Genomic DNA, 70,271 nt, shown 5'->3' with positions numbered 1-70,271 from the left:
CCCAAAATAAATTTTTTTGACAAATTTTAAGTTGGTCTTAGGCATGTGGGTGAAATGAAAATGTGCAGATGTCAACAAATCATGTATGTAGCAGACTAGTGCACTTATTGGTGACTTTCTTTTGTCGCATTAAATTTCAAGGTCCCTCATGATTCAGCATCGTGTACTAGATTTGTCTGATGGACTTATGTTTATCTCACAGGGAAGGCTGTATCTCCTGCAAGCTCTGCTGATATTCAGTGCCAAACCTCCAAGCAACCTACTTCCCAGAAGAGCAATGATGCGAACAGAGTACCAACACCTGGATGGCGTCCTCCACGTGCCCACTCGGGGCCCAACAATAATCTTGTGATAAGCTTCTCAGACGATGACAGTCAGAGTGATTCTGAAGAAAAAGAGCGTGGGAAACTAAAAGCTTTACAAACTAAAAGTAATATGGCTTGAGGGAATGCTAATGGAAAACCACCCATTTCTTCACTTGCAAAACCAAACAAGTTGGGACAGCCTGCCAGAAATGTGAACAAAGTAATGCCCAAAAAGTTGTCTATGAATGGCACATTTATGACATCAATGGCGAATATCCGTGGAGTTAATTCTAGAGATTCTGTGCCTTCATCAGTTGAGCAAGGATCTCGAGCTGGAAATTTCAATTCCGGCAACAAAAATATAGTGAACAGAGAGCGATTATAACATACTCGATTATAATATTTTTTCGCATTCCCTAACATAGAGTTTCATTATCCTGACAGCAACGAGAACGATGACGTAATTGAATCTTGTCTCTTGTCCTGTATGTTCAGTGGGGACTATACGAGAGGGTTTTGGAGGGTAGACTGAATGCTATTATCTCTAATTCCATTTTATGTTGTGGGCATCACAGTGTGTCCGTTTTTACAGGGCATCTCAAAGTGTGCTTGCTATGATTTTTGGACCCGCATTTGCTCATGTATGGAAAAGTATTGGTTTTTGTAATTTATTGCAATATTTGAAGGGGAGTGAAATTTGCACTCTCTTTTTTATAAACCACACACCATTTTTCTCTTTTGTGCATTAAATTTTCCAAATTACCCTTACTGTCTTCTTATATTTTCATCTTCACTAAATGAGTTTCACAAAACAATCAGAGCTTCTCTATGTCTTCCTAGAAGTCGAGAAAACCAAACAAGGCCACAGAGAGATCTCTGACCCCGATCATCACTTGTTCAATCCTAAATCAAAACTCTGTCCAGCCAACCAATCAGATCCATCTAGCTCGACAATGCTCTGGTTCGCGCTACCAAGTCTGGTCCTAACTTGCTAGACCGCCTCCAGTCCAACAAGGGCTTCCCAGCCGGCGACAACCTTGAACTCGACCCCTTCCTTAGCCGAAACCCCAACTCCTCCTCGACAAACCCGAGTCCCAATGCCTAGTCAACTGAGTCAATTTGATCAGTCTCAAATCGACCCGAATCTTCCAATCCGACCCGAGACAACGGAAAAGGAGCTGGGCCTAATGAATGCCGCCATCTCCAAGTTGTTCTTTATCGATGGCTTCGAAGAAAGCTCCGAACTTTCCAACAAAAGAGTCCTCATAAAACAAACCGACCCCTGAGTTTGTGTCACCTACACCACCCACTCCAATAGTAAAGATAAGAGATGGAGGAGCACCAGAAATGACGTGCATGACCTTACCACGATCCCTTCCTTGAATTTGGACAACAACAAGGAATTGAATGAGGTGGAAGAGTTGGCAGACAAAGGGGAGAGAAACCTGAAAGGGTGTTCAAAAAACGAAGTGACTGTGATCGACACGAGTTGCGAGGTTTGGAAGATGGATAAGGCATGTTTAGGAGGTAGAGTGTGTAGAAAGTGAGGGAGAAGAAGAGCAAGTTGAGGAGCTTTGGGAGGAATAAGAGGAAAGTGGCCAGTGGTGAGGAAGGTGATGATAGCATTGAGGATTCAAGGAGAAGATCGAGAAAAGTGGTCAGTGCTAGTGCTAAAGCTCCGGATCCGCCATATTGAAATCATTCTCATTCAGATCCACTTCATCTTCTTCACCTTCATAATCTTCATATATGCCCTCTAATGGAGCCTTCACATTCCACTCAACAAAACCAGAAACAGGGTACCAAAGAAAAGAAACGATAAAAATAGAGATGAAGGACTAACAAGGGGTATTTTTGGAATAAACAGCAAAGAGTGTGTGGTTTACAAAAAGGGGAGTGCAAATTTCACTCCCCATTATATATACGCAACCATAATTTTTTAATACACACCCCTTCAATTTTTTGTCCAACTTTATCTTTAAGCTTCCTTATATACCCTCTTCATTTTATTAAAAGAATTAATTATAACAATTGTTTCAAATCATTCACCAGTTCACCACCTACCTCCCATCGACAACGCTCGCAGCCTTCCACTGCCACACTCCTTCACATGGTTAACCTCGCGTCCTTCTCTCGTCTTGTCTCGTCAAACACCATGCATGGAAGCCACAGCTAATCATACTTATCTAATTATATGGAGATGTAATGATACAAATCAATATAGAAGTGCCAATACCAATTATACCATATAGGCTTTATAAACTTATTAACCATAGTTGCCCATCAACATCTATACTACGTCTCAGGGACTGCGATGTTGTTGTCGTCCTCCAATCTCGACGGAGTCTTTCATTTTTTTTTTTTTTTTCAATTGAAGGTTAATGTGGTCATTAAATAAATTAAAAAAAGAAGGGAGGTGTATTTTTTTTTTTGAGGGAAATGGAAGACTAATTCATTGATGAAACGTCATTACAATCAGAGAAAATTAGAACCTCCACACTTGGAGGGATGTTGGTAAAGAAATCAATACCAAATTGACCAGCTTTGGCCTCCTGCGCCAAAGTATGCGCTACTAGATTAACCTACCTATTACCAAAAACTACTTTAGCATCTAAAGCAGCATGCAACAAGTTTCGCAAGTCATCAATTAAGAACCCCAACTCCAATTGATCAAGGGAAGAGCCAGAAATAGCTTGAACCAAATCCATACAATCTGTTTCCACTATCACTGGTGTTAAATGCTGATCAATAGCCAACTGCACTCCTAGAAGCAAAGCCAACAACTCCGCATGGCGGGCAGAACTAGACACCATTACTGTGTGTCAAAAGCCCCCCAACACAACTCCTTCATGGTCCCTGAAAACACCTCCCAATCCTGTGATACCCGAATCCAAACAAAAGGCCGCATCAACGTTCAATTTAATAAAACCAATAGGAGGCTTTTTCCATTGGGTTAAAGACCCTGATCTATGAACAGAAGGTGAGGGAGTGCGAGCAGCCTTATAATCCTCCCACCAACCCAATGTTATTGGCACAATATCAGTAGCCAACTTGCACTCCTCATCCCAAATCCGGGAATTTCTGTTACGCCAAGTAGCCCAGATGGTCATCAATGAAGGAGCAAAAACTGCAGGGGCCTGTGAGTAAATGGATACCAACCAATCCGCAACACAAGAGGCACCTGGGAGATTAGGAATATGAGCTACCTGGAGCATACTAACTGCATGGGGACAATCAAGTAGGACATGAATTGGGGACTCAACTTCTTCATCACAAAACGGACATTGGGTATCAATATCAATACCTCTTTCACTAAGCCTGCTTCGTGTAGGAAGAATATTAAAGGCCACCTTCCAAGCACAAACCTTCACATTACCTGGCACGGGGGCATTCCATAATTGTTTCCAAAGAACTGCACTAGGGTTAGGATTAGAAGGCTCCTCTTCAAGAATCCTGCACCTAGCAATATGATAAGCAGACTTCACTGTTAATCTGCCTTTTCTGTGAGCATCCCAAATCCATCTGTCTGCATGGTTCTGAGGGCTAAGTGGGAGTGCCTGTATCTTCTGAACAATATGTGTAGGGAATAAATGAGATAAAAGAGTAGTGTCCCACACACCTGGAGCAAGAAACAGATCCGCAACCACAGTAGCTCGATCGGACCTATACAAACTCAAGTCCTCCCCCATTAGCCAGGGATCTGCCCAGATATTAGTGGTTGTCCCATTGCCAATATGTCTTCGGATACCTTCCCGTAGAATATCTCTACCTTGCACGATACTCCTCCAAGCATAAGAGGGTTGCGCCCCCAAAGTTGCTTCCCAAAAATTACAATGGGGAAAATACAAAGCTTTTAAAAGCTGGCCAATTAAAGAATCCGGGTTTTGGATTAACCTCCACCCTTGCTTTGCTAACATGGCAAGATTAAAAGCAAATAAATGTCGAAAGCCCATACCTCCCATGCTCTTAGGTTTACATAAAGCATCCCAAGCACGCCAATGCATAGACCGCTTCTCCTCCGTACTACCCCACCAAAACTGAGTACATAATTGGTGAAGTTCCTGAATAAGAGACTGAGGTAGCAGATAACAATTCATCGTATATAGAGGCATAGCCTGAGCTACTACCTTGATTAAGATCTCTCTACCAGCGCTGCTTAATAATTTAGACAGCCATCCTGTCAGTTTCTTTGACAAGTTGTCTTTAATATAGGCAAATGTATCTGTCTTGGACCGGCCTACTAGAGTTGGGATACCTAGGTATTTCTGATAAGCTCATAAATGTACATGATTTTGTGTTGATTTCTTCATGTTTTCTCAGCTAGTTTTCTATCTATTTGAGTCATTTACTCTATTTTTATGTTTTGTAGGTGTTATGGAGCAAAGTAGAAGAAAGGAAGCTAAATCAGTAAATCTGCCTGTGCAGATCAGTCAACTTCGACATGAAACTGAGAGCAGCTCAGAACTAACTAGATACTGAACTTTATATTCTTGGAAAGCCTTGGATGTCTAGTTTCCAGAACTTTTAACGGTTCATTCATATCATTTTTCTACAAGAAGTTATGGCCGATTTAGTACAGCAAGGTCGAGCAGTCCGGGAATCTGACACTTTGACGGAAATCCATGATTTGAGGCCCGAATTCCTTTTAGAAGCCCACCGACGACTATTAACTGAATATCTCTGTTTATTAGAGATATATGACATATTTTTATGGGTGAAAATTATTAGAAATCTTAGAGGAGAAGCTAGTTGAATCCTAAAAGGAAAAGAAGTGAAAATTTGCTGACCTAAGCAATAAAGAAGGGAGACGTTCAGTTGAGTAGAGGTTCGGCCGCACAAGAGAAAGGAGAGAACGACATCTTCTGCCATCATCTAGCCGTGATCTCATCTCCTTCTTTCATCTCTATTTTTCTTTTCAATTCTCTTGATGTATGCATTCAGCGAATTCATGACTATGTCTAGCTAAATACTTTTGTAGCTAGGGGCAATTTCAAAGCCCCAAACATGTTCAATTCATATTGATGACAATTCAGTTTTTGGTTTTCTATATTATCAATTGAGTGTTTATGTTTCACTGTGTCTACAAGATGAATCTTTACTTGTTTGTTTAGGTGCGCAACTAAATGAAGAGGTTAGGGTTCTAATGCTAGGAGTAACACTAGATTCGTATATGTCGTGTGTTGATTCCAATTGAGTAGCAAAATGTCTTCTTGAATTACATGTGACTCAAACCCTAGGTTTAGCAAGACTACCAACGTACTTGTGACCCTAGATTTATCCAAACCCTTTTAGTGCTTAATGATTTTGATATGTTAAACTTAGCGAGCTTGTGTCTAGGTTGCATAATCGGAAATAGATTAAGTGGTGAGCTTGTATTCACTTAACGAGGAACTAAGAAAGGGTAATGGGTTAATTCGAGCTTGTGAGTTAACTTCGGGTAAATTCAATTGAGATTTAGGATTCCATAACTGAGCTTTGATATGATTGAGTGTGTTTGGTGGTGGAGAATGAGTCCTTAGCTTTGTTTATATCAATAGTTTAAAGTTATAAAATCTGTTTCTGCTTTGTTATCTTTCTGTGTTCAGTTTTACGTGAATTATTTAATATACCAAATCAACTCCGATTGTTTTGAAATTTTGTATATGTGTTATTCAATGTGTTTTTAGTGTTATGTAAAATTTTCAGAAAATTCCATCGAGTATAGGTTAGTTAATTAATTTATTTTTGTTAACTGTTCAGTAGCATAGTTTAGAGTAGCTTGTGACATTTGATTAGCAGTTTAGGAACAATCTTCAGCGGGTAATGACCCTTGCTTGATCACTATATTACCAACGATGATATTTGAGTGCAAGGTTTAAGTTGTGCATCTTTTAGATGTACCAATTTTTGGCGCCGTTGCCGGGGATTGTTTTCCTTAATTGCTAATCTGTTTTGTTTTTGTGTTTTTCAATTTTGTAATATACTAACTTAGTTTTTGTTTTGTTTTGTTTTCGGACTGCAATACCAAGGTTATTTCAAGCATGCTACTATAATGTGGGAGGATCCCAACTCAAGCATTTACAACAATGGTTGGACTAATGCTAACTCTTCATGGAATCCGGAAGCGTTCAACTCATGGCAGCCTTATCAAGTCCCTATGTATAATCCTTAACATCATGATATTGATTCATTCATGTGGCCGTCATACCAAGAGCAAGCACTAGTCCTCTTGGTTGATCTAATGAAGCCCTCCCTTGAGGCAATTGTACAAAAAGTTGCGAAAAGTGCGGAAGAATCATCAAGGAATATGGACAAAGCTGTGGAGAATATTGAGCGACATATCCAACAAATTATTAATTCTTTGAACCAAGAAACAGAGGAGCGGGAAACACAATCTTGGGTTCAAGAGTCATATCATGAGGTATTGACCAGTGAGGAAGAAGATTGGGCAGAAGCTAATGAGCCTTTGGAGGCCAAGGTACTTATGGAGTGCCCTCCTACACCTACTACAACTTTAGGGAAGTCCCTTGAAGTCACAGCCTTACCTCAGCCTCATAATGTATTCCATGAGTCAATTTTGGATGAGGATGAGGATACAGATTTGGATGAGCCCTATGAAAAGAAACTTGAGGCTGGGACATGTGAGGATTATGTGTTACACTATACAACCGAGCTTGAAGCATATGAAGATAGTGATATTGAAGAGTCCTTGACAGACGAGGAATTTTACATTAAAGAAAGCAAGGTTCAACTTCATGCGAATGAGTACCAAGTGCCGAAAGCAATCATCATAGCTCATAAAGATCAAGAATGCAAGGATGACATGGAGGATTGCTTAGAAGAGGAGTCCAGCAAATCTCCTATAGACGGGCTTCTAATTCTATCACATGCCCGACCACCTGACCATTACTTGCCACATTCGAGCTTTACATTTGTTCCCTCCATACAAGAAACTCTTGAGTTTGTTGATCATGTGGAGATGGTGATAGGTGAATATCCCAATTCTGATAAGAAGATTCTTTTGGCCATGCTTGTGGGACATAAGAAGAGAACGAGACAATGGAAGAAGAGAAAGAAAACGAGAAAGTTGAAATCCTATCTTTCCATTGTTACCAAGGAGCACAAGTTGCTTACAAGGGATCACCTAGCATCTTTGAAAAAGGTCAAGCATCTCATGGAACCAAGACCAAAACCTCCTGATTACTCTTAAAGAATTGGCCCGGCTGTCAGGCTGAGGACGTTAAACCAAGCGCTTCTTGGGAGGCAACCCAATGAATGAAGGAGGAAAATTGCGGTATTTTTCTAAGGGATGTTTTCTTTATTCTTTTCTTCTCTTTCTTTTCTTCTTGTTTTGTTTGGTTTTATGTTTTTGTGTGTGTGTGTGCAGGTGTCATAGTTGAGAAAGATTTACAGGAGTCACTTTTTATCAAACCAGTTTTTCTGACGCCCAGATTTCAGTCTACTTTGAACAGCTGTCGTTCACAGCTCCTTTGGAACCAATAGACGTAATATATATGGATCAAAATCCCCAGATGTCTATTTTCTAATGGCTTTGGCATATCCAAATTTCAAGTTTCACACCATCTGTAGTTTCCAGTTGAGTACAGGAGGGTTGGAACAGAAAGGCAGAAAACTGGGCATCAGAGCCACTTAAAGTGCAAAACAGGGGATACTTCCGGGGGTCCAAATGAGACAAAATTATATGGGTTTGAAGCCCCGGATTTCTACTTCATTTCTACCAAAGGGTTTCAGAATGTGACCCCTGTAGCTTCTTGTATTCAGGTTTGAATGGACGAAGGTTATTCTGTCAGCATTTTGCCAGTTTTCTGTAATTTTTTTTGCTAACTTTGCAGGTCTCTATTTTCTACATCCCTTGGAGTTGGAATGCGTGCCACATATGTATGGAAATCCCTAAATATAAACTTTCATCTCCAAGTGGAACCTTTGGATTCCGGTTCTTACTGGATGAGCTATGAACCTCGGAAACAGGGATGCTGCAAGGTTTTAGCTGAAATCAGTTTGTGAAAAGTGATGTTTCCTAATGACTTTGAGCATTATTGGAGTATCTTTGGTGCATTTGGCATAGAGCTTGCCCTAGACTTATAGCCTTGAGGTTGATATCCAAAGATCATTAGCATTGGGAGGTCTACAAGAGGGAGCATTCTCTACTCTTCTTAACTACATTTGTTTGTGATGTGTTTTCTCTTTCCTTCTATACTCAACTATATCATTGCATGATTATATCTAGATCAAACATTGAGGACAATGTTTAGTTTAAGTGTGGGGGGAAGGAATTTGAACTTTTTGTTATTTTTCAATCAAAAAAAAATGAAAAAAGAAGAAGAAAAAAAGAGTCTAGTTCTTAGGTTTATTTTCTGTTGAGTCTTTAGGGTTCTTCCAAACTCTATGATGAGCATGAACTGTTTACGGATTTATATTTTGGTCACAAAAGGAATGCAAGCATGTGTTAGATTCTTGATTTCAAATAATTGTTAATAGATTTTGATGATTATTGTGCTTGATTTATATACATTGATGGTTGGATTAATGTAACACTTGAGAATTGATGGATGCATGCTATGCCATGTTAAACTTGATTTAAACCCTTGTGAGCTTTTGATCCTGTATATGTGCTATTTCTTTTCTGAGTGCTTAGTGTAGAATCATCTTATTTTTTTGACGAGGATTTTGCATGATCTCATCTCTTATTCATCTTGGTTGAGACTCGGATTCGACTTGCATATTTTATAAGGACAAATGCTAGAACTTGCCCCAAAGCCTCTTGAAGCGTATGGTTGAATTGCATGATGGATGGGAAGGGATAAAGGCACTAGGATTACCACCATAGCAAAATTAACCTGTGTCCCTTTTATGCACACAAGATGTGCAATCCCCTAGTTAACCCCCTAGAGCCTACATTAAGCCTTTTTGTTTCATTACCCACGAATTCCTTAACCCTAAGCTTAGTATAGATTTATCCTTACCCTATTCTAAGGAATTAGTGGAGCAAATATTTTTAGAGATATATGTATGTTCAAGGTACTTTTGTAAGCAAGTGTGGGGGTAAGACTTGTCCATAAAAAAAAATAAAAAAAACAATATATGTATGCCGAAACAGAAAAAAATATGAAGAAAAAAAAAAGTATACGGCAAAAGAGAGGGAAAAAAAAGTGTATGGATTTTAGTCCCCCTTTTGTGAATAAGGAGCTTATTTTTAATTGAAGGCCTGTTCAAGAAAATTTGGCATTTGTCCTATTTTACAAGTGTTAGAAGAAAGGTTTAGAATGAAGCAAAGGCCCAAGAAGATGACATCTGGCCTTGAAAAATTACTTGCTTCATGTTTGAAGATTGATTACCTTGAGGAGTTCCAAGATTCTTTTATCTCTTATGTTTTTCTGGTGCTCCACTAGGTTCTTTAGGATCTTTGAATTTTCCTTCCTTTTATTTCTTTTAACCTTAATCCTTGGCCCCATTACAACCCTGAATAAAGACCTTGTTGATCTTTGAAGTTGTGCATTTGATTTGTGGAGACTTGTGTAGAGGGGTGAGCATATGGTGTCACTGGCATTTCATCCGAGTCTTGGCGTTCCAATCATGGGATCATATGTAAAAAAAATTCAGAAAAAACCTTTCTTTCTTATTATTATATGTGAGCTATTTGTTTGTCTTATTACATCATTCCTCTCACATATAACTTGAGCGAAATATATGCTTATACATCAAGTCAGAAAATCATGAGTGAAAAGAAATTGAGAGCATCTTTGTGAGAAATTGAGTTGACGCGTGTTTGACCCATGAATAAGTTGGTTCTCCTTTGTTGCACTAGTTTGATTGTTCATGTATTATAAATTTAGCACTATGGTTATCAAAATAAATTAGCTCTGAAGTGAAATTGTGAATTCTGATATGTGACTGCTTGAATTTTGTTGATCATACTAGTGGGCATTATAAGTTCTCTGAGATGTTTGGAAGACATTAGGTCCGTGTCTTTTGTTATAGCAGTTAGTTTCTTTTGTTTTGCTCGAGGACTAGCAAAAGATAAATTTCTCATGCTTGTCTACCATCTGAACTCCCAGAATATTCGCCATATTTTCGCGCAAGTGGGGAAGCACACTCCTATTGAACACCACATTACTTTTCTGCAAGTTAACTTGTTGCCCCGACGCTTTCTCATAAAAATTAAGTAACTGACGAATAAGATAACAGTCCTGAGGACTAGCATAGGAATATAACATGCTATCATCAGCAAAGAGCAAGTGACTAATAACAGGAGCCCCATCACAAATGCATAACCCCTGCCATTGACCACTAGAAACAGCATGACAAATAAGAGCCGATAGACCTTCAGCACATAGCAGGAACAAGTAGGGTGAGATAGGGTCACCTTGCCTCAGACCTCGCTGCGGAGCAATGAAACCCCTGGCATTGCCATTAATGAGAAAGGAATAATGTACCGTGGACAGAAAAAACATAATCAGTTCCACCCATTGACTAGCAAAACCCATCTTGAGCATAATTTTCTGCAAAAAACTCCATTCCAGCCTATTATAGGCTTTGCTAATGTCCAACTTAAGAGCCAAAAAGCCCTCATGACCTCGCTTCAATTTATGCATGTAGTGAGCCACCTCTGAAGCCACAAGTGTATTATCAAAGATTAGGCGATCTGGTACAAAAGCACTCTGTTGAGAGGAAATAAGAGCTGGTAGAAAGCTCTTCAACCTGTTAGCAACAACTTTGGAAGCAATCTCCTGAGCTTCCAAATCTGAAGGCTGAGAACTAAAAATGGATTGGAAATAATCCAAAACAACTTTATCGATCCCATTCTGTGAATCCTGCCAGACACCATTGTCATCAAAGAGACCCTTGACTTAATTTTTTTGTTGTCGATTAGAGGCTCTCTTATGGAAAAATTTGGAGTTCCTATCTCCATCTTTGAGCCATATTGCACGTGAACGTTGACGCCAGTAAGTTTCATCTATCGACATCAATTCGTTCAATCTTCTGGAAAGTTGTTGCTTAGCTTCCTGGTCATCTTGATCAAAGGGCTTCTGTAATAGGGTGTTAAGCTGTGAGCGAACTACCTCCACCTCCTCCCTCCGGCTTCGGAAAACAGTGCGATCCCAAGTCAACAACTGGTTTCCAACTCCTCTTATTTTCCGACATAACTGAAGCATAGGGTTCCCATTATAAGACTCACTCCATACTTCCTCCATCTTCTGTGTAAAACCTTCATGAGCACACCACATTTCCTCAAAGCGGAACCGCCTTTTCCTTCTCTCCAGCTGCGGCGGCTCACGACGCACCTCCAGAAGAATGGGAACATGATCAGAATGACTAGGGTGCAAGTTCACCACCCTAGAGAAACTAAACTCTGTCCTTCATGCTAGTGAACAAGTGCCTCTGTCCAAATGCTCTTTGATGCTGGGACTGCTCCACATGTAGATACCACCAGCAGCTCCCATGTCCTCCAAGTTACAGTCCGACAAAGCTTGCCGGAACGCCTGCATCTGGCCTTGACTTCGAAGCCGACCGCCTGACTTTTCCCCCAGGTCCAACGTTAAAATCTCCAACAACAATCCATTTCTCCGCCGGATCACGGGCCAAGGATCCCATTAAATCCTAAGAGACATGGCGTTGACCAGTTTCCGGGTGCCCGTAGAAGCCGGTGAAACGCCATTCCATGTTGTCTGGCCCTTTCACCATCGCATCAATGAAATACCTGTTCACATCTCTTACCTGGACAGAGATCGAATCATCCCACATCAATGCCAGACCTCCTGCTCTATCCACCCGATCAAAATGAGCGATGTGAGGGAGTCCCACCGATCGAAGGAGTGTCTTATGCTGCTGTTTGGTGCAATGGGTTTCACTAAGAAACACCAAGCACGACTTATGCTTCTGAATCAATAACTTGAGGGCATGCCGAGTTTCTCTGTTCACAATACCTTGGTAATTCCAAATCAAACAATTCATGGTGTGGAGGCAAGGTGTCGAGCACCTACTGAAGCCGGAGATCGGCACTGCAGAAAACCCTAGAAACAGAGGCGGCAACCCTAGTTTCAAAAAGTTCTCGATATTTTAACTCAAATTTCCGCAGAAAATCAAATTAGATTCTTGTTTAACATGTTTAATATTTTAAAGAAGGGATGTGTATTAAGTGAATGAGTGTGTGTATATAAAATGCAGTATAATTGTTCAACTTATATATATATATATATATATATATATATATATATATATATATATATATATATATATATATATATAGGTTCAAGGTTTTGTCTTTTGCGAGAAAAACTTCCTCTTGTTTAAGGAAAAACGTAAATTAACAGAGAGAGAGAGAGAGAGTAATGTTGCAGAGAGAATGGAGATTCAAGTGTGTTTTCATCTCATACAAAAGAGGTATTTATAGGGATACATTTGAGGTGTGAGTGCTTAAATAATAATGCAACTTGATGGCATCTTCATTTGCAGCTTCACATTGTGGCATCTTCATTTGCAGCTTCACATTGTGGCTGTGATGATGATGATTGTCATACTTGTTCCCCTTTGGCATAAAGCTTGTCACACAAGTCACTATACCTACATTATACACTCAAGCACCTACTCAAATACCTATCTTATACATGATATAGACATTTATACTACAACACTCCCCCTTGGATATTTCATGTCAATAGTATTGTCTAGACCGTGCGCTTCGAAGTTGCCTAGTTAAAAACCTTGCCAAGTAATAAAACCCTGTGGGAAAAAACAACCTTGGTCGAAGGAAAAAAAGAGCACAACGCGCATTGAGTGTGGAGTATGTTTCTGGATACTCCCCCTGATTTAGACTCTTTCTTGTGTCTCCCAAACGTGGTGCTTCTCTTGTTGCCTCATTAAAAACCTTGTCGAGTAACAAAAACCCAGTGGGACAAAAATTACCTCGGTCGAAAGGGAAAAAGAGCACAACACACTCTTCACGTTTCGAGACCATATGTGTAGACATCTCCCCATCTGATTGATCTTTTGAGGAGAGTCAGTTGTTGCTGATTTATGCTTGGTGTTGTCGCTTTTGATGTAGCCTTGCTTCATTCGTTCAATAATAAGCAGCATTGTCCTAAATGCTTGTAGGCTCATCTGTGGTAGACTTTAAATTAACCACAACTGTTCGTTCATGCGTAACTATGGATTCAATCCATATACATTCATGATCTTCTTCGTGAAGAGCAATAATCTCTGCATTGTTCGAAGATATAGCGACTAAGGTCTATTCTGTAGACCTCCAAGATATCGCGATCTTACCCATGGTGAACACTTTACCAGTTTGGGAAGACCTTTGTATGGGTCAAGAAATACCCAACATCAGCAAAACCTTCCAAAACACTGATGTCATTTTGGGGTAGAGATAGAAAACGCAGGCCAGCGTTTGGCGGCGTTTCTAGTGTGTGATGGGTCCGAATCCATCATCTTTCTATAGGGATAGAATAAGCCCATATCGATCGTACATCTCAAGTTATCGAAAGATATCTTTTACACCAATCTAATGACGTCGCGTTGGCGCAGAGCTATACCTTTAGCTAACAAGTTCATGGCAAAGTGAGATGTCCAGTCTTGTGCATTGAGCTAAGTACAATAATGCGCTTTATTGTACTTGAGTAAGGCACTTCAGCCTCTCTAACACATCTTCGTCCGATCATCCATTTAGACGAAGAGGATCCTTTTCAGGATCAAGACTACGAATGATCATGAGGTGCTTGAAGGCTTGACCTCGTCAAAATGCCTAAGCATCTATCAACACGGTGCTCAAATTCAAAAACCGAGGCTTAATCGTGTTCCCCAAGAATCCTTCATCTCAAACTCGGATTTCAAGTGTTCAGCGGTTTCCCTTAACTCTTTAAGGGCTTCTAATAAAGATCATGTCCAATATGAAAATCGCAATAGAATCCGAAACTTGTTATGGAAACGCGCGGGCATATCCCTTCTCAATCAAGTAGTCACTTTAGTGAGCGTTTCAACTCTATTGCAAACGCGCTCCGTGGCCTAGAGCCACTTGATTTGGGTAAATAAAGTTTCACTATGAACTTTCATGTATATTTCGTATCTAGATCCCCATAGAGATACGTAGTGACCATATTTATAAGCTGCATGTTCAGTTATTTGGAAACTACCAAACTGACAGGGTAGTGGATGTAATGTCATCCATTACGAGAGAATATGTTTCATCGTAGTTAATTCCAGTGCGTTTTGTGAGAAGCCTTGCGCCATAAGGCGAGATTGCCATCTCGTTTTCTCAACACGCTTTCTAACGAAGACCCATTAATCAATAGGTTTTATGTAAGGAGGTGTTGGCATCACTGGCTCAAAAACCTTCCTCTTCGTTTAATCTGGATTGCATCTTTCCATTTAGGCTCAATTTCTCTACGTTGGTATTCATACTTCAATGGAGTGTGGTTCGATATCATTGGTTTCAACAAACTCATGCGCAACTACATCATCAATTATGATGGAGTTTCTTTTCCACGTCTCATGTATACTAGTGTAATTTCATAGAGCTCTATATTCTCAGGAATAGGTTCTGACGTTGAGGTGTCCCCCAACGATAACCATAATCTGGAAGATATTCATGAGACGGATGTTGAGTGTCGATGATCCAAGGATGCCAAAGTCTCCTTCGAATCCACGGGCTTCCCACGCATTCTAGCTGGGGCCATGGCCTATAACGCCAAAGTGCCACTTTCTATGGCGTTGGCGCCTTGCCTACCTCTGTGTAGGGTGGCGCTACGTCCTCTTGTAGGGACGTCCTTCCTTGCAGGCATTTTTGCAGCAAATGTGTGTGATCTCGTCACTTCAATAGGTAGGGATCGAGATGAGACATAGTGGGGACAAGCTACGACTTTTCCTGTCGTTCCTGCTGAACATTCATGTTCTTATCTCCCCCTAACGACGGGAAGACTGTCTCATCAAAGTGACATCCGTAAATCAAACGGTAAGGAGATCGCCTAGCAAGGGCATTAAGTGGCGGACGATTGTTGGAGTCTCAAATCCAACCAAGTTGCTCACTTGTTTTTAAGGACCTACCAGAGGCGCTGTGGCAGCGCAATTGGCACATAAATGGCTCACTCGAATGTGCGTAAGTACAAAATATTTGTACCCAGTCACTAGCTGTAACGCAGGGATACATTGAGTGGCGGTAGGTCGTAGAGGAATTAGCATAGTTGTATGCGATATTGCATCACCCCAAGTGGATATAAGGAGATTGGTGCGCATTGCCAATGTCTGAACTACCATCGTAGTTATTTCTGCGAAACCATTTAGGTGTGTATATGGGAATGTGATGTCCAACATCAGTCCCTTTGCAATAACCATCGAAAATCTTCGATGTATACTCACTAGCATAGTCAAAACCCAATTGACTGAATGGATGATCCGGGGAGTGAGCCCGTTGTTATATGATTTGTGCTAGGAGTATAGCATACGTAGCTTTTACATGTGGATAATGGCACAACACGTGATCAGTGTGTTTGCGTGTCAACCAACATCATGAGATATTTAAACGTCCGCAAGTTAGTTGAATAGGTCCATAAATGTAAGAATGGTATTTTCTTTAGTGTCCTTTGCATAGGATGGTCTCGATCCTATCTTTGTTAAAGAGCAAGCTTTGCAAAACGAAGTAACTCTTTGGACCAATCTTTGGTTCGTACTTCTTTTCGTTTTGAGGAATGGATGTCCATGAAGTCTTTAATATACGGAACATCATATCACGACCTGGATATCCCAAACGGTCTTGCCAAAGCCTATATGTGTCAGAATCCCATAAGTCATCTCTTATGACATGGTTTGATTCAATGACTCGAATAGTGGTTGCATGCAACCCATTAGAGCGACACATAAGTTTCTCTAATACTCGTTTATGTCCGTAGTCATTAGAGGCGATGCAAAGGAACTCTTGTCCATTCTTACAATGTGTTTCCACATAAAAATCATTGGCTCTTATATCTTTCAAGTAATAAAGTTCGAAATTTAACACATGTCCATGACATTGAATAATAATGCGACACTTTATTAATAGCCAATGATTACATCAAAGTTTCCAAAGTCTATTCCAAAATAAAATCAAATTTATACAAATTGTAATTGCTCAATCCGTTTGGTAATTCCATTGAAATATGACCAGGGAAGTAGAGAGATGTTGGTGGAGCGAGGCTCGCTTAAATACCCAGATCTCAATTACTTTCCTAGACATCATACTTCATTGGGTACGCCACATGAGATAGAGTCAATACAATTGTTATTTATTGACTAAGGCACATTTGCCGTTTATTGGAAAATAGAAAAGACTATTCTAATCAAAGTCTGCGGCATCCTCGTACTCTTTATTTGCAGCTTTGAAGTCCTCAGTGGTGAGAGTGATATCTTCACCATCTTCATCTTCAGCAAGATTGATATCTTCATCTTCAGCAGGATTGGTTTCTTGCTCTCTCAATTGCCTATACTCCTTGTAGCTTTCAGCTAGTTAGGTACTTGCATGGCATTGCTTGAGCCAATGCTTAATTGATCCACATCGATAACACATGTCATTGTGGTTACCTCCCTTCATTTGAGGTGCAGGTTGTCCACGTTGTGGATATTCCCTCGGAGGGTTGCTGCTACTACCACGTCTCATGGTGCGACCTCCACGGCCCATATTGTTACCATATCCTCGGCCCATGTTGCTACTGTATCCACCTCTCCCACGTGTGTAGTTTCCACCACGTGTGTCCGCTCTAAAGTTGCGGTTTCCTTCTTTATTGGGGCGGTTATATGGACCCATTCGTCCTTCTTGTCCCCTGTTATTAGGGTACCGCTCCTTGTGCCCTCTCTTGGGTGCATTATAATTCGCCTCACGAACGTTTTTGGTTCCAACGGGCCTTGAATTATAATTCTTTACGAGGATGTTGTCGTGCTTCTCAGCTACCGACAAAATATTGATGAGCTCATTGAACCTCGTAAGTCGTCCAGCATTGAATTCAATGCGATATTGCTTTGATAGTATAATTGCTACGACGGGAAAGGTGGAGAGAGTCTTCTCAATTAGCTCTTCTTCTGTGAGAGGTTTTTCACAGAACTTCAACATGGCTTTTAGCCAAAGAGCTTTTGAATTGTATTCAGCAACAGACTTGAAGTCGGAGAAGCGTATATTGTTCCACTGAACCTTCAAGTCAGGGAGGAGGGAATCTTGGATATTATCAAAGCGCTCTTCTAGCGCTACCCATAGGTCCCTTGCATCTTTAATGGACATATACTCTAATCTGAGTGCTTTGTCCATATGACGTCGCATCAAGATAATTGCTTGTGCATGCTTTATGGGTGTTCGTTGGAACACAAGGCCCGCGTTTGGTGCCTGGATTATGGGCAATATCCCTTTCGATGTGAGATGGTTCTCAACGTCGGTTTTCCAACTATGGTAATCCAAACCTGTTGAGTCAAGGATTTGAAAATCGAGTCTAGGTTCATTCGACATCCTGAAAAATAGGAAGAGAAGATATATTAGTTTCGGAGTTTAAACTTCCACGAAAACTAAAATAATAAGATTTCCGAGCTATGCTACCAAGAAATCAATTTTCAAGAATATTTGGATTAGACCAAAACAATGATGTTTGCGGACGCTCTTAGTCCGAATATTATAAACACTCTTAGTTCATTGATTACCAACGCTCTTAGTTCGTTTAGGTTGAATCCCCACGATTCCGCTTTTAGTTGATAAATTGATACTTGCGGACTCTCTTAGTCCGAATATTATGAACACTCTTAGTTCATAGATTACGAACGTTCTTAGTTCGTTTAGCGTGAATCCCACGATTCCGCTTTTATTTCATAAATTGATGTTTGCGGACGCTCTTAGTCCGAATATTATGAACGCTCTTAGTTCATTGATTACGAACGCTCTTAGTTCGTTTAGCGTGAATTTCTATAATTCCGCTATTTAATTGTAAGTCCCCGAAAAAAGAAAAAGGAGGAGAAAAATAAATAAAAACTCAAAAGCAGGAACTTTTAGTAAAGAATACCTTGAAATAGTGTTGTCGGAAATGACCGAAAAGTTGCCAAAAAGTCGCCGGAAAAGTGTCCGAAAAGTTGTCGGAAAGTCGCCGGAAAAGTGTCCGAAAAGTTGTCGGAAAAGTGTCTGGAAAGTCGCCGGAAAAGTGTTTGGCAGGTGGCTCGGCAGCTGCTGCGCAGGGACTCGGCAGAAGGTGCTGCTTGCTTTTGGCGGAATAGTGAAGGTCCCAAAACAACTCCGATAAGGCTGAAATTTGAAGGTCAGATAGAAGAGACAGAGACGAACAACTTTAGCGAAGGAAAGATTTTGATCTGAGGTCCCGATCAAGATGTTTCGGGGCATGCAAGCAGGCTGATCTGCACAGGAACCAGCATGCTGAACAACTCCGACTTCAAATGATGTACAGGTATCAAAACCACTCCAATAAGGCTGAAATTTGGAGATCAGATAGAAGAGACATAGATGAACAACTTTTATGCAGAAAGTATTTTGATCAGAGGTTCTGAACAAGATGTTTCGGGGTGTGCAAACAGGCTGATCTGCACAGGAACTAGCGCAGGGGCAGCGCACGGTATGGCTAGCAAGGGCTAGGAGCTCGTGCTGATAACGTGTTTAAGGAAAAACGTAAATTAACAGAGAGAGAGAGAGAGAGTAATGTTGCAGAGAGAATGGAGATTCAAGTGTGTTTTCATCTCATACAAAAGAGGTATTTATAGGGATACATTTGAGGTGTGAGTGCTTAAATAATAATGCAACTTGATGGCATCTTCATTTGCAGCTTCACATTGTGGCATCTTCATTTGCAGCTTCACATTGTGGCTGTGATGATGATGATTGTCATACTTGTTCCCCTTTGGCATAAAGCTTGTCACACAAGTCACTATACCTACATTATACACTCAAGCACCTACTCAAATACCTATCTTATACATGATATAGACATTTATACTACAACACCTCTCTTTTTTTTATTTGGTTTTCTTCTGGAAAAAAGATTGTGTATTGATGCACTCGAGAGATGCGCATCAGTTCAGAACAAAGTCAAAATTGCAAGTATTTTCTATTCAGTTATCATCATCAATTGAACAGAAGATTACTTCATTCTCATTCTCAAAACTGCTCGAGGTTGGGATGAGTACGTAATTTCATGCAAAAGCCTGATAAGTAGAATACTGAATACTGAGTAATTACATAAAATGTCGATCAAAATGACAGTAAATCAATAGGTGATTACAACTACTCACTAGTCATAATGCAACTAGTTACCAAACTCAGACTGCCTACCTAAACTGAGCAAATCTTCTCTCCGACTAGGCATCCGTCTCTTTCCTCACCTCTGCTGTGGAACAACACAACAGATTCGTAAATCGAGTTGCCATCATCGTGACCATTCAAGCTCCGAATCTTCTCCAAAGCACCATTCTTGTCATAAACCTCTTGCAAAGAGTACACAAACCCTTTCCATCCTTCCCCAAGACCCTCTCTACTCAGAGCTGGTTCAGGAAACTTGTGAAGTAGACTGAGAGGGTGAATTTCAGAGTTGGGGAACTTGACGAATAGCAGTTTGACTTCCGATCAAGTATTGGATGCATGCTCATTTGCCCCATCCTCTGCAAAAGAGAATCTCCTATTAGAAGTTAAATCAGCAGAAGGACACACAAGCTAGCAGGATCTAGTATAGACCAAAGGAACAATCTCAAGTCTAAATTCTCCGATGGCAGGTCATTGTTACAACCTTGCATACCTTCCCAATAACTCTAATAAAGTCCAGACGCTTGGAAGAGATGCTCTTGACTCAGCTCCATCATCGGCCCATGTGATTAACCAAAAGATTTTCTGTGACATAGCTAATCAGTCCAACTTGAAAACCAAAAACTTCAAGTTATGATATAATATACAAAAAGGTATGCACGTAGCTTACCAAACTCTGATAGTCTGATGCCATTCTGAATGCATCAAGCTTCAATATGAGCAGTACAAGTAGCCTGGTGCGATTCTCATCTACAATATATACATAATTAGATAAGATGCTCAGTTGCCTGACTAAGCTACTCCAACCTCGGTATCTGATTAATGAAAAAGGTAAAAAGAAATTAGTAACATAGCTAATCACTCCAGCATGAAAACGAAGAACTTCAAGTTATGCTATTATTATAATTATATGCAGCTTACCAAATTAGCATCCCATAAACTCCAATGTCATTCTTAATGCTTCAAGTTTCAATGTAGTAGCATCTACACTATATGCCAAATTATGTAAATAGAAGAATTGTATAACCTGAATTTGAAGAGGATAATCAATTACAATTTATAAACTATCCGAGTATTTATTGAAAATTTTGTATCTGAAATGTCAGTGCAAGAGAAAGACAAACCTGAGGAGGTGAGGATCATCTTGTCCTTGAGAAGTCCAGAATCCTTTCAGCTCTATACATGACCGAGAATCATCATTTCCTGTATATAAGCAACTTAAATTGGCTAATAAGCCCAGAGACTTCATACACAAATCAGACATTGCAGACAAACATATATAGTAATCACACTGCTCTGCAATTACCTGTATGTTTAAGAAATCAAGCCGCAGAAGTAATTAAAGCTGATAGGGAGTTCAGTTCAGTATGTGAGGAAGCCATGAGCTGCCTAGCTAATAGCTACAAAGACAATGCTTGATGCTCAACTGATGTGAAGGTGCAAGAACAATGTAATGAAGATGTTTGTTATTCGTACCTTCATTCCTGGAACAGTCACTGGTACGGTGGCAGTTAATGTATCCGTCTTTGACAACAAGCTAGTCAACAGTTCACTCATTTCAGCTCGTGCTGTCTTTGTTTGGCGGACAAACTACAGGGAAGATTCTGTTGATGAAGGAAGATGTAGTGCTTATCCTCTCTGCATATAAGTACAGAATCTTTAAGGCAGGTTCGAAGATGTCGGTGATTCGATTTCAGTCTATCACTCTGTCACATTAATAGGGAAGTGAGACGTGTTTGGAAGTTGGTCGAGCTGGGATTACTATCAGATATTGGCAGATCATTATTCCCATCCTCCACCTAGGTACAACCAAACAACCAATAAAAGTTAAAAGCAATCTCTGATGCTCGATTTAGTGCGCTACTCATAATCTAACAGAACAATGTTCAGAGTCAATAATACAGACAAAACAAATGCTCTCTAGTAAATTGTATACAAATAAAAAGCGAGTAGACATTTCTCAGAAAATACAGCTGCATGCAGTTGCAACTTAAGTCACAAGTAACAGCAGTTCCATGCCGCAAGGCACCAGTTATGAACTTATGATATAAATCATATAATAGCTTACCAAAGTACAATTCGATCAGGCTCTCAACTCCAAGGCGATTCTAAATGCTTCCAGCATCGGTAAATATTAGCTTTACATGTATCTTGGTACGATTTTCTTCTACATTAGATACAAAATCAGAGGACTTAGTAACCTGAATCAAAAGAAAATAATAAATTCTAAACAACTTGCGTCAGAGGAAGCGGAATATTATTAACAGTATATGAAGATATAAGTTATAATCAGCAGTAAAGACACAGGCACAACCTAGGTAGACCAAAGAAACAATCCCAAGTTGAACAATCTTCTATGATGGCTCATAGTCACACCTCACACCTCAAAACCATGCACAGCTTCCTAATAAAGTTGAGACACTCGAAGAGATGCCTCAGCTGCTTGGCTAGGCTCCATCCATAATACATCGAATTAACCAAAAGGTTAAAAGCAATCTGTGATACCGAACCCAATAGATAATAAGTTGAACTCATAAATCTATGTGGAACAACATTGTTGCAGCAATGGGCTAAATGCTAATCTCAGTCTTCAAAACATGGCAAAAGTGAATTTTCATGGAATGGACCTCATGGTCATATCCACTCTTTTCTTCCACACCTCGAATATCTTAAGCCAATAGCACAACTATTTCATGCCATGGGATCAGTCTAGTTTGTAACATAGGCTTACTTAAGATGGTTATGAAAAATTACCTAGTTTAGGTAAGATAGCCTGCCTCATCCATCAGTCAAATAGGTGATACAAAATAAGTTTGTAATTGCATGTTGTAATATTGTTGCTTGACATTCTACCGCAAGGAATGGTGGTTTGACTGCACCTGCAATATATTAATTGGATTACGGTAAGAAACTTGCTTAAAATAATGTGAATATGAAGACACACTTGTCTTAAATAGTAAGAGATGATTTTGAAAGAAACAGATATGAATCAAATAAAGCTGGTTGCAAGAATTTCAAGCCAATGCCAGAGACACTCAAAACTCAAGAACTTCAAGCAAGTATATACAGGCATGTAGCTGTTTTGATAGTATACTTGTAACAGGCCTATGATACTGTAAATAATTAGTACTAGAAAGTCCATAAAAGTTTTTTGATATCAGTAGAAGTTTTGATAGTCATGTTACTTTACAGATTTCTATAGGAATTTTCTCTGCTCATCACTGTTTTTCAGTTGGAATGACAGCACATATAACAATCTTGCACCCTATAATTCTCTATCTATATATTTTCCTTAAAATCAACTTATCTAAATGTAAAATAATAAAAAAATCTGTTACTCATACCTTGATTATCCTCTCTGCACAAGTAGAGATCAGCATACAGGCAAATTCGTATCAGCAAAAAGGAATAGGGAACGGAGACCTGGGCTGGGCTCCCAATCAAATATTGGATGCATGAGTACTTGCCCAATCCTCTGCAAAAAGGAATTAATCTCCTAGTGACGAGGGGAAACAAAAGTAAATGAAGCAGGCTTTGTGTCTACAAGCAAATTACCCTTCTTTCATCTATCATGGCCACCCCACAGCTTGTCAAATGTAGGTCTGATTGGTGCCTCAGATGCATTGCTCCAACAGTCCAACCTAGGTGCACCCAAATAACCAAAAAGTTAAAGCAATCTATGATCCTTAACTCAGTCTCACAGTCACAGTCTTACAGAGCCATATATGTGCCACAAACACACATGAACTGAGAACTTTAGGTTATGACATAGACAGCTTATCATATTAGCATCCCATCAGCTTTGCAACTCCAAGGCCATTCTAAATGAAGCCTCAGTGTGAGCTGTACATGTACGTTGGTGCGATTTTCTTCTGCAATACTAACATTAGTTAGACTTGACTATATCTTGAATCAAAAGAAAATGATAATTCTAGGTAACATAAGGTTTTGTTATGCTACCTAAAGATTTCTTTTGAATTATTCTGGAACTTTCCACACAACATGAAGAGTACCTGAGGGTCATCTCATCTTCAGGAATCTAACCAACAGAACTTTGAAGCCGAACCTCCCAATTCCATACACAGAAGGGTGCTTGCAATCTTTCTAAAATGTACTTGATAGGGACCCAAGTTCCAGCTTTAGAGGAAGAAGAGTATCATAACCAAACAGGAAGGTCTTCAAACTGGCAGCCTTCAGTAACCTCATGCCTTCTTTCAATGCTTTAAGAACATGTCTCTAACTGGTGCTGTTTGTAACCTCTTAAGCTCCTGACAGTCATGATCACCTATATCACACTCAAACATTAATCTCTCAAGAAAACCATCTGATGCATCATTCTCATGTCTATATAATGCATCAATATTCTCACTTCTTTTTCCTTGCTAATTACTGATAAACACCAAATATACTAAAACATGCAAATTTAGAATTCTATGGCAGGAGTTATGTACCTATATAAACAATGACGATATAACTTAGACGAGCAGAAGGATACACAAGCTAGCATAACCTACTTAGACCAAAGGAACAATCCCAAGTTTAACTTCTCCAATGACAGCTCATTGTCATAACCTTGCATAGCTTCCCAGTAAGTCTAATAAAGTCCAGACAATGGAAGAGATCGATATTCTTGACTAGACCGTCCTCAGTCCATGTAATTAATCAAAAGGTTTTACGAGACTTGCTAATAGTCCAACATGAAAACCAAGAACTTCAAGTTATAATATAATCTACAAGTTGGTACTTATGCAGTTTCCCAAATTCAGATGCCATGATGAATGCTTATGCATGCAGCTTCAATACGAGCAGTACAAGCAGCCTGGTGCGGTTCACATCTACAATAGATACATAATTAGAGGACTTATCTATAACTTGGTTTACAGAAGAAAATCAATAAACTACCAACTGTCAAAAGATTTAAGGGGAATTCCCTATCTGGAACGTCAGCACAAAAGAAAAACAAACCTTAGTGGTGAAGATCATCTAGTATTGGAATTGGAAGTCCAAGAATCCCTTTAGCTATTCACGTGGGCATGAATGATCATCTGCTGTATAAAAGCTACTTAGTTTTGCTAATAAATACAGAGACTGGGCATAAAAATCAGAGCATTGAAGTTACCTGTATCCTGAAAAAATCAAGGTGAATACGGCTAAAATTGATAGAAAGTTGAGCATCGATCTGAGGAAGCACATGTATGACCACCTCAAGTGTTTGACCTCTTTCGTACCCTCCTAGGTTTGGTCTATGCTATAACTCTGCTAGCTCATGCTCAACTAATCACTGATGTATCTGAAGGGTAGGGGGGAAGACAATGCCTGATGCTCAATTGATGTTCCCTTGTCCCCTAGCTCCAATATTGACTTCCATTGGACATGCATCCCTAGAATACATAATGGTAAAAGAAATGATTCAATTATATAACTAGGAGTCCCATGCATGTGATAAAAATAATAACAGATAAGTGCACATATTAAGCTCACCAGGTTGAAATATGACGAATGATAGAGAACTGTGCTTGTTTCAAGAGAAGCTGAAGCCTGGAATGTGTCGAATGATGGAGAAATTACACATCCAAATAAGAAATATCCCATTAATTAAATGAAGCAACTGTATCAAATGTACCTTTGAGATGCGTCATCCAGATTAGTCTTCTATCACGATGGTTGGGATCTTGGCCCACTTCTCACCTATTCCTTGTCTGTAAAGGTCTTGGAGAATTGGAGATCTAAAGATGTGCAATTTCTGTAGTGGTGTCTCCCACAGGAAGTCCGGCAGTGCTTTTAGCTTGTAGCAGTACCCAATTGTCAATTGAGAGAGGCATGGCATGATTGTAATATTATTATTTTCCACTCCTACCCACTCTTCCCATGGCCCCATGTTGTAGAAGCCAAGTTGTTTAAGCTTGGGGAATGATATGAAAATGGAAGACGATGAGGAGGTTTGCCCATCATCTATTCCCAAAAACTCAACTCCTACCTTTGAGACTCCATGGAGTTGCACAATATGCAATGATTCAAGGGACGCCAGTTTCCCTAAAGGAGGCAAAACCCCACATTCCGTGCAAGTCTCAAGGATGAGCATTCTCAAGCTGTGTAAATACGACAACCAATGGGAGAAGGCGCCACCTTTATAAAACCAGATGTATAAAGATTCCAAATCTGGATGCGGCTCTAAGCCATTCATAATTTCTCCATGCTTTCCTTCATCAACCGAGTAAAACTCTAGTCTCAATTCCAGGTGGTGAGCCTTATTCACCATGATTGCTGCTGCATTCTCCGCCATATTTGGATTTCCCAGAATACGAATAGCAAGACTCCCTTGAAGCTGGTTCAAGTCTTTCAGATGTTCCAACTTGTTTCCTTCATCACCACCGATAATTGGGACAACAAACTGATCTAGCCTTTGCAGATCTGTTAATTTCTCAATCTCTTCAATTAACTTTAGCTCCCAACAGCCTTCAACATAAAGATGCCTCAAGTTAATCAGCCTTCGGACATCTACTTTTTTCAGATTCACGCAACGAACAAGTCGCAAGGTTTGCAGGTTGTATAAGCTGCCCAGGGCACTGGGTAATTCCTCCAACCCCAAATTCTCGGATAAATCGAGATACCTCAAATGTATCAATCCACCTATCGTCTCGGGAATTTCTTTGAGACAACCCTTCCCCCGCCAACCACGCAAGTCTAATGTTCTAAGGCATTTCAATTGTACTATCAACTCAAATATCTTGAAAAAATGACCGCATTGCTAAGTCATCAAAATAATTTTGACCAACCACTATCTTTTCTTTACTTTCTTTGACATTCAAATAATCTTGCGACATCCACAACTCAATCAAACAATTCCTATTGTACACATAATCTTTTGGAAATGTAACACAATACAAAAGACAACGTTTGGTTGCTGGACTCAAATCATGATAACTTAATAGTAGTGGTCGAAAAACATCTTGTTGAATCTCTTTCAATTCCCATGTCTTACTCTTTAAAACAGCTTGCCATTCATGAATCTTTTTCTTATTACGCATGAGGCTTCCTAATGTCTTTGCAGCAAGAGGCAACCCATTGCACCTTTTCACAATCTCTGATCCAATATTTTTAAACTCGGTGGACACACTACTCTCATCCATGTCTGCACTGTAGTAGAACAATGACAAACAAAATGCTTCACCCAACTCCTTCAAATGGATCAATTGAGTTGTTGCTTTCATTAAAGTAACAACCTCCTCCTTTCTAGTGGTCACCAATATCCTACTTCCTATACCACCATTACGTAAAGGTTTGATCAATTCTTCCCATTGATCAGAGTTTGGGCTCCAAACATCATCTAAAACTAGGAGAAACTTTTTACCCTCAATCAATTTATCTATACATTGCGTCAGGGTTTGCAACACATTTGAGCTTTTTGAACTATTATCTTTATCTATTTCTTCAATGATAGCTTGAGCAATCTTGATCTCTTCAAAAGGGTCCGAGACACAGACCCATATTCTCTTGTCAAAATGAGATTTGACATTTTCATCATTATAAACAAGTTGAGCAAGAGTTGTTTTCCCCATTCCCCCCATCCCTACAATAGGGATGATAAGAGGAACTTCCTTTTCTTGACTACTCTCACTTATCAACTTGCTAACTATGAGGTTTTTCTCCTTATCTCGACCAAATGTTTTAATATTGGGAAGAGAAGTAGTTTTTTGTCGTTGAGGTAGTTCGGGGACCCTAGTGGTGTTTTGATGAAAGCCAAAACTTTGTTTGTTTTGATCAATCAAATCTAAACTTTCATTTAGCTCTTTTATCTTCGCAGCAATTTCGTGACGACGAAATAGCTGATTGACTTGGCCGAAGCGAAAGCAAGAGGAAGGAAAGGGAAAGCATACCTTCTTCTTAGTAGTAGCAAGAGCATTTGCACCTTGTTTTTCTTGTTTCTCCAATTGATGCATGAGAGCTCTAGTGATCCACTCATCCAGCACGTCATCCATGTCGTCACAAACATCATTTAGCTCATTCAGCCAATCTTTCACGCTGGCTTCCATCACTTGCCTCTGCTCTGCGTCCTCCAGTACAGCTCGAATAGCTTTGAGTTTCTTGGTGAGATTTTTGATTTCTTGCTTAACCCCTCTCACCAGCTTCAGCTCGCGTTCGACCTTGTCAAGGGCGAGCGTAGCCAAACGCTCTAACAGAACGTCAACTAGTATTCCAGCCATGTTCTTGAAATAGCTAGCTAGGGTTTGAGAATTGTGAGTAATCGAAAATGGAAGACTGAAAGGAAAGGATAATGTAGGATAATGAGTGTGCTATCGTCTTGATTGACTAGGCAACTTATCGATACCCTCTCCATTTTATAAGATCGCTGATACATAACTTTGTCGACAAGGCAAAAAAGGCAAAACTTCTCCAACGAAGATACCCACCTTCTATAACAGGTAAAATAAATTAAGAAAAGGATGCCCACATGCAAAAATTCGTACTCTTTTTTCTTTCAGTTGGCCAAAAGAAATGATATGTTGTAGGAGAATAGAATTGTGTGTTTATTATTGATAATAGGAGCCCTTATATAGGGAGTTACAAGGTATACAAAAGGTAAGAGAATCCGAATACAATTGAATACCTATAACACTTTCCTATTACAATCCTAAACCCTAGTTTGTAGAGGCACACTATGTCGACATCCTTCAACACTACCCCTTGTGCCGCTCAAACTTGGTGATGACGCTTTGATCGTTGCCTCGTTAAAAACCTTGCCATGTAACAAAAACCCTGTGGGACAAAAATAGCCCTGGTCAAAGGACAAGAAGAGCACAACACGTCCTTCACTCTTCGAGATCGAACATGTAGACATCATGCCTCCCCCATGATGTCAATATCTCCCCCTGATTGCTACAATCATGGGAGTTCGGATAACTTTCTCAATCCGATGCTCTTCACATGTTTCTCGAAAGTGGATTTTGGTAACGACTTAGTAAATAAGTCCGCTACATTATCCTCTGATCGGATTTGGTTCACTTCAATATTTAGAAATGCTTGTTGTCATTTTGATGGAGGGGAGGAGGAGCACGGAAGGTGGCATTTTGCCTTGTGGGGTCCGATCCCACACTTCCGTCATCTCTTTTCTCTGTAGGGATAGAACAAGCCCATATCAATCGTACCTCTCAAATATCGAAAGATTGTCTTTATACCAATCTAATGGAGTTGCGTTGGCGCGGAGCTATATCTAGCCAACAAGTTCATAATAATTGAGGTGTCCGGTCTTGTATTGTGCTAAGTACAATAATGCGCCTATTGTACATAAGTAAGCACTTCTGCTATTAGCACGTCTTCGTCATCATCCCTGGGACGAAACGGATCCCTTTTAGGGCCAAGACTACGGACGACCATGGTACATCTTTGACTTTATCAGAAATGTCTCTTGACACGGTATACAAGTTCTGAATTTAGACAAAACCGTGTTCTCCCAAGGTCATTCCTCTCAAACTCGGATTTCAGATCTTCAGCGGTTTACCTTAACTCTCAAGGGTTCCAATTATGTTTATCAACATAAACCGCGACAATTGCAAATCCGGAACTTGTCATGGAAACGCGTGGGCATAGTTCATTATATCCCTTCCCAATCAAGTAGTCATTTTAGTGAGCATTTCAACCTCGTTGCAAATGCGCTCCGTGGTCTAGAGCCACTTGACTTTGGTAAATAAAGTCCACAAGAACCTTCATTATATTCTGTATCTACATCCCCATAGAGATACGTAGTGACCACATTCGTAAGCTGCATGTTCAGTTATTTGGAAACTACCAAACTGACAAGGTAATGGAGTGCAATGACATCCATTACGAGAGAATATGTCTTCTCGTAGTCGATTCCAGGGCGTTGTGAGGAACCTTGCGCCATAAGGTGAGATTACCATCTCTTTTTCTGATCACGCTATCCAACGAAGACCTATTTATGTCAATAGGTTTTATGTTAAGAGGTGTTGGCATCTCAGGCCCGAAATCCTTCCTCTTCGTTAGTGAATCCAATTCAACATGGATCGCATCTTTCCATTTAAGCCAATTTTCTCTACGTTGGCATTCTTCAACAGAGTAAAGTTCGATGTCATTGGTCTCAATAATTCCACGTCCTCATGTACACTAGTGTAGTTCGTAGAGATCTCTATATTCTCATGAATTGGTTCTAACATTGAGGTGTCCCCCAACGATGTCTCTTGGACATAACCACAATCCAAAATATTCTCATGAGACGGATTTTGAGTATCAATGATCAATGGATCAAGTTGTGCCAAACTGGCTCTCTTCTTAGGGCGAGAATCCATCAAACCTATGGGTCTCCTACTCTCTCTAGCGGAACCCATGGCCTATGACGCCATTATGCCACCTTTGTGGCGTCACCATACTACCATCCATGGTAGTGGTGCAGTTCCCATCTTCTCTGGGTGGCACCATGTCCTCTTGTGGGGACATCAATCCTTGCAGGCATGTTTGCAGCAGGTATATGTGATCTCGTCACTTTTAGGGGATCAAGATGAGACATAGTGGGGACAGACCACGACAATTCATGTCGTTCCTGTTGAACATTGACGTTCTAATCTCCCCCTAACGACGGGAAGACTGTCTCATCAAAGTGACAATTCGCAAATCCAGCGAAATAGAGATCGCCTGTCAAGGGTTCTACATAGCGGACTTATAGTTGGAGACTCATGTCCAACAAATATATATATATATATGCATTCGTTGCAATGACTCATGTTGATGCGCTGTGGCGGCGCAATTGGCACATGAACCGCACACTCAAATATGCATAAATACGAGATATTAGACTCGAACCCAGTCACTAGCTGTAACGCAAATAAAAGTTGAGTGGCTGCTATGAGTCGTAGATGAATTAGCATAGCTGCATGCGATATTGCATTACCCAAGCGGAAATATTGGTGTGCATTACCAATGTCCGGGCTACCATCGTAGTCGTTTAATGGTGGCTTTTCCGCGAGACCAATTAGGTGTGTACATGGGAATATGATACTTGATATCAATACCCAATGATATGCAATAGTCATCGAAAATTGTCGATGTAAACTCTCTAGCATTATCAAGTCAAATTGACTGAATGGGATGATCTCGGTAGTGAGCCCGTAGCCATATGTTATGTGCTAGGAATGTAGTATAAGCAGCATTACGAGTGGATAATGGCACAACACGTGACCAGTGTGTTTGCGTATCAACCAACACCATAAAACATCTATACGGTCTGCAAGTTGGTTGATCAAATCCATAGAATTCCCTTAGATTCTTTGTAAGAACGGAATTATTTCCTCAATCTCCTTTGCATAGGATGGTCTCAATCCTAAATAACAGGCTTTACAGAACGAAACATGGGCTTTATAATCAACCAATGAAGGTTTTGGTGAAGCCATAATGTCACAATAGACTTGAGAAGTAGAGAGAGGAGTTTATGGCGTCAATGCCATGTATTTGTTGCAGGGGGTAGGCGGCGCCGACCATGTATGGCCGGTCTTTGCACAATCATGGCGCCATGAGGCGCATGTGAATCTCCTCAAACCAATTCGTGGTTCTTACTTTGCTTCGTTCTGAAAATGGATGTCCGTGTAAAGTCTTTAATACACGGATCATCATGTCAAAGCCTATATGTGTCAAAATCCCATAAGTCATCTCTCATGACATGGTTGGATTCAATAACTCAGATAGTGGTTGCATACAACCCACTAGAGCGACACATAAGTTTCTCTAATACTCGTTTATGTCGTTTATTTTTGGTTGGATTCATTGTGAGCGCTCTTAGACCGTACAGCGATCTTATAAAATGGAGAAGGTATCGATAAAACACCAAAAATTCGTTCTCTTTTTTCTTTCAATTGGCCAAAAGAAATGATAAAGAATAATGCTTTTTCTTTCATGTTTTGCTTTGGTCAGAATTCTTTGAGTAACATGAAGGTCTAGAATTTTGTTTTGCCTTTTCCCTGAAGATGTTCTAACACGCTCAAAATTTTGGTAGAAGTTGGCCGGCCCTGTCTAGCATCAACATCTATGCACTTGAATAGATCTGCTTTAAATCTTTGATGGACCCAAATGAACATTTACTATTCTGCTTTTGGGATGAGGACTCGAATAATGGAAAAAAAAAAAAAAAAAAAAAAAAAAGGAAGGGTCGATTCTGCTCTTTCAATATTGTTTTTGAGTGACCTGTACCATACCAGAAAAGAAAGGACCGGGGGGGTGTGTTAATGCCAAGATTGGTGCCTCAGCGTCCTGTTAAATGTATAATGGTTGTATGCAGTCCAGAAGAAGCAAATGACCTCGATGTGGCCTGTCCTCTGGAGTAGATACATGAATTATGCTTGATGCATGAAACAAATGCTGCCCTAGATAGAGAAAGGTCTGTTGAAGAAGTCATAGAAGGAAATAGGTCATAAGAATGGAATCGTGTATGAGCATCTCCTAAAAGTGCAGTCTGCCAATAGACTTTTAACAGGCTGATGAATAATGTAATGTACAAATACTTATTAATGTATAAATACTTGCTAAATGCTGACTAGTAATTATGTTTAGCAGATGCATACCATCTTGCATATGAAATTGTCTTAAAAGTTCCATATGAAGGTACGTTCTTCTTATCTTCCTGTCAAGACTTCTGAAAGTAATCGACAGTTCCATGTAAAGAAGTTTCCCTGCCGTCCATCACTTTTTTTTTTCTTTTTTTTTTTCAATTGGAATGACACAATATTGAGCAGACATTTTTCAGCGTGAGGAAGTGGGATCCAGAAGGTGCAAGAACAATGTAATTAAGAAATTTGTGATTTGTACCTTCATTCCTGGAACAGTCACTGGTTCTGTGGCAGTTAATATTCTGGCTTCGACAACAAGCTAGTCAACAATTCTTCCTTAATGTATCTGTACCAACGAGCTGAAATGAGAGAAGAACTGTTGGTGGACAAACTGTAAGGAAGATTCTGTTGATCAAGGATAGTGCTTATACTCTCTGCAAAAGTAGAGAATTTCCAAGGCAGGTTCAAAGATGCTGGTCATTTGATGTTAGTGTATCACTCTGTCACAACTGTTTGGAAGTTTATCGAGCTGGAATTACAATCAAGTATTGGCTGATCATTATTCCCATCCTCCACCTAGCTAGGTACAACCGAACTACCAAAATAAGTTCAAAGCAACCTCTGATGCTCGATTTAGTGCTACTCATAATCTAACAGAACAATGTTCAAAGTCAATAATAATAGACAAAACAAATGCTCTCTAGTAATTGAATATAAATAAAAAGCGAGTAGACATTTCTCAGAAAATACAGCTGCATGCAGTTGCAACTTGAGTCACAAGTAACAGCACTCTTCCACTACCTCCATGCAGCAACGCACCAGTTATGACAGTAAATCAATAGGTGATTAATTACAAGTACTCACTACAATCATAATGCAACTAGTTAATTACCAAACTCAGAGACTGCCTACCTAAACCGAGAAAATCTTCTCCATCTCTTTCCTCACCTCTGCTCTCTAATTCCATTATTTGTTGTGGGAGTTACAGATTGTCCGTTTTCAGGGCATCTCAAAGTGTGCCTGCTATGATTTTTGGACCTGCATGGTTTATTTTTTACTGTAAATACGTTATTCTTCAGGTAGTTGTTGATTGTTGTAAAATGACTGTTGAGAGATTTTGCTCCTCTAGTGACATCGAAGCGATTGATTTTCTGAGAAAAGTATTGGTTTTAGTAACTTTCTTGCAATATTTAACATGAATTGTAAGAGTATCAGCTGGGAATGCTAACATCTTTTAGGTTTTTTTTTTTATGATTGTTCAAAGTTTCTTCTTCTGCGAGAAAGACTTCCTTTGTTAGTGGTTTTCTTCTGCAAAAAAGGTTATGCATTCACGCTGTGAGAAATTATCATCAGAAGTTTAGAAAAAAATTGAAATTGTAACTACTGTGTTATTCAGTTACCATCATTACTTGAACAAAAGATTACTTCGTAATTATAATTCCTATTCTCTAAAGTGCTCAAGGTTGGGACGAGTAGGTAATTTCATGCAAAAGGTAGGCAAGTAAATACCGTATACCGAGTCAAACATCACATCAAATTTATATATAACGAGAGTCTATTAAAATGACAGTAAATCAGTAGGTGATCACAACTATGTCGAGTCTCACTACAATCATAATGCAACTAGTTACCAGATTGAGACTGCCTAAACTGAGCAAATCTTCTCTCCGACTTGGCATCCATCTCTTTCCTCACCTCTGCTGTCGATCCACCATAACAGATTCGTAAGCGAGTTGCCATCATCGTGACCATTCAAAGCACCATTCTTGTCATAAATCCCTTACAAAGAGTACACAAACCCTTTCCATCCTTCCCCAACACCCTCTCTAATAAGAGCCGGTTCAGTCCACTTCACAAGTTCCCTAACATAGCCAACATCAGAGAACAATTCCTCAGTAATAGGTACAATAGGCAGCAGCTGGATTCCAAGCAGGCACTCTCTCCGCTGTGCAGGCGCAAACCAAAGATTACTGTTTCTCTTATTAGCCCACAGCAGTACTCCAACTACCCGACTTTCCTTTGTGTAATCTGGTGCATAAATGTTATCTCCCTCTCTTACATGGCACCACATTTGAGCTGCCTGGATTTCCAATGCTGCAAGCATTGACCCTGTGGCCACAAGATCAGTGTCTCCATATGCTAATCCCAACAATGCAGCTGAGTAGTTAGCATTCACCACCTCGCTAGTGCTCTCCTGATTCCTGCTATCTCCAAATTCAGTCACCCCTCCTGCCCAAGAATGCAGTTTATACAAATCAAAGCACCTCAGCCTTGGATAACTCGAACCTGACCTCCTCTCTAATTAAGTTCATAAAATCCGCGGCAAATGAATAAGCTTGAGGCTTATACTTCATCCCCCATTCCAAGTCAATCTTAGCGAGCACTGAAATGCCATACGGAAAGTAACCCAAGTGATAATGGTGATCATTGTTGTTAGTATAGGAACTTGTATGTTGGCATTCCCTTTATACAAAACTAGAGAGTTCTGGCTTAAGAGGGTGTGTGAAAAGAATGTTCTTAGCAATTGGAATTGAAGGTTCTTGAGGATCATGTTCTAGGCCTTCGCACCCTCATTCTTGGGGTTAATGCTCAGCTTGACACACTGGTTGTTAGAAAAATAATTAGGAAATTGCTATATTGTGAATCCGTATGTCTATAAGAAATCACTGTAATTCAAATCAAATACGATATAAGAAAACTAAAGTATGAAATCTTAGAAAAACCTTTGACAGAACGAGGCTAGAATTTGATTCTATAGCCTTAAGACAAATCGCCCCTCACAGGTGCTTGAAGGTTTGAATTGGTGAATGCCTCCCAGGATACAACGATCTTTCCTCTTGCAGAGAAAGCACTTTAATCAGCAAGAAACGGCGAACCAATGTAGTGTTTGAACCTTCTCTGTTTTTAACTCTAATATGAAATGCAGAAATTCTTTGAATACTAGATGAATTTTCTGATGCAAAAGTTGGATGCAAAGTGGTGGGATTGGTTCTGTAGATATAGGAGTCTGAAGCATCTATTTGAAAGGTCATACATTTCTACACAACAACTTCCACGTTGTGTTTAGTTTGAAAGGTTATAACCTTTGGATAAGATGATCAGTTACTTCTTTCATATATATCAAAATTGTTAATTTGAATTTTCATTCAAATGAATTTAATCTAATTTAAATTAATTAAATTTCCAACACTGGTTACCCGAGTTGGTGGGCTTGAGCACTTGTTTCTGGATTACATTCGTGCTTCTCATCCACCCACTGTTGTTGGTCATTCTGATCCTCCGCCTGGCTCTAGTTCTGCTACTGTCCCTGCCGATACTGATCTTGCCGATGACGAGGCTGCAGTGGTTGCAGCGGTTGAGGCTACTACTCTTACTGAGGATGCTGTTGAGGATGTTCCGGATCCCCGAGCTCCATTTTCTGTTGACATGGGAGGTTATCACTTTGCTCTCCCGGCTGGTGTTCGCATTGAGTATATTGATTAGGTCCCCATGTCATTCCTAGACAAAAGGGGGAGAATGATTCTTGCTAGCTTGTTCTTACTTTTCTGTTTTGGTTTCCTTGTTGCTAGATGTTTGTGTTGACCTGAACTATTGGTTTGAAGTTGATCATGTGACTGTCGACTGCTTTGAACTTTTGATTAATGCAATATCAGTTGTTTTTCACTTGGTATGTTGATTGAGTGTTTCAGGTACAATGGAAGTGTCTGATATGATGGAAGACGGTTACTTTGAGTCTATGATGAGTAGAGTGTAGTTTTGTATAGGAATGCCAAAGGGGGAGATTGTTAGTATAGGAACTTGTATGTTGGCATTCCCTTTATACAAAACTAGAGAGTTCTAGCTTAAGAGAGTGTGTGAGATGAATGTTCTTAATTAGCAATTGGAATTGAAGTTCAAGGCATGTAACGCAAGACAAGACCCTACTGATTCGTATGGAAGTTCTTGGTAAGATTCATTCATTACATTGTGCATGATTGAGTTCCAGGATTGTTAGCTGTGGTTCAATCCTGAGGTGGTCGATCTATTTAGTATTCTTACTTACGGGGGGTGTATTGTATATGGAATTAGTGGAACTTTTAAAGAAATCTATGGAATTTAAAAGTCTGGGTGTATTCAATATAGACTTTTAACAGTCCATGAAAGTCTTGAGGTATTCAATTAGGATTTTTAAAGACTTCATGAATTCCACCAAAATCTAGGAGTATTCAATTAGGACTTTTAAAAATGAATAAAAGTACAGAGGTATTCAAAATATCATTCATACTTATGGAATTAGAAAATCATGGACTTTGTAGTGTTAACTATACATACCAAACTCCAATAATTTTCCAGCCTCCAGACCAAAGATTTCAAAAAGTCTATCAAAGTTTCTTCTTCAAAAAAAAAAAAAAAAAAAAGGTCTATCAAAGTTCTTCTCTCTACGCACGAAGAAGTTTGTCCTTCATCATCCCTCTTTATTAATTTTTTGTCTTTTTTATATTCTTTTATGATATCAACCTTTTTTGATACCCAACATGTTCATTGTAGTTGTTTAATGTGATTTTTGTTTTGTTTTGCTTTTTTTTTTTTTTCAATTGTGATACTTCGAACCCTAATAGCAATAAAAATGATTTATGAAACCTTAAAACTCAAATATTGTGGTCTAACCCTAAGACCTTGAACCATAATAAATTTTATCTTATTAATTAAATAATTAATTATTCTCATTAATTTGAATTTATATTATGGTTAAAAAAAAGGTTGAACAATTGAATTTCAATTGATTGATTATAGATCAAGACATTGACCAATATTGCTACAATATATGTTAATCGGCGAAAATAAAATTGATGAGAATAATTAATCATAAACATCAAGTGATCTATATTGTATATTTATGTTGTTGGGAGATTAGGAATGAGAACAAACTCCTAGACAGACTAACAATAATTTATTTGAGTCAGTTTCTATTAGAAGATACTGGAGCATTGAAGAGACAACAAGTTATTATTTTGTTTTGTGTTTGGGTTGCATTTGTTTTATTTTTGTTTTTTTATATTTTGTACATCCTAGGAAATCTGTAGAAGTCATTCATAATAAAGTATATAGATTTTCATGAATCAATAAAAGTCTGTTGCTAAAATCAATGATTTTAAGAAATCCATAACAGTCTATCAACTTTTTAAAGAGTCTGTGGACTTTTCAAAAAGTCTGTCATTTAAAAAAAGTCTGCACAAATCCAAATACAATACACCCTCCTACGTGTCTGGGTTTTTAAAAGGGTTGTCATATCAAGTGTTTCTGTCAATGTTTAATTCTCTGATTTGGACGTGTTTTGTTTAGAGCACATATTAGGTTAAAATCAGTTTTTATTGCATATTATCTTTTAGGGAAATTTGTTTCCTATTAGGTGTCAATTTACTTTTATTGGTTGCTTGACACGTTGATTTCTACTTGTTCTATTTTCATTGTCTTGGGATAACATTCTTATTATAATCCTTGAGATCAGTTTTGAGTGTACATCCCAGAGTGTTGCCTATTCACAGCCCACCCTCACCCCCCCCCCCCCCGGGCATTCTAGTACTTTCAATTGTAAACTCCAAACCCGACATCTGCACCAGAATCCAATGATCCTTGTTTAGTAACAATGCCACCCCATTCACTCTCATACAAAAACCCATTCCCACCAAAAGTCTCATCCAAAACCATGGCTCAATTGCATCCCTCAAGTACTTCTCAATCGCCAGAATCACATCAACATAACCCACCTCCTCAGCAATCAAAGCCAGCCTCGCCGCCTTGGCAACCAACTTCCCTAGAAATACGAAGACTCTGTCACAACTGGTGTCAAACTCAAACCCTCCACATCTTGGCACAATGCAGCCATGATCTCACTTTTCGACTCTTCCTTAACACCCTTAATCGAATGGCAAGTAACCGAAACAGGCTCTGGCCTCAGCACCCACGAGTCCCCTACAACACCAACAAGCTCACCATCAATGTTCCTATACTTAACACCCTCCAAAACAGCCACATGCATAGTCATCATTCTTAAGAAGCTTCACTTGTAGAGGATGAGCCAGCATAAGCAAATCCCCAGACCCTTTTGCTTCCCACTTATACTCCAAATTAAACCCATCTCTGGACACAGCCTCACCCGAAACAGGGTAGCGAGATCGAGCCTCAGATTCTGGGTCCGGCAGCACGGCAACCCTCACAATGCCTGAAAACCCAGAAGAAGTGATCACAGACAAGTTGTGGTCAGTCAAATGGATCGGCGAAGAGGTGTAGACCAGCCATGTCTGATCGTTACTGAGCTGGATGGTGTGCTTGGTGTGATCTTGGCTCGAAGAGAGAGATAGAATGGCGTGGATGGTTGAGAATGATATTGAGGTCTGGTTCGAAACAGAGTATGTGAGATATGGGCTTCCCCGGACAAGAATGAATGTGAGATTGGAGGAAGGGAAGTCGAGGGTGACACCATTACACCAACAACGACCGGGTTAACGGGAGGGATATATCATCATCACTGATGGAGGAGTCCGAGTGCCTGAACTTGAAGGATGATATCTTAGACTACCTTGGGGTTACATCTTTCATATTTAGGCACTAGTGACTTGTTAGAGTTGCTGTACGAGTTATGGCGCGCAAATTTTAAATATACTAAAGCTCTGTTGCCCCATTCCCTGTTCATCACTGTACACAGTGGAGTGACGGTTTTGCCCTTATTATTTTGATGAATGACAGTGTTGCCTGAGAAGTTCGGCTATAATTCTGGGTTCTTCTTCTTTTTGGAAGTATCTGTTTTCACTATCTCCACACCGACATCGGTTCTTGCAGACTGTCAATGTGGTTTTCGGTTCAATTTTCAGTCTATGTTGGGTTTCTGTTTGATTACACTTAACAAAACCTGTTTTTTGCTTTCCGATTTTGTTGAAACAGAAGAAGAGGAGGAGGAGGAAGAAGAAGAAGAAGAGGGAGACGGGAAGAAGTTGTCGCTCGATTCGAACAAATCATCTCAGGTATTCTATGATGGGTTCGAATTTGTTTGATTTATTTTTTTTGTTGGTCTCTCAGCTTTTCCATCATCATACATCACCGTTTTGGTCTTTCCTATTCAAGAACCAATCTACGTAGTTTTCAATTTACCTGGGTTTGGGTTTTGTAGGGGTATTGTTCCTGCTGCAGTTTGGGGTTTGAGTGATTGATTTTGAGGACGTTGAAGGTGAGTTTTTGATTTTGGGTAATTTCAGAACAACTGAAAAGAGAGAAATTCGCATTATTACCTGAAAACAGAGTAATCTGAAAACAGGTTGAAGTTTGGATCTTGGTTGTAATCTGAAAACAGAGTTCTGCCAAAAACAAGTAAAACAGGTTTGATCTCTAATGAAAATCTTTTACTACTATTACAGTTCAATTGCTTTGGGAGTCATTTCTGTTGAGAAGGTGAGCCTCTGTCTATTTATATTCAAATATGTAATACAGTAATAGTGCCCTATGTACTATTACTGATACTCAAATACATCCAAAACTCTTTCCTTCTGAAATTTGAACCTTAAGTACAGAACTGCTATATTCATCCATTGTTATTCAGTTTTTCTTGCATTAGTAAAGACTTGGGGGGAGAGACTGAGAAAAAAGACATAAACGATTAGCATCAAAGTGATCAAAGGGAAAAATATTGGTCATACAATATGCGGGTTCTGACCACTAATAGGAATGAAGTTGTTTCCATTACTCGAATACAAGCTTAATTATTTGAATGATGTACTTGAGTATCAGTAATAATACATAATATATATATATATATATATATATATATATATATATATATAATTTTTTTTTTCTAGAAACTCCGAGGTGTTTAATGGATTTAGGATGGAGGTTTAGATAAGCTAACTATACTTTCACTACTATTGTTCTTTCAATTGGATGATTTACTGTTGTTAGTTTTGAAATGATATTAATTTTTATGTTCTATATACTTTATTTGTTCTATAGTTTCAAATTTAGGTAATTGACTGCGACAGCTTCAAGGTATGAATCTAATCATGGGATGAATAATAGAATGCTGTAATTGCTTTGGTTTCTTGAGTTAGTGTGAAAATGTTCAAATGGATAAACCTAGGAAAGGATAGGTTGTTGTAATTGCTTCGGTTTTTTTTTTTTTTTTGGTGAAAAATGTAACAAAGTTTTAGTCTTTCAATTCCATTTATGATGTCAAAATGTTATAGTTTTCAATTTATGTACAAATTTGGGTTAGTTGATGCACTTATCTGGGTAGGTGAGAGTTTTTGTTATTTCTTTCTTTCGTTAATTGAAGCTCATCTGATTCAATTGTTCATGTGTGGAATTTGGTTTTGTAACTTCTTTGTTTATGATTGCAGAGATGGAGCTATCCCTGGTCTCACTTGAAAGAAACCTCCTTAAAGGTATACAATGCCAATTATATATCGAAGTATACATTTTCTAGATTCATGTGTAAGATAATTGGCTGATTTGAATAAAGTAATAGTAAATTAAGTTGGACAGAAATCAAGTATAGTGGGTCTGTGTCTAAAATTCTCAATTTGTTCTGACATTCTGAATTTGTTTATATTGGACAGATTTCCTATTATTCATGCTAATTATATAGGTCTGTTTTCTTCTTTGGAAGGGATGAAGAAGCCGTGAAGAAATCAACGCTGGTCTGCGCCGAAACATTGAAGGTATTAGACTCTCAATTTGTTTATATGGTGTGAAACCAAGTATTGTGAGTATGATCATAGTGTTTATTTGATTTGTTTGTGCCACTGTGATAGCTGAATTACCATCATTCAGCTAACATATACTTTTTATGTCCCTTTTCTCTTACACAGAACGAGGCAATCCAAGGATCTTTTCTAGAAGCATACTACACCACAGTAAGGACTGGTATAATAATCTGAAGTTTACTTTATCTATTCGAAATGATATGGTACTTACTGTTTCATTCGGTTTCTAATATAAATAAAACTATATGATTTATTTCTCATGGCATACCATCAGCACTGGTATATCTTTTTACTATTATCATTCTGCCTCAAAGTAAAACTGTATAATTGTACCCAAAAAAAAAAACTGTATAAGATAAATGGAATAGCAGGAAATTGGCTTTTAAAAATCATGTTTAGTGTCATTTAACCCAAACAATTAAGAAAACATGTGCAATTTCTGTTGTCAATCTTTCTTGTAGTACATTATCTACTCCAAACAGTTTTAGACATATGTCTGATAATCTGGTTTACTTAGGATTGAGGAAATTATTTGTTCAGTATCTTCCAAATTTATAAGTTGTTATAATTTTTTTTCGGCAAGCTTCTTTTAAATGTTTGCAATTGTTGAACTTTTTGTTTAATGGGAATGGGAATGTCGATCTAATATGTTTCACTTATGACTACATGCATATAGCCCAAGTTTAGCTTATTAATAGACTTAGAAAAGAATATGCATATGATTCTAGAATAAACCTTAACTAGCTAGGCATTCTTCATATGTGTCCTGACCTTTACGTAGTTTTGTCCCATGCCTGAGGTCAACAAGCAATCATCTAACTGTTTCTTCATTTTCTTTTTACATTTAGCTGCCTTCTTCCTTGCCTAGCAGTTTTTGGTTTCTCAACTTTCTCTCTATTTACTTTCCTTGCTGCTGCCTCCATGCACTTTGGCATCCGTTGCTGGTGAGTTTTGCATTTGTTGCTTTAAAGCGGTTTCCCGTAACATGATCTCTCCTTCAAAAGAGAAGAACAGAGTGAAACTAATCCATATTAATAGTCTGTGAACTCTATGTAGCATGTTTCAGTGAAATGATCAATTTTGATTAAACATTAAAACTAATATACATTAATAGTCTCTTTGAATCTGCACTACTGGTTACAAATTTAGACCGACTGTTTTTGTATCCAGAATTAATTAAAGTTATGGTTCATCTACTGTTTAGCTCACTTGAAGAATCAACTTTTATCAATTTTGATGAGATGACTGTATTTTCTTTGTTTTAAAGTGACAGGCAAGCAGAAAAACATGGAACTACATCATCATCATCAGCACCATTGTCAGCTGCTAAATAGAAAAACAATTGAATTGAAATAGCTATGTTATATAGCTTTTGCTAGACTAATCAATTTCGTGCAGCTGCAACTACAACTCCAATCGGAGCCGTCACTTTTTTGAACCAACACTAGCATTTTACAAAGCTGCAACTGAAACAACCAACTGGAGTACTTTGTACAAACTGACTCCTTAAATTCACTCCAGCAGCTCCTTTTGATAGATTAACCTATCTCTTATATCCTTTTTGTAAAGCTACAACTAGAATAGCTAGCCTTTTTGTGCAGCTAGCATGTTTGCATCATCTCCTTTCAAATAGACTGCAGCTAAAATCTAAGATGTATGAAAACTGTTTTCACTATTTGAATGAAATGTGATGATTTTCCTTTTGTATGTTATTTTTCTAAATTACTCACGAGAACAAATTCCGCAGCAAAGCGCGGGTAGTATTTCTAGTTCACTTATATTTGAGAGTCCCATTAAGTCTTGGGTTTGGAAGCCCAAGGCCCAAACTCAACTCCAAATTGTGTTGTTAATTTTTGGTCATCACGCATGCGCAATTGCATAACATGAAAAATATTGAATAAAATGGAGTTAATTACATACATTCTTTGTCCATGTGCTTCACCTGTTTAGTTAACTTGGTGTATAGGTTTTTCCGTTTTACTTTTGTCAAATTGATCTATAGCTTTATCTCTACTAATCAATGCGGAGGAAATAGGTGCCGACTTCAACACCAAATGAACGGAAATGACTCCATTGATTAACCGAGATAACACATAGATCAAATTGACCAAGTTGAAAACACAAACCAAAATAGCTAAAGACTTAGAACACATAGACCAAGAAATGTAATTTCCAACAATTAACACACTGTATGTATGCTTAAACTAATAAAAATGATCAATCATAACAGAAGTGACCAGCCAAAAATAATAGCAGAGGTAGAAAATCCCCTTGGATATATATGTTTGATAGCAGATGGCACTGAGGTATCTGCGGTGTCCTTGTTACTAATTGAAGGGGTGACTTTGTAACAAACTTCTTTTGCATCCCAGCACAAAAGTGGTACTAAATACCAGACAAACTGTAAGATATAATTCAAGGGAGCAAGAAATGCTAATAGGTAGTGCTCCATATTCATCTATATGTTATATATTACCAGTTTGCCTTCCCCTAAACTACCATGTCTGTCATCTAACTGTGATTTCAGTTTACCGGCCTACATTTTAGGCGGTATTTTTCCAAATCAGCATCCAGATCATCAAAAGTCACAGTTGTATCTCCATAAAATGTTTTCTTCCTTTTAACAGATTCTGTAATCACATTCTTCCTTTGCTGATTTTCTGCAGTCACATTCTTCCATTGCTGAGATTCTGTAGTAACCTTCGGACCACCATTTCTCACCTGTCCACAGCCTCTTTCAAGTCCAACACCACCATGACCATGAAACGATCCCCTTGAACCAGCTCTTCCTAGCCTGTTCCCCAACAAAACAAGAAAAAGATCATGTTCATGACTATGCCTTTCCTCAGTAATGGCTTTCCCAGTGAAGTTAAGCCGCGAAAAAAAAAATAGTGAACACAAGTAAACGGCAACATCAGGAAGACATCAGCTAGCAAAGTTCTACTTAACATGTCTTTTCTTTCCCACTTCTCCAAATCCAAATAATTGTCTGCAAACAACACATAGACTGCATTTTGCAAATGCTAATATCAGTATATTTTTCATCTGTGTGAAAGTGTTCACACATTCACATGTAAACTTTCACACACACAATATGTAACAGCCTATACATTATACATACACTCATCAGTCATCACATTTCTTTCACTTCCATGAATAATGTTCTCCCTCTCTTTAGCAGGTTCCTTCAATAGTTTCAGACTGCTATTTCATCACACAGGTGCTTAATAGAAAAATTTCATAAAAGAGAACAACTATAGCTCAAGTTATTAAAAATGTTTTCAGTATGCTGCCTTGGTTAGAAATACTTTAGCCAATGTATTGGTATAAACATGTTTGACTACCAGTGAAAACTGGATAAAGTCGGAAATAAAAATATCATAGATACACAGATGCTCCTTGTGGCTTGAAATCACTGGCTTAAGTTGATACAAAATAAATTAGTAGGCAACATAAAAACAAATCTTTATGATGAAACTGTGAACAGAACATCAATGAAAGCTCAGACCAAAGTGAAGCGGGACTAATATTTTCCTCATTAGCTTATTTTCCAAATGCATAGGGAGATCAAGATAACCATTTCAGACCAAATAAATATGACTTCATGTAACTCAACTCAATGGAAAGTCCTATATTTAATTGCAAAGACACAACATACAGAGAGATCATAATACCGATTCCCAACACAGAAGCAGAAAGAAAGAAACACTATACCTCTGGAAGACGGGAGTTGGATGTTCTTGCATGAAATTTGTATTTGGAGGCAGAAGCAGAGGAACAGGAGAAACAACATTGAGTCCCACAAGCTTAATTTCCACTTTCTTTCCATCAAGATGCTGATTGTTGTATCTCTCGATTGCTGCTAGAGCATCTGAATAGTGCTTATAGACAACTTCAGCTGTTCCCTGAACAGAAGCAACGCAAACCTTCTAAGCCAAAGAAAAGAAAAACATTCTTTAAAGAATTCCATGGATGTCAAGCTGTGAAGATACCTTAGATCTTCCACTTTTATCATAATGGATTGAGTGCCTTTCCAATTCACCAACCTCAGAGAAGAGCAACTGCAGATTGCATTGTAGTTATAACCTTTTCAACTTAAATGCCAAAAGAGTTGTGAAACCACAAAGTTCAAACAATTACAAGGCACATTTTTTGAGTCTAAAACTGACCAAACAACATAAAGAAGAATAAGAACAATCACTCATACAAACTGGCAGATTGAGCAGCATCCTATATATACAACTTGACCTTATGAACACATGCACATTCATTTGCCCCACAAACATGTTTACATATACACACCCCCTGCATAGATTACAGTGCCCATATCAAAAGAATAACACTATTTCCTTTTAAAAACCCAGACAGGTGATTCAGGGTCACAGATTACAGTGACCATATCAAAAGCAAGACACCATTTCTTTTGAAACAGGGGATAGAGGGTCGTCTGGTAAAACTCCTACCATGACAAACAGAGTTCATAAAAGATTGCAAACCAAAACTTCAAGTTGGGATCTTTGGCACCCTTTAGTTAAAACCCCAATTCCGCTTTACTTCACTGAATCATATATATAACCCTCTTTGACAGCTCTGGGACTAAAAAGGCCCCCTCTTTTCCCACATGGATTATACATTTATACACCACAACACAAACAGAGAAAGGACACAAAAAATAACCAAATTCATGTCAAAAAATAATAAATACCTACCTCTATATCTCGATTGGTAACATCATAGTCCAAGTTAGATATATAAAGCTTGGTGCTTCCCTCACTGTTCATCGCTTGGCTCAAAGCCAATGGCAGCTCAATCCTTCTGGGTCCAGGCTGTCCTTGCATTTCCTGCATCAAAATCACTAACACACATCAAACACTAAACCAAAACATCATACATGCAAACCCTAAACCCTAAAGCCTACGCCTTTTTGGTTCCTGATAGCAGAAGAGAGTGAAAAAATCAAAGAAGCTCGGAAAACCCAAAAAAGTTGAGAATGTGGGGAAGCGTAAACGGTGGCTCACCGGCAGAGTGGGATACGGCGCCGTTCTGTAGGCGTTGCGGTTGGAGCCTCCGCCGACGAGAGGGGCCTGAGGTGGAGCCTCCGCCGCCGAAATGACCGTTATGCCCTCGTGGCTGGTGAGCGTGGCTGTTGTGACGGCATTGTTGCGTGGCGTTGTGACGGCGTTGGTCGACCTTTTGGAAGAAAAATATAATTCTTTGTTTCCTATTACGATCTCTTGGAACATCTCTTCAATCATGTCTCTCATAAGAAAAATAAATGAAAAAAACGATGTTCAAAATGATGAAAAAAGAAATAAGTTGCAAACTTTCTCATATGATGATAGTAATTAATGAATTTTTTTAATCAAAATGAAATTTCCATTGAATAAAGTAACTCACACAATTAAACCAACACATAAAGTAAATCAAAACAAATGTTAACATAAGAATGGGATGCATCATACATAGCTTGTGAGACCTTTTCTTATTGGCTTTTGCCCACCAATGGTTGGGCAGTTAGCCCCAAAATTAAGGGAAGAAAGAGCAGACAATAGTAGCCTTTCTAGATCAGGGAATTTTAATATTTAGCTGGTGCTACTATTCATTTGAAAGATTACATAAGGAGTTGGAAGCTGCCGCCACTGCGACAAGAGATTTGCATAATTTTATATTTTAATAAATAAGAACATCAATAAAATATTAATATTGTTTAGCTTCATTTCCTTACATAAATCAAACACTATAGTGAGTTTTTTTCCTTGTTATTGGGAAAACGTTCCAAAACACCGGAAAGAAAAACTAGCGAGACGTTTATTTTCCCTTCATATGAACACAAAGGAATTGATTTCATTTTTGAACCAAACAAGGCTTTAGTGTTTGTTACACCATATTTATTGAATGAACTATTGAATTTTTTTTTTTTAATAGAACGAAGCTAGCAAGGTTTAACGTATTGATTCACAATTTTTAATCACACAAAGTCACAAACTATGAAATCTCTATCTTGAATTGCAATTTGAATGTATCTATATGCACTCACTTTGAGGTACCATAGCTTTTTGGCCAAAATAATATTTGAGGAACTATACAGAGCATTTCTTGCCTATTGAATAAGGAAGGTGTCATGTTGTACATACTGCATATTGTACCGCTTCATAGTGATAAAAAATTGACTCTTATAAACATTAAAGCTTCTTTTTTCCTTTAAATACTTTTTTATTATTGTTTTAAAGGATATGGATCTTCCGGCTCCTGAAAATCCAAATGTCCAATAACTAGGCCAGGACAAACATGTATTCGTCCCAGATACACTGATATCTCTAGTGAATTATATGGATGCTCAGCACGATCTAAATCTGCATTGTGTGGCGCACACTCGAGCACAGACCCTATGTGGCCCCAGGTAAAACCAAAGAAATTATTAATTATCAAGAATTAAATCAATATCATCATCAACAATTACACTTGTTGAAAGGATAAATAACAGGTCTGCAAAATGAAATCGACCAAATTAATGGATAGGTGAATGCATTGAACCTAAGTATACAAGAGTCTATTGATGCCAAAGATAACAGGAACGAGCTACTTGAACAAGATACTAATCTTGCAAATCAACTTCAACAACAGTTGATGGATGTAGACGTCATCACTATTGGATCATATACGCAAATGGAATACATTGTGAACAACATGTTACCTTTCCCCAACTAAAAGCGAATTGCTATGTTTTCGTTTGTAACTGTTCTCGAAAAACACTGTATACAGAATCTAATAATAGAAAACGGGGTGGAGTTTATGCCCTAATCATTCCTCTGGCATAATTATATGTGTTTAACCCAAATGCTATCCCAAACATCTCTTAGAAATGGTGTATGAAATTATCTAATTTTTGTGTAGTTCGAATGAGTTACTACTACGAATAATGTCTGAGTTTATACCCTAATCGTTCTTATTTTTACTTGTTTTTAAAGTCTTTTGAATGATATTATTTAAGAAAACTTAGCAAGTTTGAGCTTATTGTTTGTATTTTTCAGTTCATAAATCTTATTATAGTCATTAGCTTTATAGCTTCCATTTTTTTCGAAACTTGAAGACTTTTAAGTTCATAAATCTTATTGTCATGAGAAGCCAATATGTTTCTTAGTTTATCCGTTTAGTATTTTTAGAAGTTGAAGAGTGTTCGAAAATTCGTATCATATTGGTGGTGCTTATGCTGTCCTTTAGTGTTTTGTTCCCAAACCCAAACAAAGATCCATATTTTTTGTTTGGTAAGCTAGTTCTAATGTCACAAAGACACATTTACACAACTACAATTAGGGGTGGGCACAACCGATTTGGAAACGGTTTTCTGACCGAACCGGCCCGAAAATATCAGTTCGGTTACCGAACCGAAAAGAAGAAGGAAAGAAAGTGTTGGAGCAGAGCCGAAACCGAATGAATACGGTTCGGAAACGGTTGTTGGATGTTTACCGACCACTTTTGCACCGAACCGACCAAATTTACTATATACTAAAGGACACTTACTGTTCATTTAACAGTATTTTGGCTCGAAGTGGAGTGACGCTTTTGCCCTCGCTTGAAATTTTTTTGCAGCCTCTGCCACCGACCAGGATATATCGCGTCATTCCCGTTGATTTCCTCTTTCTTCTACAGTTGTGTACTCCATCTTTATCAAATCAAGAACGATCGAGAGATAGAGAGAGAGAGATAAAGAAATTGGGTGCGTTTCTTTGCTTTGCACGAAGAGATAGAGAGGGAGATCGGGGGAAAATCCCTAAAGCACAGAGTCATCGCCGAGTCAATCAAATTGAATCCGATAATTTCAGGCTAGGGTTCCAAAGTTTGAACCTTTAATCTGGTAATTCTCTCACCTAATTCTCAGGTCTGATTGCATCCGAATCTGAATACTGTCTCCTTTCGAGTTCTTCTGGGCTTGCTTATTCTGGATTTTGTTTAAAGTTGTGGTCTTTGGATGGAAATTGGAGGTTTCGAATTTCTGGAATATTGTCTCGATTCGATTCTTCTGGGCTCGGTTATTGTGAGTTTTGGTTATGGATTGCTAGATTTTTTGGTTATTCATCGTCATTTTGGCCTCTATATTGATTTCCGCTTCACTGGTTTTCTTTGCTGATATGGTTTTGATGCAAAAAATCGATGCCTTTTGTCTTTGTTTTCTGTTGTTGCTATAAGATAGGCATATAGAGTTTGTTATTTAATATGTTTGAATGGCTTTCCCTCTTTTTCCTTTATCAACGATATTGGGGTTGATTGATTTGTATAGTAGGTACAGAAATTACTTGCTGTTCTCTCAATCCCTTTGAGAACGAGAGGATCACATTCCGTAACATTACATCTTCTGATACTGTTCCTGTTGAGATAAAAGTCTGTATCACTAAAACTGATTTGGGAGAGGAGAGAATCATATAGACTTATTAAGAAGATAGACAAAATAATTTGCATCTTTGCTCGCAGTTCTAAAAATGATTAGGATATCTTTTCAATTTACTTAACAGATTGGTTTCCAGTTAAAATATAATTAATTTCTTTTTACTCATCGAATGCACACTATAGTATCATGCTCTATTCTTAGACTAATTTAGTCCATGGCTTCTTAGGCTAACTGTTTTCAGTTTCAAATTGCATCTTGATGATTATGCTAGAAATTAAAATTAAGTAGTTGCTTGGTAACGTTATGTGATCAATTTCAATTAAGAATAGATAAGGAATATAAGAACTTAGAGACCAAAGATGCAGACAAGGATAAAAAGATGTACATAGACTCATCTCTGTTCCATATCTCACATATTTTCAAGATGCGTAAACTGTTAAGTTTGATAGAGCAATGCAATGAATAAGAATTTTTATGTCATTATCATTCATTTCTATTATGTAAACCGAACCTCAGTGTATCAGATTGCTTGGTAACATGATCAATTTCAAATAAGAATTTGCTATTGTGACAATTTTTTTTCCTTTTTGTTTTTGCTTTGGTTTACAGAAATATTGCATTGAGATTACTTTTTGTAGTTATATGATTAGTTTGATAATTTTGTTGCAATTTTGTTCGCTTTTTACAGATTTTATGCAAAAAAGTGTACGTATCATTGCAGTGTCGTGGTTCCTTGGTCTGCTATTTAGCATTGTCTCCATCTTTTATTCTTATTCAGGTGTAAACCTTGAATTTTTGTTGGGTCAGCCACTGGTTTCATTTGCTTTCATTGTATTGTGTTGTTTTTCTACATTGAGTTTATAGCATCTGCAACGATGGTAAATGTTGTTATAAAGTTTTAATTGTTCCTATTTTATTTTACAGATTTTGGGAACAGTGTGCTGTCGGACAGTTTAATTGTTTGCAATTCAGGTATATATTTGACTTAATGTCTTTTATGCACACAAAAGACATTTATTGATCCTAATATTTGAACAGTTAATTACCTGAGTGTTATTTTTCTACTCATTGATGTTTCAATAGTGTTTGGTAAAAGAATTGATATGAACTGCAGTATTGATTTGTCGGTTTCTTTAGATGAGTAAAAGTATTGTGTAGTTTTGTTTCATGGTTAATGTTTTTTATATGTGTTGTTAACAAATTGTTAATATTTGACTTAATGTCTTTTATGTACACAAAAGACATTTATTGATCCTAATATTTGAACAGTTAATTACCTGAGTGTTATTTTTCTACTCCTTGATGTTTCAATAGTGTTTAGTAAAAGAATCGATATGAACTGCAGTATTGATTTGTCGGTTTCTTTCGATGAGTAAAAGTATTGTGTAGTTTTGTTTCATGGTTAATGTTTTTTATATGTGTTGTTAACAAATTGTTAATGTTTGCATTTCTTTTGTGTTTTAATTAAATTTGCAGATTTTAGTCTTTTGTGATGTGATTATCGTTGTGATGTGTGTTCCCCTTTTTTTTTTTTAGTTCAAACATCGTCGCGATGACCCATTGTGATGTTTGGATTTTATTGTTACATTTCTGTAGCCAGTTTCTTACTTTCTGTTTTACATTTGCTTAAACTTGCTGGTAGTTTACATTGCGGACCTCCGCTTTCTGGTATGTAGATCAATGGACAGAAGCATTGATTCTTTTGTTACCTCTGCATAAATCATTCTGATTTTAATTTATCTGATGGAATATATTTGTCTGCACTATTTGGATCACTAAATGGTTTTTGATTTGGCTAATTTTTTTAAGTAGTGATCCTTGCAATGAACCTAAGGAATAAACTATTTTCGAGAATGGAATCAACTACGTGGTTACTGGAAAGAGGGAGGTTTGCAAATCGCCCTCTTAGAATCGGGTTTTATCTATGTATATGAGAGACCAACTAACTTCCATTCAATTTCAAGTCGGCTTGGTTTGAACTGCGTTTATACTCATGGCTTCAAGATAACTTATACTTTCCTTATCAATTGCAATTTATAAAAAGAGGCCACTTTTAGTTCTTCGAATTGATATATACCTCATCTAGCTTTTGGGACCACCAGACTTTCTCACCAAGTTATACTATAATCTAAAGCCGAATCCCTTGACTGTTCATTCAACTGTTCCTAAGGGTGTGAAATGACGGTATTGCCCTCGATTTTCTCTGAATTACCATGCTGCCATTTCCCCACAATATATAAGCAAAATCCCTAATTCTTTGTGTCTTCGGGAAGACCATCAAGATTGACATTCACTGTTTCGCAGCATCAATCTGGATTTATTGCAGAAGAGGTGGGTGTAGAGAGAGAGAGAGAGAGAGAGGTATCTGCGTCTGCAATAGTTGCAGGTCTGGAATTTTTTATTTTTATTTTTATTTTTTATCTCTCATCGCTGTTGTTGGGTTCTGAATGGTGATGGGCGTTTATCAATCTTGCTTTTTTTGAATTCAATTTTCAGATCAGTGTTCTAATTCTTCAATTTTCTGCTTTATCTTCTTATTCGGTGTTCGAATGATTGGTTGTTAATTATTGATTGTCTGTTTTTCCGGTTGCAGAAAGTGGAAGGAGGTTTTCTAAGTTTGGGATTTTAGTGATTGATTGGGAGAGGTTGAAGGTAATATCGATCTTACTCGAACAAGTGTGTCGGTCAAGCTGTTGGGTGCGAAGGTAGTTGATAGAAGGTAATTTAGAAAAAAGAAGAAGAGGAATTCTGTCTTTTGCTTTTGTCTAATATCGGTGCTGCAACTAAATTTGGATTGTCTGATATCGCTTGAGGGATCAGATTGGCTAGATTCCATACTCCTGGAATGAAGTTTTAGGCTTTGATTTTGTTTCTTAGTATTAACGTTTCGTTCAACCTTTAAACCAAGAGAAAATTAATATAGACAGAGAAGAAATTTGGTCGTCTAGAAGCTTTGTTTTGTTGTCTGTGTGTTATTTAATTGATGGTCTAGGTGCGTTTTGTGAAACATACATATGTTTTGGTTACAATTGGAATTTTGTCATTTGTTTTTGTTGGGTTTTTTATTTTTTATTTTTATTATTTATTAACTTGGATCTATTTAGGGTGCTGATTAGATAGTTTACTAAACAATCAGTGGGCAAACATATACTCAATAATATATGAAACTCTGCCAATGAATTAGATCAGTGCTAAACCCCCATTGTAGAAAAGAAGGGATGCCGGACAAAAACAAGCCTTTCGGACTTAAACGAATTTGTCGGAGAAGGGGGGCTTTACTTACTCGACCATTAGGGAGGGGGATAAATCTTTCATGCTTTACGGTATTGCAGACTCGGATAAGCTACTATCATTTAAGACATTTAATTTAAGAATAGTTCCTTCGTAAAGCCACTCTCTTCTTCTCTGTGTTCAGAACCTTCTTCTTTATGTCATACTTTGACAGGCATTCTTTCCTGATACCAGCTTGCTTAAAATACCAGGTGTTAGCTGAATCATTCTCTTTACGATTGAAATAGCAATTTTTATAATATGCAAAATTATAATTGTATTATATTATGTAGATCAAGATTTGAGGGGAGAAAAAAAAAAATTAAACCCGCAGCATCGCGCGGGAGAATTTTCTAGTTTACTATATACTAAAGGAGAGATACTGTTCATATAACAGTGATTTGGCTCCAAGTGGTTTGACGCTTTTGCCCTCGCTTCAGATTTTTTTTCCGGCTCTACCTCGGTTCTGGATACGATATCGTCATTTTGCTCTTTCTTCTACACTCTTCTGACCATCTTTATCAATTGTTGAGAGAGAGAGAGAGAGAGCGGTTGTGTGTTTGCTTCGCACGAGGAGGTAGAGGGATAGATCGGAGGGAAAGTTTGAAACCTCAATCCTGGTTGAGAGAGAGAGAGAGAGTTAGAGAGATCGGTTGTGTTTGTTTGCTTGGGACGTATTAACTATATTTCGTTCTTGGTTTCTACAGAAAGCACAGTCGAAACAGAGAGAGAGAGAGAGAGCGAGAGAGAGTCAGAGAGGAAGGAGATCTACGTCTTGGATAGCTCTGCCGTGTACCAATTACGAAACACCCAATCTACTATCTTCGGGAAGCCTCAATCAGCCATGTATCGGAAGTGTGCAGAAGAGAAGAGGTTCGTCTGGATTTCGTAATAGCGGTCTTCTGCGACAGAGTGAGGCCGATCCGAGAGAGAGAGAGGAAGAGCAGGAGACGGGAAGAGGTAATGACTTCGCCTGAAATTTCAGTTCTTTATTGAATTTTGGAAGTTTGGTTTGCCATGAATGGTGAACGGTTTGTGGGTTTTGAAGTACGATTCGAGTTGTCTGATTCGAAATTGAAAAACCCAATCAAAAATTCAATTGGTGGGTATTTGAAATTTGGATTGCGAATGCTCTGTTTATTTGTTCAGATTCATGGCTGCTAATTATTAGCTGTTAGAGATGAATTTTAGCCCTGCATAAAGGCTTGATAGAGGTTGGCTTTATGTTTGATGAGAGCTCATAAAACCTTTTAGTACGTCACTGATCAAAATAATGGTTTGTATGGAATCTTTTTCTAACTTCAGTTGAATTGATTATGATGCAGCTCAATTCAAGTTTTTATGACAGTCATCAAATGTACTACCCAGGTAAATTGACTAAATTCAGTACTCTCCCTTAGGTTGTTCATGTTCGTGTCATTTGTTTCGAAATTGAAAAACCCGGTCAAAAATTCATCTTGGTGCATTTATTTTAATTCAATCCATGAAAGTTCAGTGCATACATTTATAAAAGTTCAAACAAATGTAGAAGTGCCCATTTGAGTTCTTTGTCTGATCGAAAGTAAAACTTGGTGTGTTTAGATCAATTTGCATTTGAGTATTCAGCAGTTATCATATTGTTGGTTCCTATGCTTAATCATTCTGCATTTTTATGTTACATGGCAATTGATTGCCTTAAGTAACAAAGCAAAGAAGTGTAAATTTACTTCCAATAATTACTGTTACAATTCTGATATCTATTTGTTCTTCCTGTTTCAGAAGTTCTATGTATGCTTATTGTATCTCCTCTGATGTGAGTTTGAATGTTGGTCATGAAGTCTTTATTTTGTTTGATTTATGGATTGCTGTACATTTATCTATGGATAGAGATTTCGAATGCAACAGTTACTCAAGGAATACTTTGAGTTACTGGAATTGATGTGTATTTGTCATTCAGCTTATAATGATAACTTAACTAAAATATCAACTTGGTTCAACTTTTGAAGGTTCAAGTAGGAGAATCAGTTTTTTTTTTTTTTTTTTTTCAAAACTTCATTTGCTTTTGTAGTGATCAAATGATGTAGTTGAGCTGAATAGGATCATAGTGCTACCACATTAAGGACTGTAGCTCACTCATTTTTCTCTATGTATCATAGCCTGATTTTCATTCATAAAATCCTCTCTCTCTAAATATCTGTTCTTTAAGACTTCATACTTTTTCTTTGTTAATTTTCTTTCAGTTTCCATTTGAAATTTTCATGGCTTTGGAGTCATAATGTGCAGTTATATGAATACAGACTTTACTTTTCTTATTTTGTGGGAAAAAAATTTAATATGAGACAGAAGCTTAATTGAAACAAGCCATTTGTGTTTCTTCATTGTCTTAGTTGCTGCAATCAGAACATATAAAATAATGCATTCATATTTAATCACTTATACAAGTTATGAACTCATATTTTAGTTTTTTATCATTAAATCAATTTATATGATATTTTCCCTATTTGAAAATCATCATGTCAATGAATATTAACTAATACTAAGTTGTAAATCATGATCTAACTGCTTTTGTGGTAAAAATCCCATCTATAATAACCAATTTATGTAGAACAATTAAAATAGAATAAAACCTGCAGCACATAAATCTGGTAATCATTCAATATTTACAAGTGTGACGAATTCATATTGATGTCTGGTTTGGAAATCAATCAATTCTCTTTGAATTCTATTTGACAGTTGATTTTAATTTTAATCAATTAACAAACTAGCCTGTTCAATTTGATAGACATGTTGATATTCAAAACCACCTGTTTGGTCAAAATTATAGATATATTCACATTGATCACGTTACCCTGTTTTAAAACATTAGTAAAGTCTATAGACATGTTCACATTGATTGAAGTACCCTGTTTTGAAACATTATCTCCAACATTCTTTCTATATCTATAGGCTATTCTGCAACTTTGGTAATTGCTATAAGCATGGAAATTTACTAAATTCACATTTGGTTTCGCAGCCATCAAACTCTCAGATAGAATTTTAGCTTTTTCGCTGAGCCTCGATCGACATCCATCTTCACTATTTCGTAGGATATTCGTCTTTTATACTGGTGGATTACAGGTGATGTAACAGCTCAAGTTTGATGACAGAAAAGACATGATTCATTCATTTCAGTAAAATTATAAAATATGAGTAAATTCACTTAACTATTATGTATGTTTTATGATATGAGAGCGAACAAACTATATTTTGGTTTTATATTTGGGTTTTCGATTGTTCTGTTTCTTGGTGAAATTTTGGGTTTGATCTGTTTGATCCTTGATTGTGGAAAATGAGAATAAGGGCTTGGTTTTGGTGTGCTTTGGTTTTTACTGGGTCTTTTCTTTGACTTAGTTTTGGAAATCTCAGTATTTGGTTGCGTTTTGCAGTTGTCAGTATTGTGGACTGGAGTATCTGCCTGTTTTTGCTTCCTTGATTGGATCTTGCTGTATCTAGCGTGAAGCTGATCAGGTATTAGCCTTTGTTTTTATTTTAAGTTCTTGATTGATTGCTCTGTACTTTTGGTTGTTTTGAGTTCAGAACATTGGTATTTGGTAGCAAAAAGAAATTTGTCTTTATATTTATTTTTAAATTAGTGTGGTGGCTTTTAACGTTATGTCACTGATCAAGTTCTATAAGATGATATAATCAATTACAGTTTTAACTAAGATTTGAGAAATTGAAATATTGAGGTTTTATGTTTTTTATGGTTTTGTTGTCAATGGTTTGAAGTTATGGTTTGAGGTTTACAATAGTGGTATGTATTTCTGAGAAGAAAATTTTGGCAAGAGTTCAGCAAGAGAAAGTCATTTGATGTTTCCATTTTAGTTTCTTAACAAATAGGAAACCAATATTTTGATATTTTGTACTTTTGCTTTTTGAAACATGGTTAAAGAATGCAATGGTGTAGTATATTGGAAGGTGAATTTCGTGTGTTGGGGATATATCAAAATAGTATCAAAAGTGATACATCATAAAATAATTTGATTGTGACGAAGATTGAGACTGCACCTATTTGTCACCTATTTTCAAAGGTGTTATCCTGTTTTGAAACATTGTATAGCTTTTTTTTTTTTTACCTGGTAAGTTGGAGATAGTTCTCTGTTTTTGCCCTTTGGTTTTGTCTCAATCACAGTTTGCCATTGTTTGATAGTGTTGTTGTGCGATGGGTGTTTTTGTTATTTTGGTTTCCTCCCCCTTTTTTTGTTCCCTGGTTAGAATTTTAAGTTGGTCTTTACTCTGTCATTATAAGCTGCACCTCAAGTTTCTTTAACTTTTCCCTTTTCATTTTCTTTGGGTTCTTCTTCATCAATTTTGTTTACTTCTGTAATGAGATCAGAATTAATTTATCCTTTTTTGCAGCTCTGATGCTGTTACTAGATTTACTGCCCTTGATCTTCCATCTATTTCGTCTTTGACATATACCTGCACCCTTTTATGTTAATTCCTTTCTCTATTCATTATCAGGTAATTCAAACTTAGGAACTGTCCATGGGGTAAAGCTTTGAAGTTCGAACTCGATATAATCTTAGGAAAAAACTCGATATAAAGTGTTGAAACACTTAGAAAATCCTGTACTGGCTTACAATTTCTATTACATCATTTGATGCTGCAATAAACTAGAATAGAATTCTCAACATGAAAATTTTTGGATCACTTTATTTTACATATTCCTTGCTTCATTTAAAGATCTTATTCATTTTTGTTAATCAAACCATACTCACTTACAAAATCTGCAACTAAGTAATCATCGCGTAACAATTCTGCCCCGCAGCAACGCGCGGGAAACATTTCTAGTTTTACATATACTAAAGCTCCTACACTGTTCAACTAACAGTGATTTGGCTCCAAGTGATTTGACTCTTTTGTCCTCGCTTCAGATTTTTTTTCCGGCTCTACCTTATCTGGATATATCCTATCTTCGCGTCGTTTCTTTCTTCTACAATCTTCTGACCATCTTTATCAATTGTTGAGAGACAGAGATCGGTTGTGTGTGTTTGCTTCGCACGAGGAGGTAGAGAGATAGATCGGAGGGTAAGTTTGAATCCTCAATCCGGGTTGAGAGATAAAGAGAGTTAGAGAGATCGGTTGTATTTGTTTGCTTCGGACGAGGAGGTAGAGAGATAGATCGGAGGAAAAGTTTGAATCTTCAATCCGGTAATTGCCTCGCCTAATTCTCAGGGCTGGTTGCACTTGGATGTGAATATTGTGGGTTTTGTTTAACTTGGGGCCTCCGATTTGTGAAATTTTCATTGCTTTGTTGTTTGTTTGTTTGATTTGGTGTTTTTGCTCCATTGTTCTTGGTTTCTGTGATAATAGTGTTTGTTTGTTTATTCTAAATAGGAGTCTGGGTTTTGGGTCTCTTGCCTTTGTTTTTGTTCTGATCGAGTTTCCAACCTTGGAATTGATTGTAGGCTATGTAGAAATCTGATGGTAAGAACCCTCTTCTTATTGTTTCTTCTTTTCATGATCAGAGTAATCAGCAAAAGAAGAAGCGGTTTCATTTTCAGCAAAAGCAAAATAAGAAAAGCGGTTCACTTGATTTGATGGCTTCAATTGCATGATGACTGTTTTCATTTTTCTTTTTATTATGAACAGACATAATGTTTCACATTTTAACCTTCTACTTAAATGCATTATTCACGGGTGAAGCTATTTGGTTGGCATTGATTGCTATTGATCTTTCTTCTGTTAACTGAAGCTTATCTGATTCAATTCTTAATGTATGCGATTTGGTTTCCTTCTGCAGCCTGGGTTTTAACTTTTCAACAGTTCCAAGATCCAAATTTTTTGTTTTCAATCTTTCATCTTTGTTATGATTTAGTAAATTGTCATTCTTTTCCATTACTAAAAGATTTTCTTCTGCTGATAAGTGATAAGATTGTGAGTTTGTGATGATGTGAGAGGTTTATTACCAACTGATGTATGAATATGGCCGAAGAACATATTAGATTAGTACTTATTTATCCATTGTTTTCTTAGTACTTATTTATCCATTGTTTTCTTCTGCAGCATTGATTGTAATTAGTAATTATTATATTATCTAAAGAAATTAATTCATATGGTGGTTTCAAATATAAAATGCAAGAAGTTGTTCTCACTTGGTTTCCATAATGAGAAGTTGTGCTTCAGTGTTGTTGTCTTATTTATGTTTTATGATTTCTTGATATCTAAGCTACAAAGTTATTAAAACCAAAGTTCACAAATCAATAGAGATGGGTCCTGTTATACTTCTTTATGTATGTAGAATGCAGCTTCCTTCTGAAGCTTAAATTGTTTTTCTGATATTTCCATTTGCTTTATTGTGCAGACCACAATAAAGTTCCTTGGTTTGCTGAGTTCTCCTTTGGTTTGATCAAAGGCTGTGGTTTTGGTGGATTTCGACAGAGTGAGGATTGCAGGTTTGGAAGTTTTTTTTAGCTTTATTATTATTATTATTATTATTATTATTATTATTATTTTTAATTTTATTTTTTTTTATAATTTTTTTTTGAAGTAGTTGAGTTTTCACGTTGTTGTTTGTTTAGAATTCATGGATATATGGGTTTTTTGGTTTAGGGGTTGTGATTGTGTTTCGGATTGGGATTTCGGAATTGATTGAAAAGGTTTGAAGTTATGTTTGTGATGTTTATGTGTATCGAACTGATGTACGGTTTGACGCTATGTTTGTAAAGATTATTGTTGTTTGGGTAATTAAAACATATGCCTTTATGATCACAACGATAGCTGACTAAACAATGAATACAAATTTTCTATCCATTAAGAAGATTATTTGCAATAATTAGTGATTGGTTTGCATATCTCTTACAACCAACACTATAGAGTTTTCTATCCTATACTCTTGAAATTATCAGTTACATTCAATCCCATACTTTTATTATTTGTTGTTCTTAATATTTAAATAATATTAATTTTTATCTGTTGCAGGCTTTGTTTGTGCTACAGTTTCAACTCTGGGCAATTGATTGCAATACCTTCAAGGTATCGTTTTTATCTTTCATAATTTAAAATCTTTCATTAATTTATATATTCATTCAACTGTGGGATGAATGATAGGATGCTGCTGCTGATTTGGTCTCCTGATCATTCTTTTGTTCTGTATAAGTTTAGTTAATTAAACTATGATTGACTGAATTAATGGAAAAACAATTTTATCTTTGGACTTCAGCACTGAACCTGCAGGATCACATTTTTGTTAGGATTAAAATCCTGTTTATTAAGTTTAATTATCTGAGCTGTGGCATACCATGTATTTTTGATTGTTTCCCTCTTTTTGAGCATTTCTGTTTTGGATCAGTCTGTGTCATATTTGTGGAATTAAGTTTTGCTTGGACCTTTAAATTGTTAATCGATTTCTATATAGATTGAGGTAAGTTGGGTATTACTATCTTCTTCATTGACGAAGAAAGAATGGTTTAGGGAGAAGAAAGAATGGTTTAGGGAAAAGAAAGAATGGGTATTTTCGGAGAGTTATAGAAATTTTTTGAACTAAAGCCAGTCAATTGCAGTGGGTATTGAGTAGTTTCTTTTTGTGGTAATATTTTAGTTTTGTACAGATTCAAGTTTGGAAGAAGATAATAAAGTGTTTTTAGTTTTATTTATTTTCTGTTCAGTTTAAAAATAATAGAGTGGCTATGGGTGTTAGTATATCTGGAGAAGATTATGGTGTTAGTATGGTTTTTTTTTTATTTATATTTCTTCTGCTTTTCGATGACAAGTACTAATACATTTTGCCAAGGGGTGTTTCTTTCTTTGGTGAATGCATTGTCTTATCTGATTCAATTCTTAATGTTCTGGGTTTTGGGTTTCTTGCCTTTGCTTTTGTTCTGATGCATTGGCTTAGACATTTTAGCATTGTTCATAATAAAAAGAAAAATGGTGAAAATTGAGAAAATTGTTTAATTGTATTTAAAATGGTGAAAATTGTTTTATTGTTATCATTCACATCCTGCAGCAAAGCGCGGCACTGTTGCTAGTTCAAATATATTCATATAATGAATATATTTATCAATACGTGTCCAACGTTGATAGGGTTAGATTTTCTAATGGTTTAGATGAATAACACGACAGCCCTAGGTCTATCACTTTCTCATTTTCCCTACCCTTATCCCCTCTCTCAAACTCGGCTGCACTCTCTCTGTATCTCAGTCTCAGAGACTCAGACTCTCACTCTCTCAGTGTCTCACTACACTCTCTCTGTCTCTCAGTCTCTCTCAACTCTCTGTCAAGTGTCAACTCGCAGCAGCAACAACAGTTTCTTCACTCTCTTCGACTCTTCCTCAAGCTGTGATTATGTGAAGCTCGGTGAGACGGTGACTCAAGCTCGGAGAAATTTTGGGATCGATTTCTGGGTTCGAATTTCTTGAATCTCTTTCTCTTGTTAAGTTGTTGGGTTCGATTCACTTTCTCATTCTTGTTTTGGAATTTGGGCTGTGGTGTTTATGGGTTCGATTAAGTTGTTTAATACACAAGTACTTTTAAGCTTTGGGTTCGATTAAATTGTTTCTGGGTTCGATTAAGTTGTTTCTGGGTTCGAAAGAGAAACTGATCTTGATTTCATATGTTTCTTGTGGTGTTTCTGGGTTCGATTCAGTTTCTCAAGATTTTTCATTCTTGTTTTGAAACTGATCTTGAAATAATGATATTTGGGCTATATTTTGGATGGGAATTAAATTACATCGATTTTGGTCTAATTTTTTGCTTGCAGGTTAGAGCTGCTGAGCTTCGGCAAATACTAGTAGAACTTAGACCGGTATTGTGAAAATTAGAATAAACTTTTCTACTCCCGGCTTCTTCTTTGTTCGTTGAGTTGGATTTCTTATATTACTTCTTTTGTTAATTTTACAGGCGTATATCAAAATCGCTCAGGCTATTTCGTCTCGACCTGTAAGTTGACTCTTTTCTATGAGCCAAGTACTCTCTTTATAGTTGTTGAAGCATGCTGTTTCTTTTGAAGAACCAATCCTACATTTTTGCAATGCATTTCTTAGTAAATGTTATGTTAAACTCATTAGGAATTCTTAATGATAAGTCAGGCTTTGTTTTTTTTATTTTTTCCTTCTTCTCTAATAGACTAATACTAAGAAGTAGATTGGATATTGATGAAGCCTTGGAGATGGTTTCTCTCAATTGTTGCTGGTTTGCAAAGTAGTGAGTCATATATATGTGTGTAGATATATTTACAAGATATATTTAGGGACTTTAAACCAAGAGCCAAAATAAAATTCACAAAACAACAAGGGCCTCAAAACAATTTTACAATTTCAAAAAACGCATTTACTTCTCAGCGTAGCAGTGTGAGAGTGATTTAGGGTTTAACGAGGGCTTTTTGCCAGAAAGAAAATTTCAGTCGATCCTCGCCGGAGTTAGATTCAGAATGCAGAGGTCGATTGCGAGTCTGGGTGGGTCCCTTGTCAAAAGCCGAGGGTTTAGCATGAGCTCGTCGCCGGAGAAAATCGTCGCGTCCGTACTGTTCGAGAGGCTCCCGGTTGTTATTCCCAAAATCGACCCCATCGTCTATGCATTTCAGGAGTTCTCGTAAGTTCTTATGTTTAATCTCAGAAATTGAATTCAGATGCGATTTGATGATTGTGTTTTGCTCCGGAATTTGATTAATGAAAGAAAAAAGTGAAATTTTGATTGTTTTGGAAGAGAAGTGAAAGAAAAGTTTGAAAATTTGATTGGTTTATATGGTAGAAGAGTGTATGGAGTAGCTGATTTGAGATGGGCTAAGCTCAGTTTTACAGTTTCAGAAGATTGAAGAATGCCAATTCAGTGTTTTGCTTTAATAAGTGTGTACTATGGTGATACCTGAATTGGTAGAATTTTGATTCAATTTCTGTGAGTGATGTGCTTTTTTTGTTTAGTGGAGCTCATGTTACTTTGTTGTTTTGGCCTTTGGGATTGTAGGTTTCGGTGGCGACAGCAATATCGACGCAGATATCCAGATGAACTTTTAGACAAGTCTAATGCTAGGTGAGGTTTAGAGGCTGATTACTTTATTGGATTTGTTACTTGATCACAACTGCATTGCATATGAATGATGGCCCTCCTTCTATTTCTAATTTATCAAGCACATTTGTGGCTTTTGCCTTCTGTTCTAATTGCTGAATCGTAAAGGTGCATTTCCCAGTAAAAAATATTCTCGGGCGTATTTGCCATTTTAACTAAATTTCATACTGTCGTGCATGATGATCAGGAAATTTTTGATTCCCGATATGTTCATATTGTGTCCAGTATTAGATTAGTCTATTTTCTGGTTTCAGTGGCTGCCACACCTTAAAGGTAGTTGAAGTTGATGTTTATTTGTAAAATCTAATTGATAAAGCTCATATGCAATTGTTCCACTTATTGCATTAACCTTACATGATTCACGCACAAAAATGGTGCAAATAAAATGTACAACTCTAGTCTGACACTTTGTTTTGGTGAACAGGGGAAAAGGAGACTACCAAATTGATTATGTACCAGCTCCACGGATCACTGAAGCTGACAAACAAAATGATAGAAAGTATGGAGTATAATTTTGGTCTATCTATAAGAATCTATTTTTCCATCTCAACTTTTCACTTTATTTGAAGTAAAAGAGCTACTAAATATTGCCTATGAATTTCTTAAAAAACCTATTCTACAGTCGTCTTGGATTTAAGGTGGATAAATGTTTTGCACTGGTAATGGTTGGATATTGAGTGATTACTATTGATAATTTGTTTTAGTGGTTACTTCTTAGTTGGCTGTTCTTTATGGGTTAAATGTAATGTGAGTTAAGTTTTATTGCAATTGTAGTGTTTCAGAGGTCTGTATGTAATATCATATTAGTAGATCATGTGTGTCTGTGCCTTGGAGTTATGATATGGTTAAAAAACTATTGTAGTGGGTGAAACTTAATTGCTGAGAGAAAAATTAGAAAGAATTGATAACTCATTAGATCTTTTATACATAAAACTTATGTGAATGATTTTGATGTCAGAACACAAAAACAAAAAGTTCCTAGTATTGAAGTTAGTTGTCTTGTTCTTTAGGTCATTGCAGAGAGCACTTGACAGAAGACTTTATCTTCTTATCTATGGTAACACACATGGATCTCCTAATGGAAAGCTAGTCTGGCATTTTCCAGAAAAAGTGTACGAGTCTGAGGAGACATTGCGGAAGGTGATGGCTGTTACATGATATATATTATTTTTCCTGTTCTTCCATATAAATCACATTTGTGTTTGCTAAATAAATACCATTTTTCTTCAGTGTGCAGAATCTGCATTACTGTCTGTCCTAGGTGATCTGTCCCACACATATTTTGTTGGAAATGCTCCTATGGGACATATTGCAATGGAGTCATCAGCGAATGTGACCGACTCTCCATCTTTCAAGGTTGGCTTTTGGCAACATTTTCTGTTTTACACTGGCTTGTGCTGATAGTGATAATAATTTTATATGTGTACTGACAATTACATCTTTTTCTTCCCTTTCTTTCAGCAATTCTTTTTCAAGTCTCAAGTGATTGCAACAAACAAGTTAAAAATTGGGAAGTGTGAGGATTTTGTTTGGGTGACCAAGGATGAATTGATGGAATATTTTCCTGAGAAAGCTGAGTTCCTCAGCAAGATGATCATTAGCTGATCTGCCATATGTAATCTCTTTTTGCATAAAATCTTTGCAATTCAGACTAGGAATTTATATCGACTGTTGATTAAAGAGTGAAACCTGACATAGTGAATCTTAGGCTGTAGAATGCTGCAATTAAAGTTTGTTGTGGGGCTTGCTGTTTACTGGCTGAAGCCTGGCTCAGTACTGGAATTTTTGGATAGTTGTTGCATCAATGCTGCCCCTTCTGGATTTTTCATGTATTTTCCCTCCCTTTTTTTCCCCTGGTAATAAATCTACTTACTGCAATGGTACTGTTGATCTTTGATTGTACATTATGTTCGCAAAGTCCCTCTCCTGAAGCTCCATTTTTTGAATGTGCTTGGTTTGTTTGTTTTTTTTTTTTTTTTTACATCTTCAGGAATAAGAATACCAGTGTCATTTGTCATGTTAAGGTAGAAATCAATCAGGAACCAGGCGCTCATTCCCTAAACCCAGGCTACTAGAAATAGGAGCTGATAGTTTTGCTTATTCTCTTTAACATCCCACTTGCTATTGTAGACAAGTATGCATACAAGTATAGAACCCACGCAAACATATAAACAATAACAAAGATCTTCTGTGCCAAGGTCTCCGGCTCTGGCATAAAATCATTTCTTTTTCTGCAGTGTCCGACTTTTAGTTTTGATTTTCTTCAGAGTCTGACTTTTAGTTTTTATATGATGTTTCTTTATGTGATCTTCAGAGTCTGACTTTTAGTTTTGTCTAGGTCTATGTACCCTGCATACACAATTGGTTCTGCTATGTAATCTTCTTCTAGGTGGTTACGATAGCTCTCATCAAAGGTAGACGCCTCCACCGCACGTACTCCCCACTTACCGCACATCCAACAGTGAGCCGCTATAGGCTGCAATAACTCATAACCACACAAGTCACATATTACTAGATAGTCAGGGCCAACAGTTGCACCAGGTGGAACACACTCCAAGTACGGGCAACTAATAATGTGTTGGTGATCATCACCACAAATCTGCCATCCTTCTTTTTTGATGACTCTGGCGGCAGCCTTTAGATCTTCTTCAGAGTACTTCTCCTTCTCCTTGCCCACTGCTGGTCTCACTGTGATTCCAGAAGCATCCATATCTAGGGTTATTTTGGTGCTGGGGTGAATGAGATCAAGTGGTCACGGATGTACAATCTTCTTCTAGTCTATCTTGAAGGTAGGTATTTATAGACAAAACATAATCCTATCCTATTAGGAATAGAAATCTTAATCAAACTAGTATAACACGTCTTAAACTAAGAAACATGTATATTGCAATTTACCTGTCACGCCCTTGATTTTTAACAAAATAAAAATCGATATATATATAATCCCATAATTATACATGCGTGAACGTTCAGTCATCAATACAAATACCTGGAACATCTTTCCCTTAAAACAAGTATATACTGATGCCCTGAAACAATCCAAATTAATATACACTCGCCCACAGAGTTATATATTACACAAGTTTACGAATTAAGTTGTCATCACAAAATAAAACGCAAATGCTCCTCAGAGCTTACTACATAGCGGAAGTCATACACTGGCAAAGCCAACAAAATTTGCTTCCTACCCGTTCTGCTGCCAACAAGCTACCTCAGCTTCAGCCACGATTTTCCTGACCTGCAGGATTAACCCCTACACCGTTTGAATGGTGCACCGGGGTTGCCAAACAACAAACCCGGTAAGCTTCTGCAAGCCCGTATGAGTAACTCATGAACATCAATCAACAACTCACATCAATCTACTTAAGGAACTCATGCAACCATGATTCCTTCTAACATTCCATATCCTTTCCACAGAAAGGACAACATGAGTCACCGCCGTGACAATGTTCTATTTGCTAACTTAACCATCAAGTAGCAATTTATGTCTCATCTAGACAATTAAAGAAGAATACCATCGGAACTCTCCTTTAAACTACATACCTATGAGTCTCCAACAACCTCGACCGTCACACCCATAAGCTATCATGACAGACAGACTAGAGCTCTATTGAAATCGTAATCACTCGTCCTACCAAGGACGTGATTACCAATTTCCTGCCTTGGTCACCATCTGCGACCTGTCACCATCTGTGACATATGATTTCAGACCCCGTCTGATCATGAAATCAAACATCAAGGTCGCCATCTGCAACCTGTCACCATCTGTGACCTATGAACTTCAGACCCCGTCCGGTCTCAAAGTCGAACGTTAAGTAAGTCACACCTGACCTAAAACGTTACTAACATCTAATCTCGGCTTTCCTTATCCCTGCTCACCATCTGTGACTCTTGGTACAAAGACCAATACATTTAAATGAGTCACGCTTGACTCAAAAATGTAACATCAAACATCAATACATTTCAACAATAGAAAACATCTTTTTCCACAATATTGTTTCCATGAAAAGTCATATTCAACAATAATATAAGCATCATCATGCATATTATTCATCAAATACCATCCACAAGAATATATATATTTCACGTAAATATATATATATGTAGTCATTCGCTCAGGAATGCCTACTAATACCAACTATAGTTTGCAGTTAAATAATTAACGCCAAAACAATAATGGTACTTCTGTTCATAAAGATCCTTGTGAGATTTACTCACCTTGAATTCCCGCTGCGTCTTCAACCAAGAACAAAGCGGTCAATCCGCCAATTAACCGTCCAAATACTTCGTCAAGTACCTCACAAGCCGTGAACAGTAATCCAATCCGAGTTGATCGAAATTTCACGTGAATCGATCCAAACAACCACCAAGGATCGATCGGCGAGGCTGTTCTGAGCTCAACCAAGAAAACTCGGAGCCTTGCCGACGTCGGAAAAGGGATTTCCGGTCGGGTCCGATTTCCTCAATCTGGGCCGACTTGCAGCGCCGCCGTGAATGAGAGTCGTCGATAGAGACCACCACAGAGACGACCGGAGCAAGGAGGCGAATCGTTCTGAGTTGGTTTCACCGGAAGAGGTCGCCGGAGCTGTGAGTTCCGACCGGGTCGGAATGCCGGGTTCGGGTCGGGTCAGTCGAAGATTTTCGTTTCTGAAGGCGCGGACGAGAGAGAAGAGAGAGATGAAAATTATTTCCGGAAATGGAAATGAGGAAAATGAAAATAATTTATGATTTTCCTCTATTTATACTAAAACGGAAACTTCTTCCGCTAGCCATAACTTTTTCATACAAACTCCGATTCCCGCGTTCCGCATGTCCACGAACTCGTATCGACGCGCTCTACAACTTTCGTGAAGGAAGTTTCCCGAGAATCCCAACGTACAAAAAGTCAACCTTCACACGACCCCCTAAACTGTGAAATTCAAATAATTATACGGACGAAAACCATTCCACTTCACATACAATCTACGAATAAAGCACAATAACAATTATTCGTACAACTGGTCCATTATTAATTACCAAAATTAAATAACAGAAATCCAGGTCATCACATTACCTCCCTCAAGCTGAGAATGCATGAAATAGTTTTTCCTCCGTAGTACATTCTACACCCATTTTCTAGTTTTATATCTATTGTTTTTATTTTTTTAACGGAATTGTTTTTATTCCTGGAAATGGGATCCACATATCTTAACAGCTTAACTCATGCTTTATCGTTAGGGCAGATAAATGCACATGCATTATAGTACATTATGCAGCACATGCATCAATCGTAGAGACATGAATATTATGTTATTATCTTGCAGCAGTTGACAATAACTTTGATTTATGATCTCTTCCTAAATTATACTGGGGTGAATGAGATCGAGTAGTCACGACGTACAATGTTCTTCTCTCCTTTTATAGAAAAAAAAAAAAAAAAAAAAAAAAAAATAATAATAATAATAATAATAATAATAAAATAAATAAATTGAAAATCCCATAATTTTATTATGTCACGAACTTCAGAATCACTATGAGGCTTTGCCATTTGCCCATTTGCAACCATTAAAAGATTATAATGCTTGACATTGTAAATGATGGAAAGAAGTTGTCCATATATAAAGTGAACGAGTGCAAGTAATTTACATACAATTGGTGGAGCATCTACCTACCAACACAAAATCAAATGAGAAATCAGCAAGCTAGTTGTGTCAAAATCAGGCTGAGTTTGCACAAGTACTGATTCAAATCCACACGAGACCATCTCTTCTATGGCTCCTTCATAAAAACAATGATAGAGCTCAGTGGGAGCAACAGTGCATGATTAATCTTATTCATCTGCAATGCTCCAAAACAACCCGAATAGAGAGAGGATGGCCAGGATGAACAGATAGGCAATCTTGAAGGTGCGTTGTTTTTTCTCCCAGCTCAGCAGGTTGTAGATCTCAGTCACATCTGCCAAGTGCCGCCCCTTCATGTACGAATTGACGTTATAATATAGGTGCGGGAGAGCCAATGGAACCATAAATCAATGTCTCGTTATAAAAAGAATGACGCAGAAAACTCCTTGAACGATAAACTCTGGCAAAACAGTACGGTTTATCCGAGATGATGAATCATATGAGTTGATGTAATCGTCCTCGAGGTCCATTAGGCACAAAAGCTGATAACCCACAAGGCATAAGAGAGTTAAGATGAAGGAGATACTCAAAAAAGCCATGTCCATAGCATCTCCATCACAGAACACCTCTTTCTCTCGGTATTGGTCTGTCTGTGTTTTGGTCTTCTCGGTAGAAATCGGCTTCTGGTTTTCGTTGGTGCAATCGGAAATCAAAATCTTGTTTCTTCTTCTCTTCTATCTTGAAGGTAGGTATTTATAGACGATATTATGACTAAACATAATCTATGTGGAATAGAAGTCCTAATCAAAACCACTTGGCGCATGTAGTAAAGTTGGTCGAGCTACCTAGTATGGAACTCCTCATATTTGGAGTTTGAGTCTCAACTCCCACCAGTTTGTGACCAGCAACGTTTGAGGGGCCTTGAAGTTCGTGTGCCTACAGTGGGAGATTAGTCTGACTTTACTGAGATACTCTCGTGAACCTCGGTCCGAATCTTGACTGGGTGGGTGTGTTATCAACTTGCTAACGTAACAACTATAAGTCAAAAAAAGAAGTTCTAATCAAAATAAAAATAGAAAACCTAATCAAACTAGGAAAGAAAACCTGCAACATATGTTGAAGAAACATGGATGAAATCGTTTTGCCCTCCTTGTACATTCTCCACCCATTTTCTAGTTTTTATATCTATGATAATTACAACTAGCATTTCGTGAAGCAATCCCACAACCTTCCACTTAAAAATGAGAGACTTATGTTACTAGATCAAATGGTAATAAGCTGCAATATGGATTAGTTAGGCTAATTGGATTAAACATGGGGTATTTTACCATGCTTCGACTCAAGTTGGGAATTAACCTCCATATAAGGTTGACGTACATACACATTGCTCCCATCTTGTTATTGGATAAAGCAAAGTTTGTCCATTGATTCTAAGTCAAGTCGAGTGGTGCTGGTATTAGTCATGAGGAACAAAACAACATTTTTGATAGAATTCACAAAGCTGAATGATGAGGGCACCCAATGGCTTTGTCCTGGACTACCCGTTGGTGAGATTTCAGAATGAGAAATGTTAGTAACCTTCCCCATTTATTAACCGCTATGTGTCATCTTTTGTCACTCAAAACCATAATATTAATTTTGTCAAAGCTGAATTTCATTTCTCCCAAATATACCTCTAATTATTGCTTATTAACAGCTTTATTATTTTTCTTCTTTTTACTTAAACTCTCTCTCTCCCTCCCTCACTCCAGCGAGCGATTCTCCTCCTTGGCTCCTTTATTATGTTGGTTCAATACAAATCCCCAATTTTGATCATATCAATTAACAAATCATTATTGATTTTTTTTTTTTGGACAGAGTAATAGAGATTTCATTTAATCCCAAAGCCAGAACGGCACATTAGTATTAATTAAGCCAATAAGGCTTATGGTTAAATTTTTAAAAATCCACAATTTACCCTTCTTTGATTATAGTCTAAAAATCTATAATTTAACAAAGGAAGGATAAAATAGTAAATATAATAGCAAACTGAATTGAAGAAATTACAAAAAAAAAAAAAAGATCTTAAACGTTTTGTTAACTGCAATGGCAGTTTCTTTTTTTTATCTTTTTTTTTGGGAGTTGGCAGTTTAAATAAAAAAAATTACTTATTAAA

The 70,271-nt window shown here is 37.7% G+C and overlaps 5 protein-coding genes, 5 long non-coding RNA genes and 1 pseudogene across 15 annotated transcripts in view; 5 read left to right on the top strand and 6 right to left on the bottom strand.

The window, feature by feature from the left end:
- Window positions 1-741, top strand: part of LOC133736455 (uncharacterized) — a 1,758-nt gene extending 1,017 nt beyond the window's left edge. Inside the window, exon 3 of the mRNA XM_062163944.1 lies at window positions 203-741. Coding sequence (XP_062019928.1) covers window positions 203-444 — 242 coding nt within the window. The 3' untranslated portion in view covers window positions 445-741. The remainder of the gene's footprint in view (window positions 1-202) is intronic.
- Window positions 742-19,431: 18,690 nt separating this feature from the next.
- On the bottom strand, window positions 19,432-20,358 carry LOC133736447 (uncharacterized). The gene is made up of 3 exons (XR_009859572.1): window positions 20,222-20,358; window positions 20,045-20,136; window positions 19,432-19,910 (listed from the first exon to the last, which is right to left on the bottom strand). It is a non-coding gene; the product is annotated as an uncharacterized LOC133736447 (long non-coding RNA).
- Window positions 20,359-20,493: 135 nt separating this feature from the next.
- On the bottom strand, window positions 20,494-23,420 carry LOC133736438 (uncharacterized). 3 transcript variants are annotated; one of them, XR_009859569.1, is made up of 9 exons: window positions 23,107-23,420; window positions 22,896-23,026; window positions 22,306-22,430; window positions 21,866-22,047; window positions 21,620-21,718; window positions 21,028-21,350; window positions 20,858-20,951; window positions 20,676-20,754; window positions 20,494-20,578 (listed from the first exon to the last, which is right to left on the bottom strand). It is a non-coding gene; the product is annotated as an uncharacterized LOC133736438 (long non-coding RNA). The 3 variants fall into 3 exon arrangements; XR_009859568.1 differs by having other exon boundaries at window positions 20,497-20,578; window positions 21,620-21,752; XR_009859565.1 differs by having other exon boundaries at window positions 20,499-20,578; window positions 21,028-21,189; window positions 21,284-21,350; window positions 21,620-22,047.
- An 833-nt stretch (window positions 23,421-24,253) lies between these two features.
- On the bottom strand, window positions 24,254-25,711 carry LOC133746483 (uncharacterized). Its single transcript, XR_009864188.1, has 5 exons — window positions 25,175-25,711; window positions 25,033-25,089; window positions 24,671-24,932; window positions 24,517-24,596; window positions 24,254-24,386 (listed from the first exon to the last, which is right to left on the bottom strand). It is a non-coding gene; the product is annotated as an uncharacterized LOC133746483 (long non-coding RNA).
- A 20-nt stretch (window positions 25,712-25,731) lies between these two features.
- LOC133727148 (putative disease resistance protein RGA4) lies at window positions 25,732-27,755 on the bottom strand. Its single transcript, XM_062154776.1, has 3 exons — window positions 26,499-27,755; window positions 25,808-26,278; window positions 25,732-25,752 (listed from the first exon to the last, which is right to left on the bottom strand). The coding sequence occupies exons 1-3, from the start codon at window positions 27,753-27,755 to the stop codon at window positions 25,732-25,734; spliced, it is 1,749 nt and encodes a 582-aa protein (XP_062010760.1).
- A 5,992-nt stretch (window positions 27,756-33,747) lies between these two features.
- LOC133727136 (glucan endo-1,3-beta-D-glucosidase 1-like) lies at window positions 33,748-38,566 on the bottom strand (annotated as a pseudogene).
- Window positions 38,567-39,406: 840 nt separating this feature from the next.
- LOC133736426 (uncharacterized) lies at window positions 39,407-42,533 on the top strand. Of its 4 annotated transcripts, none has more exons than XR_009859563.1 (6): window positions 39,407-39,455; window positions 40,469-40,513; window positions 40,738-40,789; window positions 40,940-40,994; window positions 41,683-41,778; window positions 42,102-42,533. It is a non-coding gene; the product is annotated as an uncharacterized LOC133736426 (long non-coding RNA). The 4 variants fall into 4 exon arrangements; XR_009859562.1 differs by lacking the exon at window positions 39,407-39,455 and adding an exon at window positions 39,493-39,527; XR_009859561.1 differs by lacking the exon at window positions 39,407-39,455 and having other exon boundaries at window positions 39,944-40,513; window positions 40,940-40,984.
- Window positions 42,534-43,288: 755 nt separating this feature from the next.
- Window positions 43,289-45,697, bottom strand: LOC133736418 (THO complex subunit 4B-like). Its single transcript, XM_062163898.1, has 4 exons — window positions 45,544-45,697; window positions 44,827-44,895; window positions 44,549-44,739; window positions 43,289-43,628 (listed from the first exon to the last, which is right to left on the bottom strand). Exons 1-4 carry the CDS (start codon window positions 45,679-45,681, stop codon window positions 43,358-43,360), a joined length of 669 nt encoding a protein of 222 aa, XP_062019882.1. The 5' UTR covers window positions 45,682-45,697; the 3' UTR covers window positions 43,289-43,357.
- Window positions 45,698-48,465: 2,768 nt separating this feature from the next.
- LOC133724801 (uncharacterized) lies at window positions 48,466-57,479 on the top strand. Its single transcript, XR_009854032.1, has 7 exons — window positions 48,466-48,689; window positions 50,145-50,192; window positions 51,525-51,606; window positions 51,814-51,939; window positions 53,816-53,858; window positions 55,895-55,976; window positions 56,973-57,479. It is a non-coding gene; the product is annotated as an uncharacterized LOC133724801 (long non-coding RNA).
- Window positions 57,480-58,720: 1,241 nt separating this feature from the next.
- On the top strand, window positions 58,721-63,656 carry LOC133727131 (uncharacterized). The gene is made up of 9 exons (XM_062154758.1): window positions 58,721-58,744; window positions 58,867-58,906; window positions 59,064-59,110; window positions 59,433-59,486; window positions 60,713-60,856; window positions 61,213-61,257; window positions 61,353-61,391; window positions 62,941-63,015; window positions 63,527-63,656. The coding sequence occupies exons 1-8, from the start codon at window positions 58,721-58,723 to the stop codon at window positions 62,962-62,964; spliced, it is 417 nt and encodes a 138-aa protein (XP_062010742.1). The 3' UTR covers window positions 62,965-63,015; window positions 63,527-63,656.
- Window positions 63,163-64,121, top strand: LOC133727122 (uncharacterized). Its single transcript, XM_062154749.1, has 5 exons — window positions 63,163-63,175; window positions 63,291-63,300; window positions 63,527-63,656; window positions 63,747-63,872; window positions 63,978-64,121. The coding sequence occupies exons 1-5, from the start codon at window positions 63,163-63,165 to the stop codon at window positions 64,119-64,121; spliced, it is 423 nt and encodes a 140-aa protein (XP_062010733.1).
- The last annotated feature ends 6,150 nt before the right edge of the window (window positions 64,122-70,271 follow it).

Source organism: Rosa rugosa, chromosome 1 (genome assembly GCF_958449725.1).
Source record: "Rosa rugosa chromosome 1, drRosRugo1.1, whole genome shotgun sequence".
NCBI classification, from domain to species: Eukaryota; Viridiplantae; Streptophyta; class Magnoliopsida; order Rosales; family Rosaceae; genus Rosa; species Rosa rugosa.
This window is presented reverse-complemented; position numbering and strand designations above follow the sequence as displayed.

Bases quoted from the DNA above. Each gene is read 5' to 3' on its own strand.
- LOC133727148 (XM_062154776.1), bottom strand. From the start codon at position 27,755: ATGGCTGGAATACTAGTTGACGTTCTGTTAGAGCGTTTGGCTACGCTC. The intron at 26,279-26,498 runs GTTTTTCGACCA...CATTTTTTCAAG, and splicing joins TGAAAGAGATTCAACAAGAT to ATATTTGAGTTGATAGTACA. The intron at 25,753-25,807 runs GTGAATAAGGCT...CGGTTGATGAAG, and splicing joins AGAATGCAGCAGCAATCATG to GAAAGCATGGAGAAATTATG.
- LOC133727131 (XM_062154758.1), top strand. From the start codon at position 58,721: ATGGGTCCTGTTATACTTCTTTAT. The intron at 59,111-59,432 runs GTTTGAAGTTAT...TATCTGTTGCAG, and splicing joins TTTCGGAATTGATTGAAAAG to GCTTTGTTTGTGCTACAGTT. The intron at 60,857-61,212 runs GTTCGAATTTCT...TTTTGCTTGCAG, and splicing joins ATTTTGGGATCGATTTCTGG to GTTAGAGCTGCTGAGCTTCG.
- LOC133736418 (XM_062163898.1), bottom strand. From the start codon at position 45,681: ATGCAGGAAATGCAAGGACAGCCTGGACCCAGAAGGATTGAGCTGCCA. The intron at 44,896-45,543 runs GTAGGTATTTAT...TGCAATCTGCAG, and splicing joins TTACCAATCGAGATATAGAG to TTGCTCTTCTCTGAGGTTGG. The intron at 43,629-44,548 runs GTATAGTGTTTC...GTTGGGGAACAG, and splicing joins CCAACTCCCGTCTTCCAGAG to GCTAGGAAGAGCTGGTTCAA.
- LOC133727122 (XM_062154749.1), top strand. The intron at 63,657-63,746 runs GTGATGGCTGTT...ATTTTTCTTCAG, and splicing joins CTGAGGAGACATTGCGGAAG to TGTGCAGAATCTGCATTACT. The intron at 63,873-63,977 runs GTTGGCTTTTGG...CCTTTCTTTCAG, and splicing joins CCGACTCTCCATCTTTCAAG to CAATTCTTTTTCAAGTCTCA.